Below are 72,089 nucleotides of genomic sequence, written 5' to 3'. Positions count from 1 at the left end.
CAGGTGAGGGGGGGGGGGGGGGGGCCAGCACCTTGCCAGGGCCGGTTTTGGTTCCCAGTCCGGCCCTGGTGAGCATCATCTATTGTAAAGGGGTTTTCATACTTTTAAGTACTCTACTACATGCTGTATCCTTGGAATGCCATATAATGAAAATCTAGTGCACTGAGATGCAAGTTCACCTTTTCAACATTGGAGCTATAGGATTCAGGCACACACTTCAGGCCTAAATGAAGAAGTGGATTGTAATATGTAAATCAACTACTTGTATAGCGCACAAATCACTCCCGAAAGGATATCTCGGCGCTGGGGGCCATTGGGAAGATTAAGCGAGCTATTGCTCAGAGTCGCATGGTGCTGGGCAGACCCCTGCCGCCGAAGGCGGGGATCGAACCGTGATCCCCAGCGTCAGTCACCCTGACCGCTGCGCCACACCTCTCCCCAATATATAATATAAACGCATAATAATGGATAATGTTTGTGATATGGTCCTACATTGACAGCTCAGGTTTCAGGTGATATTTCCAAACCTCTCCACTTTTGGTCTTGTGTTTCATGATGTCACCAGACCCTCTCGCAATCTATATGTCATTACGTGCTAAGTATCTTCTAAACACTATGCATATTTGCTTACGAATGCTCACCAGAAATAGAAAAATTCAAAAAGTCCACTACAAGCTAACTGTGCATGCCAATGAATGCACACATCTCTGGCAGGGTTATTTCTGTTGACCTACTGTGAGGCCTGCACCAGTGGCGGCTGGAGAACTCTGAAAATGCTGGGGCAGCACTACCTGACTTATGATGTACTCTAACGTGGGCTGAAAATGACACAAGTCCTACGCACAAACACACACACACAAACTGCACAGTTACTTGCCCTCAATGTGTCTGTTTTTACCCTCTGTATGGCCCAGCAGCAGCCTCTCTGAGTCTCTGGCTTGGTCACAACCAGGTCTCATCTTCTGGTACTCCGTTGCCACGCTCAGGCCACTCCCTGCTCCCTCCGAACTACTTCTTTTTGTCAGTTCTGCCTTTATATAATTAATCATTGACCTACTGTGTGGTACATTATAGCTCCACCACTCAGTGTAACTTTTTAACCCCTTTTTGGCCACAGCTGTCCCTGTAGCCAACATTGGATCCCTGGCTCACTGTGCCACTGGATTCAAGCTAGCCTGGCTGAAGAAGGGTGACATACCCTGATACCGGTCCCAGGATGCTAGTTTCCGGTCCAGGGAGGACCTGGCCCAGCAGTTCGGTCTGGACTGTTCCCATAAGGCACAGGGTCAAGACTGATTTGAATATGGCTGGGTCCAAACTGGGGTGGCGTAGTGGGCAAAATAATGATGGATTTAACCCAGATCTTTTGACTGAGGGGAATGTTTGCATTGTCAGCATTCCGTCCATTATTTGTTTGCTGCCACCATTTGTTTTTGGCCACTATAGGTGTGGCAGGGTATACTCAGACAGGAGTCCCTTGCTCACTGCACCATCAGGATTCAAGCAAGCCGGGCCGACGACGGCTGAAATGCCAGAAACCGGTCCCCGGAAGCTTGTCTCCTTTCTGGTGAAGAATTGGCTTGGTAGTTTGGTCTGCCCTGTTCCCATGATGCACTGGGCCAGGGACAGACTAGTTTGCATATAGCCAGGTTCCGAGCTGGGATGGTGCAGTGAGCTAAAAAACGGTGATGGATCAAGCCTTGAACTTTGGACTGGGTAAGAGTGGTCTGCTTAATTCAGACACTCTGTTCATCACCACCCCCTTTTCTGAATCGTTTTTGGCCACTATAGGTGTGGCAGGGTATACTCAGACATGAGTCCCTTGCTCACTGCACCATCAGGATTCAAGCAAGCCGGGCCGACGACGGCTGAAATGCCAGAAACTGGTCCCCGGAAGCTTGTCTCCTTTCTGGTGAAGAATTGGCTTGGTAGTTTGGTCTGCCCTGTTCCCATGATGCACTGGGCCAGGGACAGACTTTTTTGCATATAGCCAGGCTCCGAGCTGGGATGGTGCAGTGGGCTAAATAACGGTGATGGATCAAGCCTTGATCTTTGGACTGGGTAAGAGTGGTCTGCTAAATTCAGACACTCTGTTCATCCCCACCCCCTTTTCTGAATCGTTTTTGGCCACTATAGGTGTGGCAGGGTATACTCGGACATGAGTCCCTTGCTCACTGCACCATCAGGATTCAAGCAAGCCGGGCCAACGACGGCTGAAATGCCAGAAACCGGTCCCCGGAAGCTTGTCTCCTTTCTGGTGAAGAATTGGCTTGGTAGTTTGGTCTGCCCTGTTCCCGTGATGCACTGGGCCAGGGACAGACTAGTTTGCAAATAGCCAGGTTCCGAGCTGGGATGGTGCAGTGAGCTAAATAACGGTGATGGATCAAGCCTTGATCTTTGGACTGGGTAAGAGTGGTCTGCTTAATTCAGACACTCTGTTCATCACCACCCGCCTTTTCTGAATCGTTCTTAGCCACTATAGGTGTGGCAGGGTATACTCAGACATGAGTCCCTTGCTCACTGCACCATCAGGATTCAAGCAAGCCGGGCCGACGACGGCTGAAATGCCAGAAACCGGTCCCCGGAAGCTTGTCTCCTTTCTGGTGAAGAATTGGCTTGGTAGTTTGGTCTGCCCTGTTCCCATGATGCACTGGGGAAGGGACAGCCTAGTTTGCATATAGCCAGGTTCCGAGCTGGGATGGTGCAGTGAGCTAAATAACGGTGATGGATCAAGCCTTGATCTTTGGACTGGGTAAGAGTGGTCTGCTTAATTCAGACACTCTGTTCATCACCACCCCTTTTCTGAATCGTTTTTGGCCACTATAGGTGTGGCAGGGTATACTCAGACATGAGTCCCTTGCTCACTGCACCATCAGGATTCAAGCAAGCCGGGCCGACGACGGCTGAAATGCCAGAAACCGGTCCCCGGAAGCTTGTCTCCTTTCTGGTGAAGAACTGGCTTGGTAGTTTGGTCTGCCCTGTTCCCATGATGCACTGGGCCAGGGACAGACTAGTTTGCATATAGCCAGGTTCCGAGCTTGGATGGTGCAGTGAGCTAAATAACGGTGATGGATCAAGCCTTGATCTTTGGACTGGGTAAGAGTGGTCTGCTTAATTCAGACACTCGGTTCATCACCACCCCCTTTTCTGAATCGTTTTTGGCCACTATAGGTGTGGCAGGGTATACTCAGACATGAGTCCCTTGCTCACTGCACCATCAGGATTCAAGCAAGCCGGGCAGACGACGGCTGAAATGCCAGAAACCGGTCCCCGGAAGCTTGTCTCCTTTCTGGTGAAGAATTGGCTTGGTAGTTTGGTCTGCCCTGTTCCCATGATGCACTGGGTCAGGGACAGACTAGTTTGGTATATAGCCAGGTTCCAAGCTGGGATGGTGCAGTGAGCTAAATAACGGTGATGGATCAAGCCTTGATCTTTGGACTGGGAAAGAGTGGTCTGCTTAATTCAGACACTCTGTTCATCACCACCCCCTTTTCTGAATCGCCACCATTGGATCTGCAGTTGCAGCAAAAGTTGAAACATCACACAAATCCTGCCCCAGCCCAGGGCTCTCTGAGGAGGTCACATGAGGAGGCCAGTGTCCACTCTGCATTGTTCGAGCAACAGAGGGGAAAAGGGGGGAACTGTAGCAACACATGCAGCATTTGTTATGTAGGCCGCAGGTATGACCTTTACACACGGAGGTTCCATCCAGCCCCTATATTGGAGGAGTGTACACTGGAGGAAATGGTGGGAAGCAAAGAGTGTCACGTCACAGTGCATGACACAGAAGAACATGACCAATAATTGTATGGCTTCAAAATAAAACCACCCAGGGATTGGCCATATTATGTGAAAGTACTGGCCCTGCCTTTTCATGGTATAGACGCCTACCACCTGGTACCTGAACCCAATCCAGACGCTGCTCTTATGTTGTTTATGTTAGTAAACAACATGAAAGCAGCTCCGGAACTGGTTGGAGAGGAATAAGCACTCCAAAGGAGACTAGGCCTGTGGCTGTAAGTGCCCCCGATTCCTAACATTACGCAGGTTAGAGAAACCTCAAGTGCGCATGTCAGTCTGGCTGTAGTAAGACAGCAGTCCAGCCTGACATGCGCACTTTACTTCTACCCCTCACAGGAAACCTCCCAGCTGCCAACCAAGCCCCACGCCACCCTCAAGTAGGAAGTTATCTGACCCCCCCCCCACGCACAACAGAGAGTCACAGCATAATACAGGTTTAAAAAACATTGAATTAGAGTTTGTGTTGGCTCATGGGTGGGGGAGGGGTCAACACCCTTCTGCCCTACTAAAGGAGTCGCCCTTGGCCTGCACTCTTTTGCTTTAGGTGTCAATGCTTCAACATGTACCACATGAATTGGGTTTTCCAACTTTTTTCTCCATTATTGACTTTTCTTCCAAGGCATCCTTTCACTTAAATCACTCAGCTACTATGCACATTTATTATTTCGTTTAGGTGCTCCTTAATTAATCTTTAATTATTGATCTGAATTTCGGGTCACGTGGTTTTCTTTGGGCTGAGACTGTTATCTTCCTCACAGTGCTTGGATGCCACAAATCAGGGTAACTGTGCACGATATAGATGACGATGGCATATTGCCTTTGAGATGTTCATCGCTTAAATGTCACTTCTTCATTTACAATTCTGAATGTACGCCCTCAATTGTCCTGAGGCCTTTTATTTATATTCCAGACACCCACCAATCATTTTGTAATGCCATTCACTAGTTTCATACATGTCTTGATCCTCAGTTGTGATTCAAATTGAAGCTATCAGCTTTCATTTCATTGAGCTCACGCATTTGTCAAAAGGCCAGAATGAAGGCAAATCAATAAAACACTTATTGAGAGTTGTCATGTTCTTTCTGCTGCCACCGTCCTCGTCTGTGTGCAAACCTCTCATTTAAAGACATGGCAAGCTGTGTGTCAGGAAAGAATGCCCCTCTGCTCTAGCAGTCTCCAGAGACAGTTCTAATTCCAGAGTTACAGCATCAGTTTGTGTTAGTCACTAACAGATGTAAGTGTTTTTCATCCCTATCGATACAAATAGTGTGTGGTTGACAACACTGCTCCTTGGAGGGTGGCAGCGTTGGGCAATTGGGCTCAAGAAGACCTTGTTTTTTTAGTGCAGCTTCACAGCAAATGTTAGAGGATATTATCAAGGGGGTTTATCTCCGCTTTTTTGGCTTTAAAAGCCAAGAAAACTGAGATAAAATTATCTCCCTATTAACTAGCTGTCGCTAACACCAGTTATCGACAGCTAGTAAGAGATAGCGACCATCTTGGGCCCCGCTTTGCATGTCAGTGATATTTATCACTAATGGCATGCAAAGTGGGCGTGCCAAGATGTTAGCGACTGGAAACAGTCGCTAACATCGCTATCTCCTATTACCAACTTTTGGAGATATTCGCGCTAAGCACGAATATCTCCTAAAAGTTAACACCTGCCCCTGAGCAGTTCTTAGCCATGTTATCCAATGGTAGGTGGATAACATGGCTAAGAGCATTAGCTCGGTAATGCATAAATATCGCTGACTTTTCAGCGATATTCATGCATTTCGGCCGATTTTTATCGCTTAGGAGATAAACCTTGATAATAGCAAGGTTCCTAAGCGATAAAAATCGCCGCAGCTCGGCAATAAAAATATCGCCGCTAAACCAACATAGCGATAATTATCGCTAGTTGTTGGTAATATGCCCCGTTGTCCCTTGCTCTTTTATGTTACTTTAAGAGCCTTTCTTAAGCACACATCCGCCAGACAGAATTTCTGGTGCTGGTTTTACAAGATGAATGCAATAACAAAACAAAGTTACCTGGGGAACAGCCCCGTTTTAGGTTGTTTGTGGAAAATAATGAATATGTCTTTTATGCCTAGTGATGGGCTATTTCAAAACTACTGAGAGTTGAGACCAGCGTGGGCTGCATCTTATACCAACATAAATACATATATATAATGATATATAATTGCAATTAACATTTTAAGCATATAGAATATCATTATCACATAAAACGTAGAAAATTAAGGCATCTTGCTCCCCATGTTCCAGCCATGATGCAACTAACGGTTGGTAAGCACTGATCAGTAGTCATGAGGTTCAGACCTTTTTTTTTGCACCCAGTGGAGAGACTGTATATTGGCTCTCTCTTTATAAAACTGAATGATCAAAACTGCACATGCACACAGGCAATGGGCTGCCTGCCTATCCCTGTGTAGACTGTCCTGAGTTACAGAAAAAACTTTAGTTTGATAAGAGGACTTGCAGGCTAAGATCAATAAAATATAGTCAACCACATTGGATGCCAGTGTACTCAAAGATACGAGAATGGCAGGCAGCTTTGGAACGGGGAACCAGGAACAAGTTCTTCTCGGCATATCATTTAAACCTACCCTTGCATAATAAACAAATGCAATCTGAGGGCTGGGCACACTGCACCCCCACACCCATCCATCATGGGTGCCATGAGTGACGTGGCCCAATCAATAAAAGGGCCCGGTGCACGTTCTTGAAGCCAGTTACTGCTATACTGACCCTGGTGTCCGTGTCCATCATTGCCGTGATGTGGGCCTAAGGCCCTACACCACAGTGCCCTAACGCCCCCATATAATTTTAGGCCTTTTTTTTAAATAACATGAATGAAGTATTTTTTCATTTATTGTAAAGAAATAACACTGCTTAAATATTATATTCTGTGTGAGCTATGCAAGTGCTAACTGAACTAAATATTTTTGAATATATATATTCAATACTGCCTGTAAGATTTCACTGCGTCAGTTCTACGAGGCTTTCTTGTGTCAGAACGCCCACCCTGCATACATTATACCTGGCACAGGGGTTTACAGAGTGACTATCTACCTAGATGCGTCACTTTGTACATATAATGCAACATAGTGCATTTTTTACGCCGCAGGTGCGTCACAAAAAGTGGCGCAAAAGTGACGCAAGGGCCCATACTGCACCTGCACTGGGCAAATTAAACCCCAAGGAATGTGAATTACCATACACCATACACATTTACTCGTCATAAACACCACATGGAATTCTCAGTTCCGTGGGTTTAACCCATAGATTTCCCATTTACTGTGAGCATGTGAGAAATGTATGCGTGGCTGCTGTGTGCGGTGGGGATCGGATGGGGCAGTTGTGGAGAGTAGGCCTGGTAAGTGGCTGATAAGGTCTAGCAGAGCGGCGCATTGAATGCTGCCCCGTTGCCGTAAAAAAGAAATGCAAGACAAGACTTGGCCACTCCTTCAGCCAAAGTCTCATGTGATTTTGCTGGGTAGAGTTACTGCCCAGTAAAATCAGGTCCGGTGTTCAAATACCTGGAAAACTGGGCGCTGGAACAGCAGCCCACTCATGAACTGATGGAAGGGACCTTTATACAGTGATCCTGATCTGCCAGACTCATAATCATTTGAATGAATTCAATGAAAATTATAGCAGCATTGTTTTTAATCACAACCTGTCATATAAAATTATTCATAAAAATAAATACACAATTCAATCATATACAATGCCCCTAAAGGGTAGGACAGGGAAGGGTAGTGTTGGGATAGTGAAGGTATGGGAATTATAACACAAGTCAATTGGATCTAAGTAAACCAAACATCGTAATTGGTAAACACAGTAGGGAAAAATACATCAGTCAATTAAATAAACATGCCTCAGAAACAATAAAATCACAAATGATATGTCTGGGAAGAGGCTGAACAAAAGAGGGAGTGTCGACGTTTCAACCCAAGTAGATGCAGGTGTGATTTTGACCTTGCTATAGGGTCTTCGTCTTCTACAATTGAAATACCTCCACCGTGTATATTTCACTCGCTATAGGCTTTGGCGTGCCGGGATGATTGCATCCCCCCTCTGTCTGCACTGCGGAATGGCCGAGGGAACTCTCCTCCACAAGGGATAGGAGTGTACGGCTTTATCGTGGTTTTGGCATGGGGTGCTGACCTGTCTCTCTGAGGTACTGTGGTGAGATGTTCCATGGTCACTGCGCTTAGCTATGCTTCATATTATGGAGGGAATTTGAGGTAACAGTTATAAAAGACATCTGCCTTACCTGGGTCTTACTCTGGCTAAGCGAGACATCGCTAAGGCTTGGAAAGCGACTTCCCCGCCATCTGTGGAGGCCTGGAAATGGGGCCTCGCCTTTTCCATGGGGCTAGAACTACCAATTTTCAAAGCTCCTGGATGCCCCCAGAAACACCTAAAGATATGGAAGCGGTGGGCTGACTATCGGGGTTTGTATCTTGAACCTATCCCCCCTACACTACATAATGAAGATCTGCCATAAGGATCTAATACTAGGTACTAATACCGAGAATAATTATACTTTTACTCAAATATTACGATTGGAGATTTTGTACGATAACATGTATATGGACTTTGTGACACCGATGTTTCTTGTTTCAAATGTTTGTTTGCTTTCAACTCAGATTTTTGCATATTCCTATTTTTGACAACTGCATATTGTAAAAGTTGACATGTTTATCATTGCCATGATACGTATACAATGTGTTGCCCTGGCTCCGCCAGGGCTCTTGTGTCTGTCAACAATAAAATCTGTTGTGAAAAAAAAGAGCAGTGGGGCGACTAACCTCTGCTTTAGCTGAGGAGCCATCCCTGCTAAGATGGGAGTAGCGTTGGAATGCTATGACGTTTTTCATATGCAATTAGTTCGAGTAAAGAAAGGGGTGTGCACTGTTGTTAATAGGGAGTTGGACATTTTGGGCAGATTCCCACATGCATTTATGAGTATGTCACTACCACTCCTGTGGTACTACGTGATGTAGACATGGATGCCTTTGTGAATCGGTCCCACATTGTCTGGAGCTTTTTCCAAAACACTCTGTAGGAAATTTGTCTTTACCAAGCAGTGTGTCAAAGCAAAAGCCTATGAATGCCAGAAATTAGGTGAACTTCAGAAATGTTTTCTTGAGATTTAAAAAAGTCAGACTAATGATGTACCTTTGGCAGACAGAACTGTAGGTAAAAGACTGAACATAAATATCTTTCTCCCATTGATCTTAAAATAATTTGATGATAATAATATACATGGAAGTTTGCAATCATGTATAAAAGCCTATCTCTTATTTCCTTATTATTACAGTCCAGCTGTGACTTCTGTAAAGACCTGTAATAAATGATATAGCTGCTCAGTCATAATGCCTGCTGCCAGAGCCAGCTGCCGAGGGCGGAAGCAGCTGCATGAGATGCAAGGGATCTTCGGCACTACTTCAATGTGCAGCGGGGATGGGCTGTCTATATGGATAGGAGTACATCATTGAACCTATGTGTGACCTTTGCCGCAGACCACTAGGGCAGTTAACAGCCAATCAATGTGTTTGAGACACTTTCAGCCTGATTCATCAAGCGAAATTGCGCTCGCAAAGGGCCAGATTCTGAGAATCTGGCCCTTTGCGAGTGCGATTTTTGCATTTGGGATTCATCATCCCAAATGCAAAAATCGCTATTACCGAAATCACATATTTGCAAGGAATTGGATTTAAGGAATCTCTAATAGAGATTCCTTAAATGCAATTCATCAACCAATTAGAAATTGCGAAATCGCAATATTTGGTCGCAATTTACCACCAAGTCTGACTTGGTGGTAACTTGCGAAAAAAGAGTAAAAAGCACTTTAGTTCATTTTTTTCTTTTGCATGTTACACACACACATGTCCTTTGGACATGTGTGTGCGCAACACCTGTTCAAATGTGCATTTAAGGGGTGCTACACGGTGTACTTTGGACACCCCAGGCACCCTTCAAATCGCTATCTTATTTGCGATTAGCAAATTGCTAATCGCAAATAAGGAATACTCCCCATTCATTCCTATGGGCCTTTAGGCCCATAGGAATGAATGGGGAGTTATTCCTTCTTTGCGATTAGCAATTAGATAATCGCAAATAAGGAACCTGTTGGAATCACAAAAAATATTGCGATTCCTACATGAATCCCGTTTTGCGAGTCTGGAATAGCGATTCCTTATTAATCGCTATTTCAGACTCGCAAAACTTCACTATGATGAATCAGGCTGCTAGTCATGCAAACATTTGTGTTGGCATATTCACAAATTTAGGACGCTGTGGCCTAACATTGCATAAAAATAAGATGGAAATGTATCAACTGTAAACCATGACCTGCACTCTACCCCTCCTAAATATCATTTAAAATTTAAATTTCCTAAGATGGACGGATGAGCAGCTGCGTCTAGCATAGGTAAGTGCAATGGGGCGGGGCACGGCAGGGGGGAAGTCGATAGACAATGGAATAGGTATTATTTGTTTAATTATACCTGTTCCGTTGTCTGTCGACTTTCCCCCTCTAACCCAGCCCCCGCCCACCCTTCCACGGTGCTTAGCTGTGCCCACCGCCACTGTGGATGAGTTACTAAGGGTGGCAACTCAGCCTTTTTTAGCACTTACCATAGTAAGAAATATCTATTCTCTACATTAGGCAATCGATAGTCTATGTATTTGGAGGGGAGTCTTTACAGCATAGACCTTGTGCTGCATTTGAAGTGTTTCAGTAAATCCATTTGTGAGTAGGGTAATGTGATCACGTCGCATATGTTCCCCCACATAAGTGCTCCATTCAGCCTTGCAACCCATCCTCTAAGAAAACAGCAGTTTTGGGGTAAAGAGCGGGCAGGGGGATATAGGGAGTTCCACCTAGCGTGGCTAGGGGCCCAGAATCCCTAGAATGAACTTACTTGAATAAACAGATCTAGGGACAATTAGATGTTTTGTGGCTATCTGTATACAACAGCTGGAACCCACACGCTGCTTTTTCAGTCTGTTTTCTTTCTATAAGGTTCTAAAGATTTAAAATGCTCAGCAATGCCTAAGCTGCATCTAGGACTGATTTCAGGGAATTATCAATTTCTGAGAACTGTACAGCTGTTAAATCGTTCACCATACACAAATTTATGACACACCGCTGATAAATGATGAGAGAGAACTAAATATGTCAGATGTCACTCTCATGTAATGATATGTCTATGTACTATTTGAAATAAGTGAGATGAATCAGAAGTGATGTTCCCTCCATGTCACTCAACATTTGCATTGCTGTAGGAAGAGGAATATTGTGGTACGCCTGGATTACCTACTAGTGATAATGAATAGCTATGTCTTGAAGGTACATAGATGTGGGTTTGAGAATATTAAATATAAACCTATACAATTATATTCATGGTATTGTGGTCCTTGATATTCTAGCTATGATATTTCTTTAGGACTATAATTATGTATATATTATTCCGACATTCAACCCATGAATAATGCTGACTTAGATGCAAAAGGGACCTGCGGAAGATGGACTAGGGGTAGTTAGTCCCTGGTTTTAGTTCAGGATTTTTTGTAAAAGGTAGAGGCAAAAAATGGAGCCTCTGTCTCAGGTTGAACTCAACCTCAAAGATCAAGGGGTGGGATAAGAAAGAGTAGACCTTATAAAGAATAGTACCGTTAAGAAATCTGGGCATTCACCTCTGCCAACAGGTCATACTTGGTATGTATTTGTTGGGGGTGAAGTACTTATGCACAATAAGACAGAAAAGCATGTTCCAGCAATTGTTTAACTTGATAACCCTAAATTCCTAAAATGATCCACTTTGATAAAAGTTTGCAAATAGCCTCCTGGCGGAATATCTCTTGTGCGTGGTTCGCCATTGCTAAGTTGGCAGGAGTGAGCAAGAAAAATTGAGCAGTAGGACGGGTCCCAGCATGAGTTCTCCACGCGGGCAGTCGCGGCATGTGGCTACTATTCGTGAATCTACTTGAGCGACAGAAAGAATCACCATCCTTTGGCGCAGCACGTGGTGCCATCCACACTGATTTTATAGCGCAGAATCAGTGCGAGCAGCGTAACTTGCCAGAATTCTGCCGTTCATGGAACTCAGTGGACTCTCGGGGGCTTTTATGGAACTCGGCATAATTTCGCAAAGTAAAACTCTGCGAGTTCCACCCACCCCTATATCTTAAAAGAGTGTTAAGCCTTTGGCAAACACTGGCTCTTATCACAGGATTTTGTTATGTTATGTAATGCTATGTTAGATGTGTATACTGCTGTCCAGGCATTAGTATGGCCTTGCGGCACTCTTGGGAGTAGGAACCTTCATGGTCTCTTTTAGAGAATTATGTCACAGCATGTAGTCTATTTTCTGTTTGAGCAGCATCAGATGTAGTATAGGTTTGGTAATATTTCGTTATAAGCATTAGACAATATGTTATAATCCGTAGTTACGGTTCCATCGTAAGAAAAAATTATATATGTGCATAAAAGAACAGAGTAATATAGTTTGTGAGATTTGTATATATCTTTTTGGAATACCATTTTATGCTAACAAATAAAAAGGGAATACAAAATAAGGGGATTTTCTTTTCAAGCGAACAAAATATTTGAAGCTGCTAGTTTGGCTTCACTTTTCTTTTACAAAAGCACTAAATTACTCAACATTTGAAGGGAAATTATTTGTTTTAATTATGCAAAATGTGAAAGTAAATCAGCTGCTACAACAGCTGAACAAGTAGGTTTGTGAAGACCCCTTACTACACTATGCAGTAGTTCGAATGCAGTCAGAGGCCACTGGGTCACTGAAAGCTCACTGTGGTTTTAAATCAGCCCGCCAGTGGTCACTGCACATAGTACAGAGCTGACATCTCACAACAAAGCTATACAGAATAGTTTATATCCAAAACTGCATTTCATGATGACTTATGCCCTGTATCAGTTGCCTCATACTGAATTCTTGTTCCATTCATTTAGCTTTATACCCCAGATGAGTGACCGAAGCACTTTTGGGAACCGGTAGTATGTTGAATGGAAATGGCTTTTATGTGGCATTTGTGGGTTGTGTTGGGATATTGTGGAAGAGGGCTGGAGTGGTCCTCTTATTGTGTATTTGCCTTTACCTTAGGGCATGTAGTGAAGCTAAAGGAGTGAGACAGAGAATGGTAGGACATAGCTAAAAGAGTGTGGTTGGGGGGGAGGGTGCAGGTAAATGTGTGACTGGCAGAGTCCAGGTTTTACAGAAAAGGTTGAGGCTCTTTAAGTAGGTATGATTGACTCAGTGGGTGCTGGGTTAACAATATAGTCAAGTTTCCCTACACCGGTAATATGGAAGCTGATTGGTAATGAGTGAAGGGACACTTAGAGAAGTGAATCTGCAGGAGAATGAAAACTGACCAGAATGAGTTTGCAGTGTAGGTACGAAATGTTGAGTAAGCAAAATCGAGATGCCTTAAAATCACAGCCAAAATAACGAGGACTAAAATATTCACTGGTAAGTGCATGCCGAGTTTCAGTATTTAACTCCATATATATGTACCTTGACGATATATATATCTTAAATGTATGAAGATGTGGAGTAACGAATAGTAAATCTATTTTTGGTTACGATTTTAAGGTATTGTGAAATTGCCTACTTCGAATTCAATCTGATGCTGCTACATTCACTGCTTACTGGTGGCTTCCAGCAGGCATAAGAAGCAATGCCTGATGCCTCAAAAAAAGATATGTGGCTGGGGCAAAGTCAATCTCACATCAAGTTTGGATCGTGAAATCCATTAGGGTTGTGGTACAATGGCCACATATTAAATGAACTTGACTTCACTTGGCAGATCCTGACTTTCAGCATTGTGAAGCTTGTGCTTTTCGACGCGAAATAGTATTCTAATAGAAAACAGTGAAGAATTACTTATCAATATGTTTCAAGTAAGTATCTCCCGAGCGAAACGTGTCGGCTCTGAGTAAAGCTATGTATGAACTCAGAAATCAGAAGTACATTATTATGAAAACGTGAAAAATCTGTACACTGATAATGGAGGATCTATTTTATTACATAAACAAAGTGAATCCAACAGGGGAGAGGGACAGGAGTGATCAAAAGTGATTGGAACACTCAGAGTGTTGAAAAATACCCCTCACACACCAAAAGGCCCCTTGGTGTCATGCTTCATCATCGGGGTCTTCGCACCCCTCTATCGGGATGCGGCGTGCTGCGACCTACGACTACGCGGGAGCACTTGCAATGTTGGCTATGTGTGGTGTCCAGTGTGTGGGGTATATACAGAGTGAGTGGGGGGTGTGTAGTGAAAATTTTTTTTTATTAAAAAGTACCTGGCACTAGAGTGTGAAAGAAAAATTTATTCTGGGCTCTGGCTGGTACTGTTAAAAGAAGTGCAGATTGAGGTCTAAGTTGTATAATGAACGAGACCTCTGGTGTGCATTGTTGTCGACATGTTTCGGAGACAAGCTCCTTCCTCAGGACGGGGGCACAACCTCCCCTCCCTACTCACGTCTTTTTTAAAAAATGTGTATTTACAGAAAAGTGAAATATTAAATTAAGGCTAAGTGTGCCTACAGCGGTCTGCTACAAGCACAATGACCTGTAGAAAGACAAAAGAAAAATATTTACAACTAATGGTTACCCATGTAGCGGGTAGTTCAAACTGGTGCAGTCACCAGGAACCATACCATATGCTTATTTTATAAGCTCTGAAAAAACGGACTCACAACACATACAACATTTAACACATATAGTACTAGGATGTACTGTACGAGGTTTTCCTACTTGTGAAGCTTTCTTGTAGGCTTCATGAGCATAGTCAGGACGCCGGGGTGTTGCTTCAATGGCTATCTGTGGTAGGTAATAATGTAGCTGTAATCGTTCAGTCTGACACACTTACGTTTGTGGACGATTTTCTTTAGGTCGTATGTTCTGTATCATACTCACAAGCACAGGACTCAGACAACAAGCAGACGATCTGAAAAAGAAACTCAAACAACGAGAGTACCCTGATAAAATCATTAACAAGGCTATGAAAAGGGCAAAAAACAATAACAGAGAGGCCTTACTCGAGGAAAGAGCAAAAGAACCTACAGAGAATAAACGGCCAATCTGTGTGACAACATTTAACGCTTTGTCAAATGATGTATCTAAGATTGTAAACAAACACTGGCGAATACTAACTTGTGGCGAATTGACCTTTGAAAAACCAATGTTCGCACATCGCAGGGGACGTAACCTTAGAGACATATTGGTACATACAAGACCCAAACCAACTACAACAGCCCTCCAACCTACGATTGGCATCCAGGGCCATTTCCCTTGCGGCAATTGCAGCAGTTGCCACCTGACTGAAAAAAGTACAAGACTTATTTTTCGAAATGGCACAACATGGGAACAAAGGAGATTCTCAAATTGCAACTCGAAGAACGTCATCTACATGATCAAATGCCCATGCAACTTGGAATATGTGGGAATGACCACAAGAGCCATAAAAACACGCATTAATGAACATAAAAGCAATGTGAGGTGCAAAAAGAGCACGACTAAAATGGCCACGCTTTTTTTGACCCAACAACACTGTGTCAATGATTTGAAATGGACGGTTATAGAACAACTACCCTCAGAGACCGGCCTTTTCCAGAAGGAACAACGTTGGGTGTTCAGACTGGGGACCCATCTGAACGGACTTAATGATGATGTACCCTGGAGTCAATTATCATCATAAAGAACCAACAGTTCTGATTAACAACAATGAGTGATTTTTTGGACACGACGCATGCGCGTAAAACACTCACTACCTTCAGGCATGTACACATGTGGTAACCCAACTGCACATGCGCCGTCGACACTGGATCCCTGATGCAAACGCTAACCTCAGGCTGTCACCGGCCACAACAGACACATGAGCCCTGTTTGGTTAGGAAGCGGATGCTCCATACATGGGCATATAATCAGTGGCAGGTAACACCCTCAATCAACACACCCTTACATGCACCAATCAGGATGAGAAGGTATAAATACTCAGAACCGCACCTTAACTCCACAACAGCGGAGCAGCGTGCGGGGTAAGACGGTGACCAAGGAGTCCTGTGCTTGTGAGTATGATACAGAACATACGACCTAAAGAAAATCGTCCACAAACGTAAGTGTGTCAGACTGAACGATTACAGCTACATTATTACCTACCACAGATAGCCATTGAAGCAACACCCCGGCGTCCTGACTATGCTCATGAAGCCTACAAGAAAGCTTCACAAGTAGGAAAACCTCTTACAGTACATCCTAGTACTATATGTGTTAAATGTTGTATGTGTTGTGAGTCCGTTTTTTCAGAGCTTATAAAATAAGCATATGGTATGGTTCCTGGTGACTGCACCAGTTTGAACTACCCGCTACATGGGTAACCATTAGTTGTAAATATTTTTCTTTTGTCTTTCTACAGGTCATTGTGCTTGTAGCAGACCGCTGTAGGCACACTTAGCCTTAATTTAATATTTCACTTTTCTGTAAATACACATTTTTTAAAAAAGACGTGAGTAGGGAGGGGAGGTTGTGCCCCCGTCCTGAGGAAGGAGCTTGTCTCCGAAACATGTCGACAACAATGCACACCAGAGGTCTCGTTCATTATACAACTTAGACCTCAATCTGCACTTCTTTTAACAGTACCAGCCAGAGCCCAGAATAAATTTTTCTTTCACACTCTAGTGCCAGGTACTTTTTAATAAAAAAAATTTTTCACTACACACCCCCCACTCACTCTGTATATACCCCACACACTGGACACCACACATAGCCAACATTGCAAGTGCTCCCGCGTAGTCGTAGGTCGCAGCACGCCGCATCCCGATAGAGGGGTGCGAAGACCCCGATGATGAAGCATGACACCAAGGGGCCTTTTGGTGTGTGAGGGGTATTTTTCAACACTCTGAGTGTTCCAATCACTTTTGATCACTCCTGTCCCTCTCCCCTGTTGGATTCACTTTGTTTATGTAACTATTGCCGTGGAGCATGAATCCAACAATCAGCTCTACCTCCCCCATTTGATTTTTACAAAGGATCTATTTTATTGTCACATTCATTGTAGAAATAAGTGACAGTATTACAATGAAATTATGATAACCAGTTAGGAATAATTCGAAGCAAAAAAGTCTATATTTATTAAAGTCATAACGAAAATTATGAAGAATTGTAGGTCTCGTTAATGAAGCAATTATTGAACTAACCAGATACATTCAAAAGGCACACTATATGTTTCAGTGCTTTAAAAATGTGTATGAATGCAAACATCTTTAAGGTTTAATCTGAGCATCACAAGAATTGATTCAACCTCCACCTTCCTGGCTTTGGAGGCAGGTCCTCACTTCCCAATAAACCAGCTGAGTGCCAAAGAGGAGACGTGATGGAATAGTAGCGTCATATTTGCCATAACCAGCAACATTTGCCCGCTACAGGATCAATGAATCAGCGATTAACTTATACAAACACAATACACATTTGAGGATCTGTCACAGACTCTGTTTAGCGACCAGTAATGACAGGAGGGATGGTCCTCTCAACTATTCAAAGTGTTGACTTGACCTGCTGTTCCCTTCTTTTCATGAACACTGCTCCATCTATTTCTCCCTTTGTGTCTCCACAATCCAGGTCCAGGCTTGCGGATTATCACTCCAACTGCCTGGCGTCCTTCCTCACGCCCAGCAGCTGCCCTACTGACAACTACCAGGCCTGCCTGGGCTCCTACGCTGGCCTCATAGGTGAGTTTCTTTACCTACTCTTTTCTCTTAGACAATGAGCGGGAGAGTTGAGGTGGAACCCAGTAGAGTATGAAAGAAACTGCAAAACCTTTCTGACTCCTCAAAGCCAAGTTATGTTAATTTTAAGTTATGTTTATGTGTTCTTATATTATGTTTTTATGTTATGTTATGTGTCATAAGTATAGAGAGCTTCTACCACTGTGTGGACGTTTAGCACTTCCTCCTGGTCCGCGATCTGCCCACCTTATCCAAGTGGTTGCAGCCATGTCCAAACAGATGTTAAAGTGTGTGACATATGAGACATCTCTTAGCCCCAATCCATATCCTAGGTTCTACTTCTGGCAGCTCATCAGTAATCCTTTCCCCTCTCTCTAGGCTTTGATGTGACGCCCAACTACGTGGAATCTAGCACTGCCAGCCTCACCGTATCCCCTTGGTGCACGTGCAAGGGGAGTGGAAACCTGGAGGAAGATTGTGAGAAGTTTGTGAAAGACTTCATGGATAATCCATGCCTCAGTAAGAAAAAGAAACTTTTTCTTCACATTTAGCGTTCGCAATTGTATAGGTGGTGCACGACTAAATACAATGTAAGGCGTGCACAGGTTCCAACATGGAAGCCTCAGCGCTGTTGGGACAGTGTGGGATGACTAGCATTGAAGACCCTTGTGTCTGGAACAGCAGAGAGGTGTATGAGGCTTTACATTCAGAGATGAGACTGTCACCAGCACACTGATTCAAGACCTTACTGATCAGAGCTGTGAGGGGCATCAGCAGGAAGATGCAAGAGGATTTACAACTACATTTACAATCAGAGCTGGGAGGGTTTGCCAGCAGGGGAAATGGCCACTACAATGCAACCGTTTCCACAAAAACCTTTACCACGCATGCATTACAATGCATGCGTGGTTACAACGACAGCCTTTACCACGCATACCTTCACTACGAGATACGTAGTAAAGGCATGTGTGGAAAATGCTAAAAAAAGAAAAAGGGGGCTTGGTGGTCTCCCCCACCAAAAAAAAGGCACCTGATGTTCAGAAACTGAGGCAATCATTATCATTTAAGAAGAAATGGAAAGAAACTTCCGCTTCCTCTTTACGACGTACGACGTAAGTGACGTCACCAAGGAAGATGGAGAGGAGACGACATTAAAAGGCAAAGGGGAATTTTAGTTTAAAAAAAAAAAGAATAAGGGTTAAGGGCAAGGGTAATTATAAGGAGTGGGGGCTGAGGGGTCATGTAAAGGTATAGGGGAGGGGTATAACCTTTACCAAGAGTATGCCCTCACCATGCATAAATTTACAACAAAAATCGTTGTAAATCTATACCTGGTAAAGGAATATTCGTGGTAAAAGTTATGCGTGGATAAAGCATTCCATTGTAACACATGCGTGGTAAAGGCATGCATTGCTACAGAATGCGTTGTAACGACATACAACCGCCAGCAGAGAGATATCAGCGTGTAAAACTACAGATATGTGATGGCCATTAGCACATAGATATAAGGGGATAGAAGCAGAAGGATGTAATGTGTATATGAAGAAAGATGCAAGGGTGTACAGGCTGTGAGATGTGAGTGGTTAGCAACTGAGAGAGTTGAGGGAGTGCTAATTAAGGGATGTGAGAGAGAGCAACATCTGGCAAATTTGGAAGGATAACAGTTGGTAGATGTTAGTAGGAAACATTCAGAGAGATGTGAGTTGGGACACAGGCAGAGAGGGAGTACAAGATGAGAGATATGATAGAACAAGATTAGAAATATGTAGGACACAAGATGAGAGATGTGAATGGATATAAGTGCAGAGATTTAACAGTAAAATTCTGAGATGTGTGGGAACAAGGGGGGAGACGTGTGAGACACAAGCTGAGAGGTGTGAAAGGGGCAGGGTGTGAGATATGTCTAAGGACACCTACTACCAGTATTAGGAGAGATATCCCGCCACATCCTGCGAGAACTGAGTAGACACATGATGTGTAGACAGAATTTAATACAGGATTTGTGAAGAGGTCTGCTGCTATGAGTGGTGATCAAGCGGTCCCATGACCTGTTAGGGCTCATATGCAGTGAGACCTAAAAGGAGAATAAAATGAGAGGTATTAGGGTGTTTTGCACTGTAAAGCAAATGGAGACAAGCTAGAGAAACTGAAGGGGAACCGGCCTATCAGAAGACTCCACCATGTTCCCACCTGCTCCTGGAACTGTCCACTGTGGGTTTAGTTGGCTCTCTTTCTCTTTCATAGGGTAAACCTTCACGTCCAACATCATCACTGCGGCCTTTCGTTCTGAAGGAGTCTCCCCACCAAAAATTATTCAAAAAGGAAATCTTATCTGGGAAGTAGCTCATCCCCAATCCAAGGAAGTGGGGAAATTCTGGATTGGGATCGAACCTCCCTAATGACAAAGAACATTCTTTATCATGATAGAAGCCCCCTCCGAAGAGAAGATTCTCTTTATGAGAATAGAATCCCTCCCTCTGTAGAAAGGAGGACTAGGCTGTGCTCCTTTATGTGGACAGAATTTGTATCAAACTATCCCATTCATAACGGGTTAAACTCTATTTCAGGTTTTAACTCCTCTCCTGCCTCTCCCAACCCCCTCAAAAAGAGAGACTATATCAGAATAAACCTTTACAACCAAAAGGGGCAGTCTCTGATGTATCTAAAAATGAAAATAATTATCTCTAACAATACCATCTCTATTTCAATTTCCTTCTCTCCCAACCCTCATTTGATGTTTCATTTTTGTAGGAAATTCCATTCAAGCCTTTGGAAATGGTACAGATGTCAACCTGGCACCGAAACACCCCTCCCCAGTGGCAACTGCACCCCCCAAAACAGAAGAAAGCCCAGCGCTGCCACCTGACTTGAATGACAGCAACACCATTTATGACAACAGTCTCATCACTACATGTGCATCTATACAGGTAAGGAATACACCGGGTCCTGTCTGCATGCCCTATGAACCAGACAAGAAACCTTCCCATGCAGATATGGGTCATCTCTGACTTCAGCTCTGTGCACTGATAAGAATCAAGCAAAACCCCTATCTGTGTTTATATAAGAACAGCCCCAGGACTCTCTCTTTTTATGTTGGGACTTGGTGTCTGTGAACCTTGTCTATTTGTAGCTAAGGCAACACACAACAGGACCCTGTCTGTGTGCAGGAAAGTACCACTTAAGGGTTCTGTCTGTATGTTGGTTTGAACCACTTGAGAGCCATGTCTTGGTGTAGGTAAGGACAATCTGAATTACCTGTCTGTTTGTAGGGAAGGACAATCTATCTGCCCTGTCTGTAGAAAGGTAGGGACGTAATGTCCCATGTCACCCTGGCGGGCAGACTAAAGACCCCCATACAATAAATCCGATATTAAGTCTTTGTAGAAGCATAAAGTGCAAGTAGGAACCGAAACGCCACATTTCAGGCTAGGATGCTGCCTGCACAACCTTGCTGTTTATCATTGTGTTTGTTCTGTTTCATGTTATCTAACCCCTTCCATGCTGATGACGGCCCCCAGGCGTCATGCATTACGGTGGGCGTGTGCTGATGACGGCTGGGGGCCATCATGATCCCGCCCACTCTTTAAAACGACCGCACAGGCGCAGAATCGCGGCCGCGCCCAAGGGGCTAGTCTAAGTAGCTGGCCTCTGGCAAAGAATTACAAATACAATTTCAGTTTAAGATGTGGTGCTTATTTTTAAGACAGCACCTAGCACAGGCAGGGGGAAACATGTACCCGCTTTAGAGGTTATTTGCTAAGGCTTCGGACAAACGCTGGATGCCGTACAGTGACACCAAGTATTTTATTGATTAACAAAAGCTTGTGGGAACAGAACCACGTTACCCAGTTCACGCCTGCACAACCCTTGGTACATCTAGCCTTTGTCTACACCACAGTAAACTGTCTGGCTGATACGACTTGTGTTCACCACAATGGTCCCCAATCAGCGCCAAGGGGCCTAGATAGATTAACATAGGCAATCTCAGAGACACCTCTCTCTGTGGCACATATAGAATGAAAATGAATGCTATGACAGAGAATCGCCCGCAAAGAACTGACAAAAAGTCAGTACAACAACTGGTTTAATTACTGTTGAAGTCAATGGGAAAAGGAGTTATAAAGGAAAAGGTTTGCTTAGGACAAGGGTGGGTGTTAGGGTAAAAATTTGATTTAGTTTAGTATTAGGATTTTTCTAAGTTAATGTTTAGGTTAAATAGTATTCTAAGGATAAATTCTAGGGTCTGTAAGGAGGCAAAGTAAGAATTTAAACAGAGTTATGAACAGGTATATGTTTACTGTTGGTGTGTAAGGATGCTGATAAGGACAGGATTAAGGTTCTTGTTAGGAAAAAGGACAGGGTCAAAGGTACCGTTAAGAATAGTATTAGGAATGTTATAGATGTTGTTGTTGCTAAATTACTTGTGAAAGTTATAACAAATTAAATAAATTATATTGTGCCAGGTTCATAACAACTGATTCTCTTCAGTAGCGATTTAAAGTCATGAATTGTGTATCGTGTCTTGGATCCATTTGCACTATGATAAGGATTGTGCTATTTAATATAAAAGCACACAATACAAGAAGACAGCACTGTAGTATACACTGGCATGATTATGACTTGCACTGCGTGTGAGTCCACAGGTGATTATAGCAATCAGGTCCCATATGTAATGTACATTGTAAAAACAAAGTAGGATTCACCGTGAGAGTACAGCCCTCCAAAATCAAATCAAATCTGATAATCAAACAAGAAGACATTGTAAATGAAAACATTGGTTTTAAACCACAAATAACCCAAAAAAACTATAAGGCGTAATAAAAAATAAAGAACAAGTAAGTTAATTAATAACAATCAGTAATTAAGATGAACATTTTACTTCATTTACAGGCTTTGTACTCATCACCTTTTCAAATGTAATAAAAAAAATGAATGTGTGTTCTTGGAAATAGCTTTATGTAGGACCTATACATGGAAGCTTATAATCCTTCTATAGAAAACTGAAATAAAGAAATCTCTGATTTTCTTATTACAATATGGCTTGACATCACTGGTCACCTCTAATAAGAAAATTGTGTAGTTCTGAAACAGCATAAATTGTTAGAGTGAGTTGTAAGGTTGCAACACCTTCTGCCAGTGCCAGCAGAGAGTGTAAAGGACACTTCAAAAAGCAGAATTACATCTGCTTTTAACAAAGAAAGCAAGTGTTAACTTTTCAGCTCTTCTGAACCGATTCCAAAAATAAACTACATAAATGAACAGCAGTTAGCAGAAAGGAGCCATTGATGGCAGCATGTTTATGTGTTATGGCTATTTTAGTATTATTATTATTCAGAAGTATAAATAAACTGCGTCAATATTTTCAAAACATTATACTAGTTGTATATCCATGTGTGTAATTTGTCACTGCAATTATTTTCATATTTGCAACTGTACTTCTTCATATGAAAGAGGAAGAGGCCACAGCAATGATATATTTCGGGGAAAGGTGATGGTGTGATCATGTATTATAAGGAATAGAATATACCCACATGTACAGTAAAATGATGCACCCAGTCACCTTGTAGATACATGAGCTTGTAAAGGTGTTTGGCCTTCAGTCTCGTTCTTCTATATGGTTACATAACAACTTGGTGACTTGCAATAAATATCTTGATAGTGTAAGGCAGAGGATAATTTATTCCATATATAATTCTGCATGTGTTCTGCCAGTCTTATGAATGTGAGTTTGTGTATGTGTTGCATTTGATTCTGCCAAATTCAGCTGACTCACAACTTCACTTAATTTTAAAATAAGGACACAAGCTTTGCCAAGTATGATATTGTTGAACTTTGAAAATAAACATTGGCAAAGCCGATAGGTCTTGTCTTATGGGCCTATTTGTTTTACCAATGGGATTTAGTTAATGCTGTACAGCATCCCCAATGCAGCATGGCTAAAGAGTTAAAACAAAAGGTGCTATAGCACATCCACTGGGCTCATTTTGTAGGCATGTGCAAAATGTTGATGCGTTTTTCCTTTTTGTTTACATATCTGACTTGGATCGCTGAGTCATTTTTTTTAAAACAGTGCAAAAGCATTATTTCATTTTTTTGAGATGCTGGTAGGGGGAAGCAACACAGAGAACGCAGGTTGAGAATAAAGCAATGCAGGAAGAGAAGCAACACTGGGACAGAAGCGGGGGAGAGAAGCACACAGGCTTGAGAGAGAGAGAGGAAAATTGAGCTGTTCGGGGAACACATGGGCAAAAAAGCAACCCTAGGAGAGACAGACATGTCTGAGCATTTTACAGAGAATGGAGGGAAGAAGCATATAGGCAAGAAAGAGCCACACAGAGCACAGCAGAAGAGAGAAGAGCGGCACACAGGGAGACTGCTGGAAAACACATACACTCTCATGGACTGCTTGAACAAAAAGAAAAAAGTTGTGTTTCAAAAGAGAGCAGTGCAGGGAAACAAGTAATTTGTGCATGATCCATGGGAGAGACAAACACAAGGTCTAGAAGTAAAGCCCAAACAAACTGATGACTAGAATGCAAGCAAGCAGGCAAATGAGAGTGACAGTCAAGCCAACCAGTGGTAAGCAAATGAAGGGATTTAAGGCCACTGTAACCTGACAAAAGGTCTTTTAACCAAAGGTCAGCTTGCACCATCTGGTAAGTGAGAGTTAAGGAAAGATGGATTTGCTTGGGCAGCCATTAGCAGTAAGAGGAAGTCATTCTTGCTACCTCTCGGGTGTAATGGCCTGTACGTATGGCTGCCCCGACCTTTTCTCCACTTCTCCAAAGCACCCAGCCTTTACCTCAATTTGCTGCCCCTCCTCAGCCGAAACATCTGTTGAGCAAGATGTGTCCTCCTTCCTAGGCCTGCTATTCTGCGTCATGAAATAGTCCCCCATAGCTGGGACGGGTGGGCTGAAAAAAATACTGGGAGAATAGCTCGTGAAAAGTCAGGATACTTCTCCCACCATTGCCAATGTCAATGTTTCCCGAATTTATGGGGGACGATTTAACTGGCACCGCCAAGTGCAACTCCACGTGCCAGACGGCAATATCGCAACAGTAAACCAGTCAGGTAATGTCAACAAATTGCAGCATTTTTAGGAGAGCTAAGGAAAGTTATGAAAGTGAGCGTTTGCGTTTTAGACAAATAACCTTTATTGAGGGAATACTATGGGCCTCATTTATGAGACTACTTGTGCCTCCGGAACATCACTTTTTGTGACGTTCCGTGGCGCAGAAGCCTGCGTGATATTTATCAGGCAACACTAAGCCACTTTTTTTGGCTTAATGCTGCCTGAAAAATATCAGTCCCTTTAACGCAGTGTTCTGCGTTAAAGGAGCGTGCAATGGGTGTTGCTGGGGGCATTCCCAGCAACATCCATGGACGCCCCCAGTAACACCCATGGGCTTTTGACACTGCCCCAGATTTATGAGAAATCATAAATCTAAGGCAGTGCGAAAAGCTTACGCCTCCCCAGAGGAGACGTAAATGAAGGCAAAATGAGGATAAATATCTTTATTTCTCCTTGTTTTTCATTTTTCGATGTGTGCTGCAGAGGAAAAGCCTCTTGTGATTATTTTTGTACAGAAAGGTTTCCCTTCCTGTACAAAAATAATCATCCCCACAACGCAGGCGCACTTGCACCATGGTGCAAAGGTGCCTGCGTTCGTGCATGGGAGCCCAATGTGCGCCGGCGCAGGGGAAAAGGACAGGAATGCGCCACATCTTTTAGATACAGCTCATTCCTGCCCTTTTCTTTCGCCGTAGGGAAGCGCAGCAGGAAAGCCTGCTGCGCTGCCCTACAGCAAAATCTCATAAATGAGACCCTATCTCTATACTGTCAGTGCTCATTCAAAGGTTCGGGCTACTGATAGCCTTAGTTTTCTGGCAAGTCTGTCTGCAGTATAATGTATTTCGCATTTTTTCTTTAAATAATTCGTGTGTATGTGTCTTGGCTGCAGGATATGTTTTCGAAAGCAATGATTTTTTAAAAGATTGACGCACTGCTTTCAAGCCTAACAGAGTGACACATTAAGGAAAAAAAACAAGCACTGGCAATGTGTGTATGCCTAGAGCATCCAAACACAAACATGTCTAAGGGCAGAGTTGTGATTTGTAGTGTTTGCATAAATTAACACTTTAAAGCGGCAAATATTTGTTAATGCACAAAGCCAACTCATGGCATCAGCAATTGCTGGAAAAAGCAAACAGACACATATCCTGTTCTTGGCTACCATCGTTGACACCATAATTGGATAAACTTTAAAAAAAAGTTTCCGTAAACATATAAGGCTCTGGGCTATTTCTCGAGCTTAAGATGACGTCAGAAAAACCATCTGAATTAAATAAGCCTTTTCTGGTTTACAAGACAGCAGATGAAAGATACACGCTCTAGAATAATATATGAGGCCCATCCTATGCTAGAATACTTGTACATGCATCCTGTCTGAACACGTAACACTCCTGTCCACAAAAATTCACTCACTTAAATGCTCACTAATTGATGCACAAAGCAGCCGCACCACACTTCTCATCCGAGGCAGACTTCAAGACACACCAATCTAAGACTCTCACACGCATACATCTACCCACATGCTCCCTAGTACAGCTTCTAGAACACAGACATCTGTGCACGTATAGAAATACACCCACTCGCAGAGAACACTTAAGTTCACCCGTGACTGTTAAGACGTACAGTGACGCAGCCAGACATGGCCTCTGCAACGGGGTAAACCCCTGGGTATCATCCTGTTCGAGTAAAGACGATGCTGAGAGAAAAACTGCAAAGTATACTGGGAAGAGCGGAAAGAGATGCTATGAATAAAAGATGCGCATGCGTCACACTGTGGTCTGGGGACGGAGCGGGCTGTCTCAAGGCGTCCGGTGCAACCCAGGGTTGGCCTTTCCTAAAATCTCCATGGTCTACATACAGATCCGTCTCCACCTTTACGATTGCAAGTTGGCGCGAATCACAGAAATGAAGAGCGGGAAAACGGGGAAGAGAAGCAAATTCGTCCTTTTTAAGTGTATTATTTCAATTTCTTGTTCAAAGGTATCTTAGCCCCAGAGAGAAAGTTCAAGCAGAATCTGCTTGTTTATTAAAAATGCTTTTCATATGTTCTGTAACCTTGTCAGTCAAAGTGGGGGAGCGTTGAACATCTATATTTCAATACATCTATGAGATCTAAGAATTTAAATACAGCGCATTGCATGTTGGGTGGTTTTATTGCACAGCATTATTTGCAGTGCTGTAGATGGGGGAAAATAAGTGCAGGTACTCATTAAAATAGGTGTGGCAAGTGGGCGGGGCTAGGGCCGGGGCTGAGGGCAAAATATCATCATACACAGAGACTTCTGTACCAGTTGCAGCACAGATTAAAACACATAAGAAATGTGTTTATGTCAAAGAACACAGATTAATTCATAACACAAAATGAAAGTCATGATGGCACTTTCACCTGAATGGTCGCTGCGCACCTCTTTGACAGTACAGTGTCTCTCTAGAGCAGGCGCGCAACACCCATTGGACTCACCGGGCTTCAGCCCCACCCCCCACTCCCTGTCGTGTGTGGCAGCCCGGGATGAGACAGATCCCGGGCACACACAGAGCCGCACCCGAATGTTTCACAGGTCTTTAAAAGACCATTTGAATGTTAATTAGGCGTTGCTGTTGTTTCACCCCTTCTATGAGCCCCTGCAGCTCCACTCTGCCTACTGATGAAAGTTTCAGCCCCCCCTCGAAATTTTTTCTTAGCCCCCGGCCCTTCCCCCCCGAAATTTGGCTCTAGTTGCGCCTCTGCTCTAGAGACCCTGTCCTGTTAATCACAGCATGACAGAAGCCCTCTCATCCCACTGCAGTTTGGGGACATTCAAATGGGCGCTTCTGAAATCTCCACCAGCAACTCTGGAAAAGAAAACTTCAACCAAGTTAATTATAAGCTCCTCGGAAGCAAAGCGGCCTCTGCCCTGGAGCAGACACCTAACCTGAGCCTGCCGTGCCGTGGATCAGGGTACCGGTACTCTCCCTGGCTACAGAGAAGTGCCGGTAATGACGGCAAAAAAAATCGGAAGTGCTGGTACTCAGTACCGGTGTGTACCGGCCCATTAAAAGGACTGATTATTTGTTATAAAATTGATATTGCATAGGAATTCATAAAATATCGAAAATAATTCACTGGTCAAGTACGACATATCGAAAGTGTGTTTTTTATGTGTCCCTTTCAAATATGAGTTTTATCATTAGAATGATTGTGTCAACCCGTTCAGAATAGGTATACCTCACCCATTGTTTAATCAGAATTCTAGTATATTGTTATACAAAATTTACATAGCGCTAACCACCCATATGTGGAGTGTTTGTCTTACAAGGGAAGCAAGTGTGTGTTTATCTTTTTTTAAAATCCTATCATGGAAGAGCTGTCATCTCGTTCGTGATGACCACTGAGGTGTGGTTATTGTGTAATAGGACACTGCACATAGCAGTGTGCTGGATGAAAAAGTGTGGGAGAGAAGCACTTCATTTGTGGTTTTTAAGAAGCTGGCAGCTTTGAACAGCTCTGCAGGTCCTATTAATTCCTTTCTCATCATCATAGTCAAATTAGCAAGTTACTACACAGGGATTTCCATTCTGAGATGTGTTGTTTAAAGTGCACAGTTCTGAGCAGGCATAGGTTGGAGGAAGATATTCTAGTGAAAGCTGCTGGAATGGACTTCGGGAATATCATCCAGTATCTGATTGTCATTGTGAGATGTCAAGAAGGGGTCTTAGTATCTACCTCAATTAACAAGCCGCATAAGGCAGACCTCATCAGTTACTCCATTCCTGTTCAGTAGTGATGGGCTTTTTATTACTGTGCAAAAAACAACAGGTGATGGACAGAATGCAGAACAATGTCATACATTAACTCCAGTACAGAGATCTGGGCCCCTTTTGTACCGCTTTTGGCCGCTATAAGTGTGGCAGGGTATGCTCAGAAGTGAGTCCCTTGCTCACTTTGCCACTGGATTCAAGCAAGCCGGGCTGAAGACGGCTGTAATGCCAGAAACCGGTCCTCGGAAGCTTGTTTCCGGTCCAGGGAAGACATGACTTGGCAGTTCGGGCTGGACTGTTCCCATGAGGCACAGGATCAGACTGATTTGCATATAGCCATGTCTGAACTGGGGTGGCAGAGTGGGCTAAAGAACAGTGATGGATTAAACCCAGATCTTTTGACTGGGTGTGAGTGTTTGATTGATTCAGATGCTCCGTCCATCACCACCCCCTTTTGTACCGCTTTTTATTACTGTGCACTGCGACAGTACTGGATGTTGGGAATGACCCGTTGTAGCTTTTCCTTATGAGTGTGAGAATGTCAAGCAGTATAAAGAAATTATTATGCAGTCTATATGAATTACAATCAACTGCCCGATAACTGAGTGTTATAGGATTCATTTTAATGTGGGGCTGGCGGATTATATATTTGATCATATTGCATTTGTATGGGGCTTATTACCCCTGATGAGACTTTGAAGTGCTTTACACCAGGCAGCACAATGCTTTAGATCCCAATGTTAATGTTTTTTTCTGTGGTTATTGTTGGTTATTGGGATTAGTCTTGTGTTCTTAAAAAAACATTCCATGCATTCACTCCATTTTCTATGTGGTAGCTTAAATTAATTAACTTAATATGTGTTAGGTGTGATGTCTAGTGGGAGGGTGTCTGAATTCATCCTAATGGTTGGCAGTATTAATAGATGAGATGCAGGAAATTGAGTATTGTTGTCTCAGAGGCATGACTTTTAAGGAAGAGGTTGTGATCTTTGAGATGAGGTGTCGGCAATTTGCAGACATACAATGTTAGGGATTAAGGCAAGCAAGCATATGACAGAGTAGATTGTGCAGAGAGAGAGATGGCACACTGAAGTATACAAAAAGTGATGGATGGAAGCTTGAACTAATCTCAGTCACTGTTAATTACTCAGGCTGCCTCCCAGTCCATCGTTATTTTGCATACCATGCTCCCTCAATACGGATTCTGCCATATGCAAATCAGTCTTGACCCTGCTCTATCGGGAACAGTCCAACCCGAGTTGCCAGGCCATGTCCTCTCTGACCTGGAACACAAGGTTTGGTTGCATTGATAACATGCCCCTAAATGCTCTACCTCACAATCAAATTTGAGCTCGCACAACCTGCAGGAAGCTGCTTTAAACGCTCGAAAATTAACAGGCATTTGCTAAGAGTTACTTGAAAAGTTACAGAAAAGGTCAATTAAGCCCTTTCTTTTCATGTTATAATGAGGTTTATGAAACATCTTAAGAGGTTCTGCTCTTCCTAGCTAGACAGGGCAAACATACAGTTTTTAAACCAAAACTGTGAAAACCTGGAAAATAGAGCACTGATATGTGCCACTGAGTTAATCTGGGATAGGAAACTGGCAGCAGACTTGTAAGGCCTAAATCCTGTATCCTGTGTCGGGGTAGGAGGGTGAAGACCCGCTAATGTATCATACACTCATGATGAGAACCTCTGACAAGTTCCCTCCACTTTGTGATTGTCAGTGAGCATATCTTCTGTCTCCTTTCCTGACAGCCCTCAGTGTGAAGAACTCCTACAAACTTCTCGCTTCCATTAAACCATATCTGTGATGACATGATACCACTTTGCCTCTTTGTATTCCTGACCGTGAATACCCTTCTGTTCCTCTGTTTTTTCCTTCACTGTTTATCTGTCTGTACCACAAGGTCCCTCTGCTCCTCCGTTGCTGTCTCTCTGTCTCCATGTCCCTCTGCCCCCCGGGTCTGTCACTGTCACTCTTTCTCCGCCCCTTTGTGTCTGTTCTTTCCTTCGCTCCCTGTCTCTCTGTGCACTTCCATATCCCTCCCTCTGAGTTCCTGTCCCTCTCACCATCTCCCTGTCTCTTCTTTATAACCCTGTGCAAAGCACTACGCTACGCTTGCGTAGTTTGCGAAGTTTCCACTACTTCACACTACACGAATTGCACGTAGCACAGTGCAAACACACGTAGCGTAGCGCAGTGCAAACACGCGTAGCGTAGCCTAGGGCAGCGGTCATTTTTCGCTTGCTCGCAGTCCTCAACGTCAAGTTGGCGACCGCAAGCAAACAAAATGACATCCCGGCGAGACTTTTTCATCGTTCGCGATCAGCAACATCAAGTTGCCGATCGTGAGCGTGGAAAATAAAACTCCTGGCGTGATTCTCAAAGCGGGGAGGTCAGGTTTCTCATTGCGAGTTGTCGCGTATGCTCGGAACCGCTCATGATGAGAAACTACCAGTCCCCGTTGAGAAAGCTGCCGCTCGAGTAAAAATCTACTTGAGCGGCAGAAAATGACAGCTCGCACTGTGCAAGATGCCATTTTCAATGATTGCTCAGTACCGGATGCTTGTCCGCACTGTGCAATCATTAACAACGGAATCTTGCTCTGTGCGAACAGGGTACTACGGAGTTCACATAGTGCTAGGCGTAGCTCGCGTAGCTCCCGTAGTGCGAAGTGCACTTCCATAGCTATGCGTACCGCTACTTCACGAACTACGCACAGGGTTACTTCTTTATTGATTGTCCTTACGACTCTGTCCCGTTGTCTATGTCACTTTGTTCTCTGATTGTCCCTCTGCCGCTTTCTCTCTGTTGCTGTTCCTCAGTCTCTGCCCTTGTTTCTGTGCTTGTGATATTTTTTATAGAATTGACAATTACAGATTCAAAATGTGATGATTTATGGCCCCTGTCTTGATCAATGGCGATGGACTAAGTCTTTCCTCTGCCTTTATTTAGGCCTTCAGGAAGGATATTTTTTTAATCTGTCCTGATATTCGCGAACATATGGATAGTTTAAAAATACAATAGGGGGAGACAAAAATAGGGATGTTTTTGTTGAAGATTTGTCCAGAGACAGGGATAGTGTCTTCTCCCATTCCCTCACCTTGTCCATGTGCAAGGGTGTGTGTTTAGCAAAATTCCTGTGCCTTGCCTAAGAATGGCAGCTGCTAGGGCCCTGTCTTGTCTATGGTGGGATGTATTCATGTCCCCAACTTCCCAAAGGAAAGCAGTATTACTTTACCAGCTACCCCACCTTGCCCAAGGGTGGTGGCATAACATAACGTGTATTTGTAAAGTGTACGTTCATCTCGTTGGCATTTTGGCACTGGATAGCAGATGGTAATTGTAGCTCATCTCAATAGTACTCGACCTCAGATGGATGAAAGGCTGTGTGGACACACCAGGATTTGAACCTATGACCAGGAGGTCAAACACAGGCCCTTGCAATAGATGCATTAGCCTAATGAGCCTCTAGACCTGGCCTCCTGCTCACCAATCGCTTAAGAGTGTAGAGAGTTAAAAGAAAATACTAGAGCGAAGCAGCTGGCATCGCTACCAGACTGCCGGGTCTGTCCACAATTGTGAATGCACTCAGTTCACAATTGTGCAATGAGCGCTGGGAGAGCTGTCAGGTGCTCAGAGCTCTCTCAGCACACATAAATGTGAATAACACACAGGGATAGGTGTCAACAGCTCCCTGCTCTCCCAGCACTGAGTTGTGATCTGAGCATCACCACAGGCTTCATACAGATATGATGGGCCAAGAATGTTGATTGGTGAAAGCTGATAGGTTGGGAGAGAAAACGTCCCTCCTCTCATGGTGGACTAAATGATCCCTGCACTTTCACAGTGAGGTTGGACTAGTAGGTACATCAGCCTCCGCTCTTATTCATGCCAGGAGAAGCAACTGAGCAAGGCAGTGCATGGGGAATGAGGCGGTCAATCCCCACGTTAAGCAAAGGAAGGGGTAAAAAGATATCAGCTCCTTTTTTTTTTTTTTTTTTTTTAAATTTTTGGAAAACCTTTATTGTGCAGTATAAGAAGGACAAATACGGGCCTACAACCATCAGGCCGGCCACGAAAACATTTGGAGCACAAGTGCAATCAATACGGTGACACAGTAGCTCAACAATACAGCGTAGCAAGCAATAATGACCACTTCGGATTGCGCTTTGTTACCGTGTCACAGGAGCAGTGAAGGTTAATTTTAAAATATTATCTCAATACTGATGTTCATCTTTTTATAGAATAGTAAACAGGGAGACCAGAGTCCATGCAATCACTTCAGAACATAAGCAGGCAACTTAGGTACGCGAAAATCAACAACAGCAGAAGCCGGAACTCCCCAGGCAACATGGCGGCACAAGAATATACGTATCAGGATAGTGAAGCCAATCAATGAGCACCGCGTCCCCCGTCGACCGCCCACCACCAATCCAATGCACAGACTCAAGTTAGAAACAAGAAAAGAATAGAATACAAGAAGAAGAAGAAAATAAGGCCCATAGAAACTAAAATAGTAACTAAAATCCCATCCCCCAAAGCTCACCACCCTACACGCATGCAGAGGCTACGGCCTAACCCCCCCCCCAGCAGTGTGTCTGTCGCCCAATAAGGAACCCAAAATATAGTAGCAAAGAAAAGGAAGAAAAGAAAGGAAAAACCTATTTTTACCGGAGGAGGGCCAAATCCAAAGTCTCCCAAACTCCCCAGCCAGAATTGCACTCTTCCACCCCTTATATGAAATAAGCACAGTGAGCATCATTCACAAAGTGGGATGGAAAGGGATATCACTGCAATATATGCAGAGGAAGCGCCAAAGTCCGAGACCCTACCAGGCAGTCCAACACAGGTTAGAACATAGAAACCCCTAGCCCTGGCCCGATCGTAAACGTCCACCCAACCATGGTTCCCGGCAGGAGCTCACCGCAGATAGAACAAAGGGACAAGATGGCCACCCTCCGCAGAATCGAATTATCCAAGGGCAAGATGGACTCCGCCAAGCACATTCAGTCTCACTGTCCCAAGGGAGTATTGATTTCAGGGCAGACAGGCATCGCAAAGTAGGATACAAAAGTAACGGAGTCTGCAGGTCCCAAATCTGCAGGAAAGCCAGTTGCTGCGCCGACGGCTCCGTAAACAATGGTTGCAGTGCCCCGGGTGAAGTCTTGGTATCCAGCAAGGAGGGAAACAGTGTAGCGTTGCCAGAGGAAATATCCCTCATGTGCTCGGGCGGCAACAATGTGGCGCAGTTGGAGCCCAGTGGAAGCGGATCTGTAATGCGTGGGGAAGAAGCCGGTGGAATGAGCGCCGCTGAAAGTGCCACCTCGTCAAGCCTCCTGCCCAGCAAACGGGAGCTTTCACACCATGCAGCCCTCAGGTCGGCAAGCGCTAGCATAACAGAGCCGCAGGTCGGCTCAGGCGACAGTTCCACTTTGTCCACAGTGTAATGGTCGGCTCGCCCTCCGGCATATTGATCAGGAGCCCGCCCGGCGGCACATTCACGGGTCATAGCATAACCCGCCCTCGCCTCAGCAGCGACCTCCATTTTCGTCCCCCTACCGGGGAATCACGGGGATGGGCAGGCAAGGTCCGCAAAACGAAGCAGGGTCTCGGGCCGCCGGTATAGTTCAGGGCAGCCGGTAACGGAGGAACAGTAGGACGAGTCTCCCCCGATCAACCCAGGGCGGGGGCGAGTCGGGGGCAGGCTCCGCCAGCTGGCCACACACCAAGACGGGGAAGGCACGACGTGTCTCACCTGAGCTTCCTCCACAGCAGAGCGGCGGGGTAAATTCAAAGCAGCCAAAAGAAATCCTTGTGAGAGGGGCCGATGAAGACAGGCATTGTGTGTGCTGCGAGGCAGATCGTCAGCATCGCCCCAGCTCGATCGGGTCACAAAGCTCCAGCAGGCGCCATCTTAGCGGGTCAGCCCGGGTCTCAGCTCCAGGTCCAGGGGCGGCCGCCGAAGCAGCTCGGCAATATCTCCAGTTGGGAGGCCGGCAGGGTCCTCGGAGAAACGGCAACAGCCTCAGCTCACTTTCGCCGTTCTCCCGCAGCCACGCAGTAACAGGATAAATGACAGAATTTGTCTGCGGGAGACAAAGGCTCGCGGAGCTGGGAGACTACACGTCTGTCTCCGTCGCCATCTTGGCTCCTCCCCCCCAGCTCCTTTTTTTAACCCTCAAATCATTTGGCACTTTGAAACTTTAGGAGAAGGGCTAGATTGGCACTGGCAAAACTAATCACTATGCCGGTGCACATACGAATTATGACTGGGCGAATTTTAAATTATGCCAGTGTATTTCGCATAATTTTGGGAATTTTATGTTACCGTCTTTATGTGAAATGTTGTCATTCATTATACCACTTTGCGTAATTACATAGTATTCTCTGCACAAATGTACTGTGAGTGCGCCATTCATGGTAAGAATACACTGTGAACGCAAGGAAGCAACACAACATGGAGGTTATGGTTTGTGTTGCTTTTGGTTTTTTGCACTATTAGTTTGAGCAAAATTGATGTGAGGATGGATTTTGTGCTAAAATATTGTGCAAAATGCTGGATTTCTATTTCACGTAGTTGTGTCAAAATGTAGCATACTTACCCTGAAACAAATCACAATTTCACAACCTCCTAATAAAAAATTGTCCTCCTACCTTTGGGAATGGAGTAAGACCTTGAGGTCAACTTCCTCCTCCTGTTATCAAGACAGGCGATAAAAGTATCGCCGTTTTAGCGGCAGAAAACTGCCGCTAAAACGGCGATAATGGGCTTGATATGTTATATGGAATTCCAATTGAAGCCCATGTTAAATGTGAAGGACATCTAACACGGGCTCCAATTTGAATTCCATAGAGCATATTATCAAGCCCATTATCACCGTTTTAGCGGCAGTTTTCTGTCGCTAAAACAGCGATAATTTTATCGCCTGTCTTGATAATATGCCCCTTAGTGCGAGCTTTTCTTGATGCAAAGTAGGATTCAACCCCTACTTACTTGTCAAAAAAATTGAAATTAAATTAGACCAATATGCAGATTGGATAAATAGCTAAGCCTAAGTGAAACTTGCTGCAAACCAAGAAGAGGTGTTTTGAATTTAGCAATGTGGAAAATCCTTCTCACGGTAGATGGGAAGGAAAGACACGGGAAATAACCTTTACTTAATTAAATCAAGCTGGCAACATGTATAGGGTGGATGAAGCAATGAGGACATCATTTATCCGATTTTTATCTACAATATATTTAGAGCCTGGAGCGGTACATGTAGAAGCATGGTGAAGATCTGGAGCAGATTAGATACTGGTTTATTCTATCAATCAGGAATAGACGTGCTCGGAAGCTATACATTTCTATAGTATAAAGGAACAGTCAAATAAATTCAAAATTTGAACATTTGAAAAACGTCAGACCTAAATGGCATTCCTGGAAAAACATGAAAGATTTTTGAGTGCCGAATTTTAGAACCACTCAGTATAGTCTGTCAAGAAGTTCTAGATTTAAGGGAGTGGCAACGACTATCGTATGATGCTGCTGTTGAGGTTTTTGACGAACCTGGTAATGACCACATTACAAACAGATTACCTTTTGCTTATAACTGATTCCCCCACATCTTGACTGCAAGCTCCCTTTCACAGTTCAATAATTTTTGGGCAAAAATTCATTATTCAGAGACTACAGTAATGTCAAGGAATTTGTAAGAGGTAAACCAGGAACAGTCACAGTATGCAACCAGGAACAGTGAACATTAAGGTGCAGTTTTTCCAAAAGAAGTGGACCCTACCTATTACTTTCACTTGCCCAAAACACGAATGCTCCATTGGCTGTTACTGGTCGGACTAATTACACGAAAAGGGGTATAATACCAACGTTTTTGTTCCTGTATTATCATATTTTGTTGTATATTCCACCTACGTTAAAACAAATAGATTAAAGAATTGTTTCTTTAATTTGGTGCAACACAGTTCCTCAATCCTCTAGAAGAAAAATTACTGTTAAAATGGAGGAAGCGGACTTATGTCGACCAGATTTTAAGTGTTACTTTGGCACAGCAAGTCTTCAATATGTGACATTTTTCCCAGCCCAAAGAGATGGCCATTACTTTAAGTCAAGGTAATAGCTGCCTTAATATCCGAGGCCCATCATAGGTCTACTTAACCAAATTCAATTTATCTAATTTATTTTAAGTAGATATCACTGAAGCAACTTCATTGCCAGTCAGTGTCAGGTGTGCGTGAGCTAGCAGTCAATAAGTACCCAGGGTCTGTGGCTTCTGTATGTGAGTGAATTTGTTGTGATTACTTTCACTCGTGTGCTTCTTTCCCACCCCTGGAGTTGCTCTCCCTTATGTACTGATTTTCCCTTCCCCACCTGCTTCAGTTGCTTCCTCCAACCACTCCTCCATTCCCCCCAATCTCTGCAACAGGGTATTTTTAAAAAAAAGAAAAATGTTTCATTTGTTATTTATTTTTTGGGGGGAGGATCAGGCACCAAATTACTCTGCCTTAAAACGCCCTTTTACTCTATTTTAATGTATTTTTATGAATGTATTGATTCATTTGTTTAGAAAATAAAACTGAAGTAATTTCATTGCTAGTCAGCATGGGATATATCAGAGGTGGCAGCCAATCAGAACCCAGGGACTTCTGCTTCTGTATGTGGGTTAGACAAATACACTGGGGCAGCTCCTCCATTTGAGAGGTGCAGTGTCACCCCGCAAACCCCAGAGACAAAAAATAAAATGCTAATTAAGTTTATTTATTCCCATTTTCGTTTTCAGTAACCCCTCCTGAACTTGTGTCAATACGGGGCGGGACCAGTGCTGCAGAGTGGCAGCAGGGAGCTGTGCGCTTTAAAATGTGCATGTCTGTTAGACTGGCTGTTAGATTTGGGGGTCTCTAGTTGGCACAGGTAGGTACTTGTGACAAATAGGGACCTTTGCCTCTAGTCAGGATAAGGGGATTACACTCCTAAAATAACCCCTGCTCACCCCCTTGGTAGCTTGGCACTAGCAGTCAGGCTTATCTCAGAGGCAGTGTGTTAAGCATTTGTGACCACATACAGTAACCCAGTGACAACACTACAGATGGGCACCACACAAGGTTATCTATAAAAAATAAGTATACTATTTATAGAGTTACCACAAGACCATAAACGACAAAAACACACAATTTTGTTACTTTAAGATGGTAGATTTAGCTTAGTTCAGTTCAGTTCTTAAGATGCAACACTTTGCGTCAATGTACCTTAGGTTGCCTTGCGCTTCCACGCCAAGCAATGTCGCAGCGAGGGAAATGCGGTAAAGTTCAGGTGCAAAGAAATAAAGATGTGAAGATCTTCTGGATCCGGCACACTTCTCTGGGTATGCGAGAAGTTATCGGTTCGATGCGTGGACTGCAGCGGCAACACTTGTTCCGCGATGCGACGGCAGCAGCTCCACTTGCGACACTTTTCTCCCACGATGCGTGAAGCTTTCACACATTGCGACAACTACAGCGGCGACATCCACGATGTGACGGCAGCAGCTCCGACAGCGACACACTTCTCGGGATGCGAGGCGCTTTTCTTCTATGCAGTGCAGTGTGACAGTTCCAGCGGCAACAACCTCCTTTGGAGTTGCGACGGCAGGCACAGCGACGGCGACAGGCTCCGACCTCATTGCGTGACTTTTCTCTCGTTGCGGTGCAATGCGAAAGCTACTGCGGTGACACCTTCCTTCAGAGTTGCGACAGCAGCAGCAGCGACACGCTTCCTCTTCGTTGCGGCATGCTTCTCCCGATGTGGTGCAGTGTGACAGTTCCAGCGGCGACACCCTCCTTTGGAGTTGCAATGGCAGGCACAGCAACGGCGACACGCTTCTTTTTCGAAGAGTCACTCTTCCAACTCCTTGCGACACGCAGTCCCTCAGAAGACCCAAAACACCAGCAGGCACTTCCAAAGAACTATGGGAAGCTGGGGGGGGGGTGAAGTCTGTTTTTCCTGAGACTTCAGCAGGAGACAAGCTCTTTTCCAAGACCTTGGAGATCCTTCACAAGGTGAAAGCAAAGTACACAAAGTTCCTTTCTCCTTCCTTTGGCAGTAAGGTAACCACTGCAGGCCAATCCCCCAAGCAGCACTTCAGCTTGGGAATAGTCTCTCCTCAGTTTCTTCAGGTTCCTCTCCTCAGTAAAGGTTTCTTCTTGTAGTCCAAATGTGATCTAATTTCATCAGATCAGGGTCCCAATATTTATATCCTCAAATGCTTTGTTCTCTGAGGGGAGAGGGGCCTTTGCCCAGTCCAACCCAGTCCTGGAGCACTTTGGTTACAGGACTCCTTCTCTTCTTTCAGTGTGCAGTGCAGAGACATCAGCCGCGCCCCAGGAGGTGGAGCCAGCATTGTGGAAGGGAGGCACAGCCCTATTCAAGGTTCAGGTGCAACATTTCCCTCCCATCTAGATGCAGATCTCTCTATTCACCACTGGGCTGACTCAACCTGTCTCTTGAAATCCCCCAGCCTTGTCACTCACAAAACCAGACAAAGGAATACACCACCTAGCAGAGGCAGGTTTGAAAGGTTAGACAAGCAAATACCTACTTTCTAAAAGTGGTATTTGCAAATGCGGAATGTTAAAACCAACTTCATTAAAAGATGTGTTTTATCATTCTGAGTTCAGGCATTCTAAACTCGAAATTCTACCATGTTCTCTGAGTCAGTTAGGATTATAAAATGTAATAATTCTAACAGCCCATTCTGGCCTATGGAGAACAGGTAGCCTTGCAATAGTGAAAAAAGAGAATGGCTGTAATTCACTATTAGGACATGCCACACACACCGGGTCTTGTCCTACCTTATACTTTCAATGCACCCTGCCCATAGGCCTACCATAGAGGTGACTGATATTAAGAAAAGGGAAGGTTTAGGGACTGGCAAGTGGGTGCACTTGCCCAGTCAGCATGACAGTACCAGACTGCACGCAGACTCTACAATGGCAGACCTTAGACACATTTTACAAGGCTGCTTCTGTGGGTGGCACAACCAGTGCTGCAAGCCCACTAGCAGCATTTGGATTTACACACCCTGGGCACACTCAGTGCACTAGACTAGGGTCTGACAAGTAAACCAAATAGCCAAAAATTGAACCACTGATTAATACATCAATTTACAATAGGGAGCACTTGCACTGTGGCCCTGGATAGCAGTGGCACAGTGCCCAAAGCATCTAACACCTGCAAAAATACATGAGGCAACAGCAAAAATGGAAGGGAGACACACGCCAATGGTGCCAAGTCTAACACTGGCCAACTTGGACTGGCCAGCCATACATGAGCAGTTTAACGTTCTCTAACCTAGCTGTCTTAGACAGCTGGGTTAGAGAAAGGGTAGGTCTCTAGTGCTCTTAGGAGCGCTGGGAGAGCCTGCTCTTTCCAATCCTAGGGCTGCCTTCATGCTGTGAGAGCAGCACCAGGATTGGGTAGTGCAGTTTCTTGCATATGAAGCTACCTGGGAGACACCCAAGGGAGGAGGACGTCGTGCTGTTGAGGTAAGTACATCTGTCTTCTTTTTTGTGCCCCATGACCCTCGGTACAAGCCAGCTGCCACTGTGACTACATGATCTAACTACCGAGAGGAAGTGAGCAGAAAATGAAACATTGCACAATGAGCTTCTTCTGCACATTCATAGTAACAGACATAACCTTTAAATTATTACTTTTCATTCTATTCAAAGGAAGCTAGAAAACTGCTATTGAACAAGTACACATAAAGAGACTGTAATTTGCCTCTATATTAAAAGGATTTTCTGAAAGAGAAAAAACACATACACATGCTTAGCTTGTGCACAGCAATTTAAGGGAATGATTTGACATTTTATGTAAAGCAGCATTACAATGTTGTGTTCAGCTAATGAATAACATACAAAGGACCAGATTTTCAAAAAACACAAGCAACACAACACAGCCCCAAAAGAGGCTGCGCTGCATTGAGTGACAGAGAGGGAGCAGAAGAGAGCCCTGTTTGGTAGCCGCGAGCTTTATAAATCTTTTAAATAAATACATTTCTATATAGATATGGCGTTCTCCTCCCCTCTCCCTAGCACCGGCACTAATTTCAACTGCTGTGCGCAAGGCACACAACTTAGAGCCAAGCGGACAGGCTGCATGCCTGAGCCTAGCATAGATTTTTTACTGGAAGAGTACCCTTCCTGTACAAAATACTATGCCTTGACAAGTTCGAACACTTTTTCTACTTTGGAAGTGTGCTGCACCGTGCAGCATGTTTGTAAAGTAGGAAAAGAAAGGATAAATGAAGACATTCCTCTTCTTAACCCCTCCTTTCATTTGGAGTTAACTTTTGATGCTAAACCCTGTCTACAATTGTTTGTAGATAGGGTTTTGCGTCAAAAGGCACAAGTGGTTGCATAGGAATGGACATGTACCATTCATGTAACACCCCCTTGGCATAAAGTAACTCAAAGTAATGCTTTCTGCTGCTTTGTTTTACTTGTAGGTTAACTTTCCAACGCAAAACAGGTTTTGCGCTGGAAAGTAGATTGGTAAAAAAACATTTTGGGGCAGAGTTTCAAAGAAGTCATGCAACGCTGCACATCAGCCAAACATTCTGCACTGCATTGCATGACAGGGAGGGAGCAGGAGAGTGTCATATCTACAGAGATATGGCTCTCTCCTCCCTTCTTCCTAATGCTGGCACTGATTTCAGCTGCCATGCGCCATGCACACACCTTAGGGCCATAACGCTAAGGTACGTGCCTGAGTCTAGCATAGGTTTTGTACTGGAAACATCTATTACAATGCAGGCGGTACAACGTAGTGTCTTTACAACGCACTCAGTACCACAACTGCAATGTTACCACGAGTTCCATTACAACGCAAGCTGTTACAACGACTTGCTTTAGGGAATGCGGTGTTGGACTGGTGTTGGATTTCTAGTCCAACACTTTACTTACTGATACACCGTCTGGAGTCGGAATAGTAATTTGAACTATTCCAAGGTCCAGTGCTTCCCTAAAGCAAGTCGTTGTATTGATTTGTGTTGTAATAGAACTTGTGGTAACAACACAGTTGTGGTATTGACTTCATTGTTAAGCCACGCATTGTGTTAGCATGCGTAGTAACATATGCTACTTGTTTTGTAGAGGAAGGGTATACTTCCTGTAAAAAATATAGTGCTGAGGCAAGTTAAAATACTTTTCCCACTTTGTATGTGTGCTGCATAATGCAGCAAGCATACAAAGTAGGAAAGGAAAGGAGAAATTAAAACATTTCTCCTAATGCTTCCTTTCAGATGGCATTATTTTTTGGCGCTAAACTCTGTCTTCAATTGTTTGTAGCTAGGGTTTTGCATCAAAGACATGGGTGATTGCATGGTAACACCCATGTCCCACCCGTGTAACACCCCTTTGGCACCAAGTAACGCAAAGCAATGCTTTGACTTGTATGGTACTTTCCAACGCAAAACAAGTTTTGCGCTGGAAATAAAATTGGCGAAAATATTTTGTGCTGGTTAGCGTCACTTTTGTGAAGATACCCCAGCACAAAATGTTTGAAAATTGCCCCCTTTGTGCTGATTAGCGTCGCATTTGTGACACCTAGAGAAAAATGTTTGAAAATCTTCCCCAGAGAGTCTGGGCCAGAAACCTTAAAATGTTACAGATTAAAGAAACACTGCTTCCTTAACAGAACACAAACTATAACATTCCAGACAACCCGGTTGGGCTTCTTTTTGATAATTTTACCATCATGGAAAAGCACTCAGCAACATAGTGAGAGAGAAAGGCTTTGTTCATGTAAAATAAACATGTATTATTATTCTGCACACAGTTGCACATCCAATCTAACTGAACCATATCAAAATGAGGCATTATTTCTAATGTCTAAATACTCTCCCACATTAGTAGTCCCTCAGAAGGTCACTTTGCCTCCATCTACCCCTATTGTAGTTTGCAGAGCAGCCAGCACTATAGGGAAGACCCATGATTACAGCAGAGGCTAGCTCCTGTGGATAGCTGGCAGGGGGATCCATCGTCTTCCTTGTTGCTCGGTGTTAGAAGGGCTGAGGCAGATGTGCCTTTTTTTAGGTTTCGCCTGTCGAAAGCTGCGCAGCAGCGTTTCGCGCAGGCGAAATCTTTTGAGAATAGTATGTGGCTTGTGTCCCGCCTCTGTCTTCCATTGGCTAGCTCCATAAATGGAGGCTAGCCATTGGAAGAGAGAGATGTCCGTCATTGTGCGAGTCGATTCGTGGGCGATCCGGCGATTTTTTCCCTCTCTGCCCCTTTTTAAAACGTCATGCGGCGGTGGGCGGGTGTTTTTTTTTTTTCAAGGTTTGTTTTGGTCATTTCGCCGAAGATGGCGGCCGGGCAGTAGCTTACTTGAGAAGCTCCGCAGTGCAAGTAGGTCAAATGCCCCCCCTTCCCTATGCCCGTTCCCGTCCCCCCTCCCGCTGTCACGGCACACAGGGCATGAATGCTCTTTAAATTGACCCCTTGGGGAGTGTCAGCAATGTTTGTAATCTTACGGTTTTCGAGGTCTCGGGTTGCAACGTTGTTGGTTCGAATTGCTGCAAATTAGCTATCAACAAGAATACGAGTTAAAAAGTAACACCGTGAATATATAAGAGCAATACGTGGCGGACGTCAAAAGACCTGGGCAGTCCAGCGCGACGGGTGCTCCTCTTTGAAGGTGGACAGCCCGGGCCTCAGGGTTGGTCAGCAAAACGCGCTTCCAACCCGGAGGTCCCGGACTGGAATATTCGTGCACGAAATTTACCGTCACAAGGCAGGGCTACAATGGCTGTGTATTCACAAGCAATATAGAGTATTATTAATAATAATCAATATCATTCAATCAATATTGTTTATACTGCTGTCGTCAAATTGTTTTCCCGTTGAATTCTACTTTTCCGCCCCCAGTACAGCGTCTTCAGGCTCCACGCTTTGCGAACCAAGAACTTGTAACCCACAATTAAAAAGAAAGCCAAGCGGGTGCAATAGAAACGCTTCTCCCCTCAAAGATATGGAGAAAAAAAACGAAGCGCCTTACAGGTCCAGTGAGGCTGTGTTTTGGTGGCGGGCCACAGACCCGTCCGTCAGCAGCCCAGCGCTTAGTTCTCACCGCTCTCTGTGCGTGGAGCAGTCGTGATATAATAGGGTAGAAGCGGGCGGAGGAATCAGGCGTCGTAAGTCTCAAACACATGTCAGCTGCAGGCCGGTGCGGTGCCCTGCCCGCCCGCCACAAAAACTGCCTTCATCACTTCGTCGGGGGAAATATGAACAGAGAGATATCCAGCCTGCCCACTGTCCCTTTCTGTTACTTGGGGCTTTAATTCGCTCCCCACTCCTCCACACAACACCAGAGAGGTGCTCTGCGGAATCTTCACCCTACTGTTTTTCTGTAGGGTCAGACTACGACAATAAGTTTAATGTGCAAAATAATAAGAGGAGGGTCGTTAACACCCCTACTCTCCCGTGGTTGGCAGCGGGGAAGTGATTCTTTGGAGTGGCAGAGGCGTGAGCAGGGTGTGTGGCGCCCTCTCAACACCCAGTGTCTTCTCTGTTGGGTGTTGGATGTACCCAGAAGTACCATCCTCAGGGGCGCAGGGTGAGGGGATGTTGGGGTCACAGATTACCTTGGCCAGGACGGGGCCTCGTTTAGTTAATCTTTTCCTCACTACCGCATTCCACCTCCAAGTACAGCCCGGTATTCACTCTCACAAACAATTCTTTCCCCTGTCATTTCCATGGCCTCTGGGCCGGGGCGCTCACCTAGCCTTTGATCTGCGGCGCAGCCGACCGCAGACTCCCAAATCCTTCTCTCAGATGTAATCGGGGCTCATCTCCACAGCGGAGCTGCCCCCCTGGGTAAGTCGGTGCCTCACGGTGACGTATTCTTCCATCATCCATGGCCGGGCTGCTAGGTGAAAGTGGCAAAGACGTTTTTGCAATTGTGCGCACGCGTGTGGTTGTGTGCCTAAGTTTGGATACGTGCGTGTGTGCATTTGTGTGTTTCTGTAATCTGTGGGAGTGCGGTTAGGTGTGTTTAGACATGGTCGTGTTTTCGTGCTGTTGCCTTTGGTGTAGTTTTGCCCCTACCTGCGGTTGTGCAGGCGTTTCTACTTGCGTGTGCCTTGGTGTGATTGCATGTACGTTTGTCTGACAGCATGTTTGTGTCTCCGCGCTTGCCCTGTGATGATGTCACTGTTTCCGAACCCTGAATGGGGAGCTCTCCGTCTGCCTGCCGTTGCCTAGACTTTTTTTTGTCAGTGAAATTTGGAGGGGGGGGGGCGGAGTCATATTCATTGGAAGACTCGCTCCCCTGTCATTTCCATGGCCTCTGGGCCGGGGCGCTCACCTAGCCTTTGATCTGCGGCGCAGCCACCCGCAGACTCCCAAATCCTTCTCTCAGATGTAATCGGGGCTCTGTGTGTTGTGTGTGTGGGGGGCTCTGTGTGTGGGGGGGGACTGGGGGGCTCTGTGTGTGTGTGTGGAGCTGTGTGTTGTGTGTGGAGCTGTGTGTTGTGTGTGGGGCTGTGTGTTGTGTGTGGGGCTGTGTGTTGTGTGTGTGGCTGTGTGTGTGTGTGGGGCTGTGTGTGGGGGGATGCTCTGTGTGTGTGTGTGGCTCTGTGTGTGTACGTGTGGCTGTGTGTGTGTGTGTGTGTGTGTGGGTGCAAATGCAATAGGTCTCGCATTTGCGAAAGATTAAGCTATTGACATTGTAAATGACAATGCCATTTATTTATCTGTTTTCAAAACCAACACATAAATAAACAATTTGTCATTTACAATGCCAATAGCTCTAACTTTGGCAAAGGCGAAACCGTAGCATTGTAAATGCTTGTTTCCTAGATTGTTGCTGTCGGGCGCATGGCTTTAATGGCTTTGGCACTCACCTCAATCATATATAATCAGAGGCATCCCACTTAGAGGGCATCTCGCAGACCGGGCTCATGCTGTCCCTCGGGTCGGTCAGACTTATCTCTGGCACAGCAGCAGAATAACCGAGTCACGACGCTTCACCGGCCCCTTCCTCGTGGGAGACGCTCTCTCCCGCGTGTTTGTTCAGAGTCAGATACCTCGTGCGTCCCTTATCGGAACTGGCGGTCCGTGGGAAAATGTGCAGTCAAGTGTGGAGGGGGAGAGGCTGGAGAGAGGAGAGAGGCGACGAGAGACTTCAGGAGTGAGCAGCAAAAGAAAGGAATGAGTGGGAAAGGCAGAAAAGAGTGACAATCAAGACAGGGAATGGGAGGCTGAAAGAAGAGAACGAGGGACAAAGAAAGTGTGTTTGTGAGTTTTATGAGACAGGGAGAGAAAGAGGTGAGAGGAGAGAGGGTGCAAGGGCAGGAAAGGCTGAGATAGAAGACAGACTTAAGGAGCCAAATAGATGAGGGAAGGAATCAGATAGAGTGAAAGAGACAAGGTTAAAGTGAGACTGAGAAATGGAGATGGAACAGAGAGAGGAAGAGGGAACAGAGAGGAGGGCTTTGGGAGTGTGAGGTGACCAGCAGAGAATGAGGTGAGAGTCAAGAGAAGGACGAACAAGCAAAAAGGTGAGATGGACAAGAGAAGGAATTAGAAAAGGTAAGGGAGGAAAATCTAGAGAATAAGACAGAGATTAAGGAAGAGTGAGGCAAAAAAGATATATAATAAATCAGACAGGCTGATGGTTGCAAATGAAGAAAGAGAACTAATAGAGATAAAAATACCAGATCAAAAAGGAAAAGAAACCAAAGGAAAAGTGGAGGAGATCAAAGGTAAATAGGAGACAAGGAAAGTGAGAGGATTGGAAAACCGATCAAAAGGAAGAAGTAAGGGAGACAGAGAGATGGACAGGGGTAAAGAAAGATAGGTAACACATAAGTGAGATTGAAGGAAAACAGGACAAAAAAGAAATTAAAGACTGAAAAAGAGGAAATGAAGTTATACGAGACAGAAACAGCTAAAAAGAGAAAGTGCACGGAGCTTGAAGTAGTTGAAAAATGGAAGAAAGAGGAAACAAACTGTGGAGAGCAATAAAAAAGCAAAAGAGAAAATAGACAGAACCCTGAGAAGAGAAAGAAAAATAAAGAAAAATACACAGATGGCTTGTCAGGGTTTTACCTGGCACGTCGCTGAATCTACCGAAGTCCTCCATGCTACTCAGAACATATCAGTGATATATGGGATTGTACCGAATCAACACAGTTGACGGTCACCTGATAATTTACTGTCTCTACCTTAACCCTATAGGCCTTAACGAAACTCTGACTGTGTGAAACCTCAGTCTTTCAGTACTTCCAATCCAGCTGTTCTGAGACATCTCCACCTTTCATTATAGTCTAGTCAATCTCTGCTCACCATTTCTTGGAGGAAGCACATCATTTGTGTTTTACAGATGGTCAGTCACTCTTGGGCAACCCTAATGGGATATGGCAGGCTTGAGTAAGCTCCACGAGGCTTTGAGCATCTCCAATCCAGGTACTTGTAGTCACTTGTACCCCTCTGTATAGGAACACCCTGTGATAGGTCAATGCTCTGGGGGTTTATGCTGCAAAAAGCACTGGCGACTACATGTCTGGACACCCTTATCACATGGACTTTGGCAAAAAATGTTAATCCACCCACCTGGATGCTCGTTAATGGGAGATTAATAACAAAGGTTTTCGTGAGACCATAAAAATTCCGAGGCCACTCCACAAAGGATGCGGCCAATTTTCTTTCTCCGATTTTAACTAATTAGGCCGCACATGTAATTTAGCTGGAAGGCTCTGGCAACAGTCAGTAAGAAACTCTGCGTGGCCATCTTTGATGTTTTTGAAGTTTTTTTATTAACTGTGCGATTAATTAAAATCTTTACAGTAAAAAAATAAAAAGTACAGAAAACGGTTATTCTAAAATTTCTTTGCATTATTTAAAACAAACGATGTACGCCTGTACTGGTTAAAAGAATGGTATAGAAAGAAGTAGAGTAGAGAGAGAGTCTTAGTTCCATTTGATTGGCCTTTCCCAGCGTTGAAGCGTAGGAATGAGTCTTTGCTTTCTTTCATAGGGGGACGTGCAGGTGGCACTATCAATGATGCTACGTGACAGGTACACTTCAACTCTGATCCGTTACATTGGGGGTGCCCTTCCCTGATGATAAAATGTTATCGTTATAGGTTTTTAGTGCTTGTCTGATTTGGTGAACAAATTTGGCCAATCTCGCTAGTGTCATAGTAGTAGTGGTTGACAAGCACAGGGCTGATGCTTCCGAGCAGGTTGTTATACTCCGATTAAGGCAGATCGGGCGCAGCAGTCGCCGGCGTTCGTTCATGAAATGAGGGCAGCAGCAGAGAAGGTGCAGCCAGGATTCTCTTTTGTACGCACATGATGTATTTCTGCAGTTTGGTTGAAAAGAGTACAGGGAAAATCACCAGTCTAACTGGCTCCAATTTGTTTTTGACATAATTACACCACGAAACTCGAATAATTTTAAATAGGAATGTGGTAAAAATGTAACTAAATGAAATGAATGTGCTTTTGTAAAGCGCCCTGATGCCTATTGACACAAGTTCGAGAGATAGAGCAAGGGATCTATCATGTGTTTTGTTTGAAGAATGGCCTTCTTTCTCTTTTCGTGGAAAAATGGGGATTGTCCAAAAGGTGTATGGGGTATCATAACTTCTCAACATCACAAAATAAAATAGGGGGTCCATTCAGAGTTCTCCTGTTATGTGATTGGGATAGATGCAGGGTTCCCCATACTTTCTGTAGGCCCAGGACTGTGGTTAAAAGGGGCGTGGCTTGTCCCACTCAGGTCCTTTATAGGGCAAAAGAAGAAGTTTCCTGCCCTGTCATTGGGGTGGAAGAAGAACTCTCCAATCCTTTTCCTGGCTGGTATACTTTCGTACAAGGTTGCCAATGCTTTGTATTACAATTCACCCATTAAGAAAAACATTATCCCACTTTATCCCTCTCTAAACCCTTCCGGGCTGCTTGACCAGCCCAGCATCATTCCATATATTGTAATGGATGGCTTAATTAGTGGCCACTCCTGCATTGATTCAAGTTCTGGTTTACTGGGAAACTGTCCAGAATTCACCCATTAGCAATGAGAAAGAAGTTAAGCACAGAAAATCCAAGTATTGTATTGTAATTATATTCTTTTATCTCCTTTCTTTTCATGTTTTAGGAATATGGGCTGAAGCACAACAAATCCCAAGAGCTGAGTCCCTGCATTCCAGAAGTAAGTGCCTGGCTGTGCGCTGCGCTATGCATGCATTCGCGATTGTCAAAAGCAGAAGGACTGTTGACTGGTTTACCAGTCTTAGATTCTGTACACAGGAAATGAGATAATCTACTACAGTTTATCCTACCGACAGAAGTGTCAGTTATTCAATTTTAACCGGTACCAGACTGCCATAAACTGCTGGATGCCCCGCCTCACAACATTCGCAGTCCCCGCCTCAATTAGAGGTTTTGAAAACTGAGTTTTCATCAACAGGTTCTTACCTGGCTCTGCCCTCGGAACCTCATTGGTGGTGGACCACCCACCACAGCGCCACCACCTCAGTTTCTCCTTCCGACAGAAGGGTCAGTTATTTAATTTTAACCGGTACCAGACTGCCATAAACTGCCGGATGCCACGCCTCACAGCATTCGCAGTCCCCCACCTCAATTAGAGGTTTGGAAAACTGAGTTTTCATCACAATTTCTTACCTGGCTCTGCCCTAGGAAACTCATTGGTGGTGGACCACCCAACACAGCGCCACCACCTCAGAGTCGGAGGGCTGCCCTGATTGTGGATACAATTCTTGTGCCTTCATTCCTATTTGCAGTTGCCATGTATGGAATGACGGTTGCAAACAGGGAAAATTTCAAGCACTCACACATGCAGAGCAAGGTAAAGTTATATCAGTGTCAGTGCTTTTTGGAGCTTTAGACACAAATATTCACTTTTGGAGCGTTTTTCTGAAAATCAATGGTAGTCAGCCATCATTACATTTTTGTGCCTCTGCCATTCCGGTGATAGCAGTCTTGGTCATTGATCTGTGTCAAACCTATGGACATCTCCAAGTATGGCAGATAGTTTCTCAAATTCATTATGGTGCCATAAATCTTTTAGTCGAATGACTTGCACATTTGGGGGCCACTCACTTATGAATCACAGTTGACTATCCTGTAATAGTAATTACATTTCCCAGTTGTGGCACTCAGAATCTTACTTAAGGCAATGCCTAAAACCAGGGGCCAAACCGGCATAGCCCTTCATACCTCGAGGTTGACATACATTCCTGTGTTTTGTGCTTCCATGCTTGTGAGTTCATAGAGCTTCCATATTTTCACAAGGACTTTGTGGCTTCTGGAGAGGTAGACCTCACTTCAAATCCCAGAATATCAAATTAGTCCCTACTCAACATAGGTAGCTCTCCTCCTGATGCATTTGCCAGATCTTACTAATCAACCATTTCACGAGGGCTATCATTTAATCAAAGGTTGAGGCATTGGCTTAGATTGATATCAAATGTGTCATTTTTTAATAGCTGGTGTAGAGCAGTAGAGATTAAAAAAAATGAGAATGGGGCAGATGAAGCATCATGTAACATTGCCAGAGATGGTCAATCAATCAATCAATCAATCATTTGTAGAGCACACTACTCACCTCTGAGGGTCTCAAGGCGCTAAGGGAGGGTGGGGGGAGTGCTGGTACTGCTCGAACATCCAGGTCTTGAAAAGTCTTCTGAAGGTCAGCAGGTACTGGGTCTGTCGCAGGTGTATGGGGAGGGTGTTCCATGTCTTGGCGGCAAGGTGGGAGAATGATCTACCGCCGGTGGTCGTTCGGTGGATGTGTGGAACGGTGGCAAGGGCGAGGTCAGCGGAGAGAAGCTGATGGTTCGGGGTGTAGAAGGTAAGTCGTTTGTTGAGATATGCTGGTCCGACATTGTGGCGTGCTTTGTGAGCATGGGTGAGGTGTTTGAAGGTGATCCTCTTGTTGATGGGGAGCCGGTGCAGGTCCCTCAGGTGGGCAGTGATGTGGCTGTGGCGGGGGATGTCAAGGATGAGGCGTGCAGAGGCGTTCTGTATGCGTTGAAGTCTTTTCTGAAGTTAGGGTTTGGTTCCCACGTAGAGGGCATTGCCGTAGTCCAGCCTGCTGCTGACGAGGGCCTGGGTGACCGTCCTTCTGGTTCTGGTGGAGATCCATCTGTAGATCTTGCAAAGCATGCGGAGGGTGTTGAAGCAGGAGGAGGAGACGGCGTTGACTTGCTGGGTCATAGATGGTGATGAGTACAGGATGAAACCCAGGTTGCGTGCGTGGTCGGTGGGTGTCGGTCCAGCTCCCAGCGCTGCTGGCCACCAGGAGTCGTCCCAGGCTGATGGGGTGGAGCCGAGGATGAGGACCTCCGTCTTGTCTGAGTTCAGTTTCAGGCAGCTGTTCAGTGACGGCCTTCATTCCTTCATGGAGGTTGGTTCTGGCGGTGGTGAGGTCCTTGGTGAGGGAGAGGATCAGCTGGGTGTCGTCGGTGTATGACATGATGTGGAGGTCATGTGATCAGACGATGTTGGCGAGCGGTGCCATGTAGACGTTAAAAAGGGTCAGGTTGAGGGATGATCCTTAGGGTATGCCGCAGGTGGTCATGGTTAAGGGTGAGCGCTCGCGGATTTCGCGGATTTTTGGTAAATCCGCAATCCGCGAACTCCCTCGAATTTACCGGAAATCCGCGAAATCCGCGAGCGGCGGATTTGGGGGGCAAAAGTTCAAGCCTGTTGAACTTGTAACTATTTAAGGATGGTGCCGGCAAGCTGCCAGCGCCATCCTAAAATAGTTACTAAATTAGCTTCATCAGGAAGCACTAATAGATAAGCAATCGAGCACCTGCTCTATTTTATCTATTAGTGCTTCCTGTTACAGGATGATGGACACTGACAGGCAGCTCCCTCAAGGGACCCATGCGCTCTTCGGTGTGATGGCAAAGTTAATCAGCCCCCCCCCCCAAAATGTGAGTTTTGTCGAGGTGTGCGTTCTCCCCATATCTATCGTCGAAAACTAGCTTTGATGCTTGATGGAGACCTTTGCATTATTGACTTTCACGAGCTCAATCCCTGTGCAGTTCCTGTGACCACGAGCTTCTCTGATCCGTGCCTGTCCTTTTATGCACACAAGAGGCATGTGAACTCGCATATAAGCCCGTCCGTTTGGCCCCTCCCCACACACTAGTGGTGTGCACCGTCTTTGCGCCCTTTACCCACTTGATGGACAGCTCATTTGAGGGACCCCGGCGCTCTTTGGTGTGATGCCAAAGTTAATCAGCCCCCCCCAAAATGTTTGTTTTGTCGAGGCTGGGTAGGTGTGCGTTCTCCCCATATCTATTGTCGAAAATTAGCTTTGATGCTTGATGGAGGCCTTTGCATAATTGACTTTCACGAGCTCAATCCCTGTGCAGTTCCTGTGACCACGAGCTTCTCTGATCGGTGCCTGTCCTTTTATGCACACAAGAGGCATGTGAACTCGCATATAAGCCTCGCCCGTTTGGCCCTGCCCCTCACACTAGCGATGTGCACCGTTTTCCCGCCTGGCCTTTACCCACACAATCTGCAAAATCCGCGAATCCGCAAATTTGTGGATTGTGCGGATCGCGAATTCGCAAATTCGCAAATTCGCGAATTGCGAATTCGCAAAATTCACCCATGCCTCCGATCGGAATGGAGGGAGGCAGACTCTCTGGGTTGTGCCGGTGACAAAGGAGCTGAACCAGCCCAGGGCTTTGTCATGGATCCCCACGTCGTGGAGGCGTGTTCATAGGGTGTGGTGGCAGACGATGTCGAAGGCGGCTGATAGGTCCAGGAGGATGAGTACCCTGTTTTGCCGTTGTCCAGCAGGGTCCTGATGTCATCGGTGGCGGCGATGAGGGCGGTTTCGGAGCTGTGGTTGCTGCGGAATCCAGAGTGGGACGAGTCCAGGGTGTTCTTCTCCTCAAGGAAGTGGATCAGTTGCCTGTTGACAATCTTCTCAATGACTTTCGCCGGGAACGGGAGCAGGGAGTTGGGCTGGAAGTTCTTGAGGTCCTTTGGATCTGCCTTGTGTTTCTTGAGTAGGTCGTTGATCTTGGCGTGTTTCGAGCTCTCCGGGAAGGTGGCGGTCTCGAAGGAGTTGTTGAGGATCTTCCGGTGGGGTGCAATGATGGGGCATGCTTTGTTAAAGATGTGGTGGGGCAGGGGTCGGATGGGGACCCGGAGTGGATGGTGTTCATGATTTTGATGGTGTTGTCTTCGTTGACGTGGTTCCAGGAGAGCAGGAGGCTGGTGTGGCTAGGGGCCGTGAATTTGAGGTGTCAGCGGCTGTCGGGGGGGGGGGGGGGTCTGGGTTTTGAACCTGTGGTGGATGTCTGTGATCTTGCGGTGAAAGAAGTTGGCTAGGGAGTCGCAGAGGTCTTGTGATGGTGGGATGTTGTTGGAGCGGGGATTGGGGAGTTCCTTCATGATGTTGAAGAGCTCTTTGCTGTTGTGCGTGTTGTTGATGCATTGCATGTCAGGAGTTGAAAGGGCAGTGTTATTGGGGAGTAGGAGAAGGAATATGCATGTAGGAAGAAGACCAGGGGGAACTGCAATAGGATTAGCACAGGAAAGAGAAGGAAGAACAGACTGATAAAAGGGCTAACTACCTTAGTGACGGAAAAGCAAGGAAACTAGACGGAGACTGAACAAAGGAAGCTCAAATTATATCAATTCAAGAGGTGAAGTAAGTTGCTAGATCAGCAGTTTAGACAGGGGAAAGAAAAAAGGCAAGAAAAAAGGTGTTCGCGGAGTAAAGGAAAATGGAAGTTAAGCTAAGTTGATAACTCAGGAACGAGTTGTTAGTAATATTGTTATTTAAAAGAATGTAGATCAGGGTGATTGGAAAGAGTGAAGAGGACTGGTGTGTGTTATTGATAGGAGCATGAGACTTCTTCTAAATATTTTCTGCTCAGTGGTCCACAGTTAGAGAAGTTTTGATGGTAGGAGTAACCTATAGATGGAGATCTTTATAAGAAGGAGTGGCAGGAGACAGAAGGGTAAAGCATGTCCAATGTAGGGTGCATGGCCAAGACAAAAGCTGAGGCAGCTGATTAGGAAGGCAAGGCCAAAAGAATTTGATGGGAAGGAGATAAGAAATTATGGAAATGGCTAGTGTTGAAGTCACAGAAGTGCAAGATCATGGCACAGGAAAGACAATGGAAGACCATACATAACAGAAGATGGAAGAAACAAGGAAAAGATAGAAGGAAATGGTCATCCAAAGAATAGGATGAAAGGAGACCATTATGTTGAAAACAGTTGATAGAAGATAAAATTAAGATATGTGTGGTGGATATAAACTTGGGGGAAGATAATTTACAAACAGAAACAGAAAGCATGACTGAGAAAAAAAAGTATCTTGAGTGATGTGCAAATTGAGGTTGATGTCAGCAAGAAGAAAGAAATAGGAGAAAGAGGAAGAAATTATAGTGAACATTTTCTCTAAAGAAGAGGAAGGGTCAAATAGATGGTACACAACCAACAAATTAAAGGGTATATGGTTTTGGAAAGTAGAGGAAATTAAATATAAACAATGTGACAGGAAGGCAAGGAAGTGTAAGAGTCGAAGAAGAATGATAGAGGATCCCCAATGACATCACCAGTATCTAATGAATCAGGCGCATGCTAAATGCAAATTCAGAAATAAATACAGCAACATGGGCACTAGTGGTATAGATCAAAACGTGCAGACACTCAACATGAATGCATCCCTGGGTAGGGCACACCATAGGTTCTCCAAATGATGACTCCGCTAGTAGTATCCTTGAGATATTGTATTTAATTTTGATGATGCTTAAAACTCTTGATTCCTTATGATATTAGATGCATATCAAAGGTTCATGTACTCAATTCTTTCATATTTCATCATTTTTTCACAAACATATGTCAAATCCTGAATGCTCCGATGCATTTCGGGCTGACCGCCCTTTATCCAGGAGCTCTAAAACATAAGGATATAGCAATCAACAGCACAACATAATATGGTGGTTTATCAGATACACAGCAGTACTAATAAATGATGTAACATGCATTCTGATATGTCCCCCTGCGCTGTGAATAGTGTTGTGTGGTAAACGCGGTGCGAAATCGGGTGAAAAAACAAACGGCTGGAAACACTTACAGAGTCATGCGCTCCGGCTTGTGAAAGGCAAGAGCTAGAAACTAAGGTGATATCGGTTAGAGTTCCTGTAAGCCACAAAGGCGTGCGAAACCCAAAATTCCTTCATTTGGAGAACCTATGGGTGCCCTACCCAGGGATGCATTCATGTTGAGTGTCTGCACGTTTTGATCAGTTACCATTGACGTGTATAGGCGGACACGTCACCTGAAGGAGCACCCTACCTACTTGAACAATTTTCTTTTTCAGAATCAAAAACTTTTATCTATTAAGTCTCAAATTAAGCTGTGCAACCCCCCCCCCCCCCCACCCCTTCCACGATATTCACTAGTGGTATAGAGCATTACCATGTTTCTGAAATACGGGAAAATTCAAGACTGAGTCTTGAGAAAGATTGAGAATTATTTATTTCATTTATTGAGAAACAAATAAGCTGTCCAGTAGGCTGTGAACAGAGCAGGAGAAGGAGAAGTGATTGGGGGATATATCAAATTTGACAGACAACTGGGCCAAGGTGGTTGAGGTGGAGAGTTGAAGCAGAACGTTTGAAGACTTAGGGGCTTATTTACAGGCCTCTTGCGCCACTTTTACGTCACTTTTAACATGGGAACAGTGACGCAAAAGTGGCGCAAGGGACTTGCAAATCTGCCCCTTATTGTTTTACATATCATCATCCATCTATTTATCTTGCATCTTTCATGGTTGACAAATCAGCTTCAGTGATTTCTTCTGGATTTTAAGTAGGTTGGAATTGTAAGCATTAGCCGAGTCACAGTAGCCAATAAGGTACTTCAAGCATGTCTTATAAAAACTAGGCCTCTACAAGGCAGCCAGCTAGGTGAGGATTACTCATGTGAGTACCAGAAGGGACAATACCCTGCCCCAGCAGGCTCCATGGGGCATATTACCGAGCAATAGCGATAATTATCGCTATTGCTTGGTTAGAGACAAAAATTTACCGCTGAGCTGCGGCGATTTTTATCGCAGATAGACCTTGGTATTACCAAGGTTTATCGCAAATGCGATAAAAATCGGCTGCAATGCATGAATATCACTGAAAAGTCAGTGATATTCATGCATTACCGAGCTAATGCTCTTAGCCATGTTATCCACCTCCCATTGGAAAACATGGATAAGAACTGCTCAGGGCAGGTGTTAGCTTTTGGAGATATTCGCGCTTAGCGCGAATATCTCCAAAATTGGTAATAGGAAATAGCGATGTTAGCGACTGTTTCCAGTCGCTAACATCTTGGCACGCCCACTTTGCATGTCATTAGTGATAAATATCACTGACATGCAAAGTGGGGCCCAAGATGGCCGCTATCTCCTACTAGCTGTCGCTAACTGGTGTCAGCGACAGCTAGGTAATAGGAAATAATTTTATCTCCACTTTCTTGGCTTTTAAAGCCAAAAAAGCGGAGATAAACCCCCTTGATAATATGCCCCCAGGTTCTTCAGAAATTGGTATATGTAATTTTCTGTACTGGATCTGGGGACATGAGATTGTTAATACATGTTGAAATCTGGGAAAATTGTGTTGACTATAATTAAAACAATGCTGGGAAGATATAAGTAGCTTGACATTCAGGACTTCCACTCTCTCTGCTATATTTTCCATGACCCTGCATTGGAATTCATTAAAATTATATTAACAAATATTGATATATTCTTGAATATGTTTTCTTGTGAAAACGAAAAAAAAACTCTGGGAACGAAGAGGAACCAATCGAGTTCATTTCTGGACATGTTGTTTCATCATCCACTGATATTTCACATTTTCAGAGTAACATTCATGGATCTGCTTGCTAGTTTACAACATATTTCTTTGTATGTTTCCATAAAACACAATGTTCCTGACAAAAGATTAATTTTACAAAATGTGGAAAGTGCACCGACTTTTGAAATACCTCCTAAAGAAAGATGCAGTTTAGGAGCTGAATGGCAGAACTATGATGTATACATGTTTTACAGATAGTTTAGTCCCTCAATTTGGATAAAGCTCATTTTACTCTCCAACACCATATTAGGGGAAGAGCTGTCATTCCCTTTCAAGCAATAGAATGAAACAATGATTCATTCCAAAGATGCAGAATTGTGAAAATAGCGAAATTTCCAAATCATGTACTCAAGTTCGGGTGGTGTAAGACTTTTAAGAAGTCCCTGCATTTTACAGTTTACGAAGATTATAACGTTTTGTTGGTTAAGTTCACCTTTGCAAAGTTTTCCTATGCTTTGTGAAATATCTTTCACTCTAATCATACTCGGCCAAAATTGAGGGGCAGATTTACAATAACTGGTGCATCCCTGCGTATCAGCAGGGATGTGCCAGTTATTGTGCGCCGCAGCTCCGCCACCCTGGATGTGCCGCATTTATAATACGGCGCACCAGGGGGCAAAGACGGCACAGATGCGTCACGCATCTGTGCCGTAAAATGGGCGCTTTGCTGGAGTTGCGTCGCAAGTGGCTGCAGCTCTGGGGGCTCTAGCTCCACAATACTGCGTCAATCCTTACGCCTGCTTCAAACAGGCGCAGGGTTTTGACGCAGCATGGGCCCAAAAGTGACTGAGTGAAATCTTGCAGATTTCACTCAGCTGCTTTTGGTAGGCGTTCCTGTGCCAGAAAGCCCCCCCCCCACCCCCGCGATGGAACGCCTCCTTCTGGCGCAGGGCTTTACAACGTGACACATCTGGGAGATGCCTCACGTTGTAAATACACTGCACCATGGCGCATCTTTTGCGCTGCCGCTGTGTCGCAAAAGTGATGCAACAGCGGCGTAAAAGAGGCGCAAAGGGCTTGTAAATCTGCCCCTGAGAACTTAACTTATGCAGGCATTTTGTCTGAAATTTTACTTTTTTCAGAGTTTTTGTCTGCAAACAACGAAGGTATGCAGTATTTATCTCTGCAAGTTTATCTTTTATTAATTAAATTGAGGGGTATGAGAAATCACTTAATTTTTATACAAAGTTTCATAAAAGTCCATTAAAATGTTGCAAAATTATGCTTTTTAAGTATAATGTGATTTACAGTTATGGACATGATGTTTTCACATAAGCATGTACTTAGCATACAAACACCTCAAGCAAAAGAACAGCAAGAGACTGGTTTGAGGAGACACTGTCTCTTGGTAGGACATTTTTTGTACATACAAGCTTCCTGGATGCAAAAATTGCATGATGCAAATTTTGGAAAAATTTAGCAATTTCACTGCCGTAATTAACACTTCTCTCATTCCTACATAAACTTTTGTGAATGTTCTGATTTTCATGCAAATGTGGGGCAAGGTTTTTACAAATTGAACAACTCTGAACACTACTACCGAGTACCAAATTCACATTAATAAATTAAGCTAAAGACAATTGTGAAAATGTGCAAATGTTTCAAATTATTAATCCATAGAAGGAAAATGCATACACATTTTGAAAGCACAAGGGGGCATATTACCAAGCCTGGCGAAATGATATTATCACCGCTTTAGCGGCCGTTTTCGGCCGCTAAGCGGCGATAATTACATCGCCCATTTAGCAAGCTGTCGCTAACTGATGTTAGCGACAGCTTTGAGGCGATAGCGAGCGGTTTGGGGCCTGCTTTGCATGTCAGCGATAATTATCGCTAATGACATGCAAAGTGGGCATACCCAAACTATTAGCGACTGAAAACAGTCGCTAACATCGCTTTCGCCTATTAGCAAGGCAGGCGTAGCAATGGAAATATTTGGCTAAGCGCAAATATCTCCAAAAACTAACGCCTGCTCAGACCAGTTCTTAGCCATTATATCCAATGAGAGGTGGATATAATGGCTAAGACCTGTTAGCGATAATGCGTGAATATCGCTGTATTCTCAGCAATATTCATGGATTTCGCCACTATCGCAGGGAATTTTATCGCTTTTGAGATAAACGTTGCAAATAGCACGTTATCTCAGCGATAAAATCCAGCAATGCTTGGCAAAAGAAAAATTGTCGCTAAGCCTATTTAGTGATAAATACCGCTAGTTGTTGGTAATATGCCAGAGGGTGCCCAGTTCATCTTTGCACCTTCAGACCACCTTTTAATAACTCAGCAGTAAACAGTACACCCTCCTCCTTCATATTCATTGCTTAACCTGAACCATGTGGTACCGGAGCAAAAACGTACTAAAAAATTGTGGTCTATATTGAGCAAAGACCAACATTCTGATCACTGTACACAAAGGGGCCATTATACCACTCACTGAATTTAGAAATATGTATTTCTACTTTTGATAAAGAGGCAATCTTTCATATGTAGACTTAGGATTGGGCGCAGGCCAAATTTCTCCTCATATAATAAACATAATATTTGTGGAAATTATATGAATTTATGTGTTATGCAATTGCCCTTTTCTACTATCTCCCATAAACATTTTTAAGAAGGCACGCAAGATACTAGCGGGAGCCTCACTCGAGCAGAAAATGTCTCAGCCACAGTACACATCAGTTTCACAGTTTTCAGAAGACATTTTCCTCTCAAACTAACATTCTATAAAAATTATAAGATCTACAAAAAGATAACGCAAAATAAAAAATCTTATTCAAATTAAATTATACAGGATTATGACTTTGTAATAGTAATTTCATGCAGGCCTAGCTATGATCGTGCTGACCATGAGCACGCTCCACAGTGGGACACAATAACCAATAGGGGTCCTGGATGACCCCTGTGTGGCTCCATGCTTTAGTTTTGGGGACCCTGTGGTCCAACAAATGAATGCAGGATGTGTAATGGCCAAACATCTATTATTGACTAGGACAATTCTCTGTGCCTACAGCACGTTTGTAGCCAATTCGTAGCTCATTTTATTAGGGCCTGGGCAAACGCACATGTCTGGGATGAGCGCCCCTGCATTTTCCACAATTTAATGTGTTCAGCGGCAGCCGGCGTGGGCAAGCACAATGGGGCAGGGCGATAGCAGCCAGGGCGGGAGGGGGGAAGTCGACAGACAAAGGAATAGGTAAAATCAAATAAATAAATAAAACATTATTCCGTCGTCTTTCAACTCCACCCCCACCACCCTGCCCCGCTCCACCTCCCCACAGTGCTTTCCTGCACCGGCCACAACTGCATGTGTCCTAGTTACAGAAGTGATGCTGATGACTTCAGTCCCACCAGCGCATAGCACAAAATTTAGCCAAACATCAAAGCATCTCAACAGAAAATTAAAACACCTTGTATAGTTTTGTGAGCAGATTTCTCATGTTGGAAGTAGTTGTGAAGATAACCTGAACCTTTTATTGGACCATGAAACATCGTAATTAAAAAACACAAAAAAGCAGAAGGTGGGAATTGTATCACTTGGTGGGACCTATCTCTTTGTATCTTCTAGACCATGAAACATGGTAGCAGAAGCTGGGAAGTGCATCACTTTGTGGAACCTAACTCTCTCTTTTTATCTTCTAGACGCAATTGACGACAGACATCATGAGCTACATTGACGAGAAGTCATATGGTGTTCAGCTGAACGGCTGGCGATCCTTGGCGGCATTCTCTTTCCTAATCCTCGAACTGGCTTTATAAAATCTGGAAGCAAGAATGTGAGAACAACAGAAACAGCCTGGGGTCGGGGAGGGGGAAGAATGTTTGCAAATATATGGTCTCAAACTAAAAAAAACTGGTTTTCCGCCAAGTTCCTAAACCGAAACCTAGAACTGGACGCACCTTGTTCAGAGTTACCAAGAGACAATATGAAGCGGGAGGGCATGCAAGCATAGGCTGTGTCTTGGAGCGGAGTAAATTGCGAGTTTATTTTTTTCCCCATGGAGGACACCTTAATTTCTGAGAAAGACCCATAACTGTGATGGAGACAGTGCGACAGGAGGTAGGAATGAGTGCTTTTGGCATCTCAAAGTGCTGAACCTCAACGCAAGCCTCAAGAAACTCTGAGGTGGATGGAAGAGTGTTAAGAAGGTGAATAAGAGGTGCATCTCGCTACCTTGGCTCCAGGACTGCCTTGAAGGAGCTGAGGAAACAGTTTTATGAAATTGTTCTTAAAAATCTACGTGTGCTCAACACTGTTTGGCAACCATTTGTGGTCTCTTGTTCGGATTCCTCATCTTCATTAGAGCAAGAGAGTGAAGAAGAGGAAGGTGGCACCGCCCCCTCTGACAGCCATTGGGCCATCTCCACTGGTGCAATCTACGGTCAAAAGTGTAGTTCATTTTTCAGGGGAGCTAACGGCCTTTTCAGCGTCTGTCTCAAAGACTTGCTATGACTTTGAAAATACACAAAACCTAACAAGGGGATAGCTGAAGAAAGAAGAAAATATTGCTTTGTTTGAATTATATTCCTTTCTATTCCTTTCATTGTTTAATTGAACTTAAAGGAAATAAGCAAGACAGCGTGAAATTGTTCAAATATTCTGATTGTCCTTTTCTGAATTTTCTTCCAGCAATTTTTATTTTTTTTGGTTATCATTCGCCTCCACAAACCGTGTTGCTAGTCTGGTACCCCTCATTTCACGGTCTATATGTATATATATATTTAGCCTATATATACATATATGGGTATACACATAGTCATATCTCGTGCGTTATTCTTCCTTTCCCTACTTCTTTTTTTAAAGAACAAAATAAGAAAAAACTAATGTATTACTGTAAAGTTTATTTTTTTTAATGATGTCTATAAACTAGAAAAACATAAAACAGATGAAAAAAGAAAACCTCAATTTACTGGGCCTGTTCGTCAGTGTTGATGAGGAAAAGGGCATACTCTTAGGAAAAATGAGTGAATAAATGATACAACAAGCTGTGACGTCTTTGTTTTATGTGCTTCCTACTAGGATGAAGGAATATGGTGTTTCTGCTGAATAGTCACCAGTTATTGCATCCAGTTATTAATGGGTTCAACTTCCAGAGGTGGTGTCTTAGCCACCAACTCCTTGATAAGGGTAGAACTCCTTTTTTATTAGAAGAGGGAATATAATGGCCTGTAACTTTGCCATCCCTCCACACTTTTCTAATATATTCACTAAGCTATTTTAAAATGTTTTGCCTACTATGAACTTTTATGCACAGATTGATGAAGATCATTTGGTTAATAGAGTCAAAACATTAAAATGGGACATCTAAGATTATGTTGCTACACAGAAAACAAAGAAAGTCAACTCAATAAAAAAATATGAGCGGATATTCATTCTAAAATTAAAAACTTCAAAAGCCATGACCCTGGACCCTCTTTCCCAAAGGATCTGGAAAGTGTTAGGCTCTGAGTTGTACCCTCTGCTAAGACAGCTATGTGATCAATCCTGGGTAGTGGGATGGCCCCCTCCTGCTGGAAGCAAGCAGTTGTAACCCCTTTACTAAAAAAAACGTCGCTTGACCCAGCCTGTCTTAAAAATTACCATCTATCTCACTCCTTCCATACCCGGTGAAGATCATTGAGCGTCTTGTAAGCAGGGCACTCTCCGAGTTTCCGGAGGTAAATAATTTACTGGATGGCATGCAATTCGGCTTCCACCCAGGGAATGGGACAGAGACTGCCTTGCTGACTGTGTTGGACGATCTTCGTCTGCGTGCGGACATGGGTCATTCTGCTATACTGATCTTGTTGCACCTTTGCGCCGCATTCAACACCGTCAATCACAAGGTTCTCCTGGAACGATTGGAAGGAGTGGGGGTAGTGGGCCTTGGCTCAGAAGTGGCTGCATTCCTATCGGACTGACAGATGTCAGGCTGTGGCCCTCCCCCTTTTCAGTCTAAGTTCACCAAGATACATTATGGTGTACCGCAGCGCTCTGCCCTATTCTATTTAATGCCTATATGTGCCCCTTGGTGGATGTTATTAAATCCCACGGCATAGACCTGGTTAATTATGCGGATGACACCCAGCTAATTCTCTCCTTGGAGGGAGAACAGTCATCCACGGTTGGAAAACTTCGATATCTGTATGCAGAGCGTGGTATACTGGCTGAGAAACAACTCCCTGCAATTTTACGCAGATCAAACAGAGCTCCTTTATATTGCAGGTTTGAGAGTGTCTTATTCTCTCCCAGCCGACTTTTGGCCAATTCCTACCAATCCTCCGCTGGCACCTTCTAAGTCGGTTCGCAATTTGGGAATCTGTTTTAATGAGTAGTTGACTTTAAAAAATCAAGTCAATAAGACCGTTGGGAGCTGTTTGTCCCTTATCAGGGCCCACAAGAAAATTCTCCCTATGCTCCCCTTACATACTCGTGCACTGGTAGTAAGGAATGCCACCATGAGTAGGTTAGATTACTGCAATGCCTTGCTGCTGGAGTCCCCAAAATATTTTACTCGGAGACTGCAGAGAATCTAGAATGCAGCGGCCAAGCTGGCCTTGATGAGACCTTGTCAGTCCTCCCCCTCTCAGGACCTTGTGGACCTTCATTGGCTCCTAATTCTGCAGAGCGTTCACTTCAAATCCCTCTGTGTTTTGTTCAAGGCACTGCGTGGTCTAGGGCCAATACCATTGCAGAATAAATTCAGCTGGGTTGCTCCCACTCGTTGTCTTAGGTCATCCTCAGGTAATTGAGTTAAAGTACCAAGGGCCTCATTTATGAGAAATGACGCATCGCTGCGTGAAAGCAGCGAAGCGTCACTTCTCAGTGCGCACTCCTTGCGCCATTCCTGATGCGTCATATTTAATGTATGACGCATCATGTCGCAAGGAGTTACAGATACGTCAGTATTTCTGACGTATCTGTAAGCGCAAAAGTGACGCATTGCTGGAGTGTGTCACAAAAGTGACGCAACCCCAGCAATGCGTCCTTTCACATGGGGCAAGCCCCATGTGAAAGGGCCTGTGTCAGTCTTATGCCTGCTGTGAGGCAGGCGCAAGAATTTGATGCAACAGCGTCCTTAAAGTGACGCAGTGAAATCTCATAGCGTCACTTTTACGACCCTTCCTTGCGTCAATACGCCCCCCCTTGCATACACTATACCTGGCGCAGGTATAATGTGGCACAGGGGTTTACAAAGTGACGCATCTACCTAGATGTGTCACTTTGTAAATATGGCGCAACAAGGCGCATTTTTTACGCCACTGGTGCGTCACAAAAAGTGACGCACCGGCAGCGTAAAAGTGACGCACAGCCTCATAAATGAGGCCCCTAGGGTTAGAAGAGTTAAACTGGAGGGGCTAGCTTTCAGTGTTGCGTCTCTCAGCTCAAGGATACCCGGCGGGTTGCAGTGCGCTCTACAAATATTCTTTACATTACATGAAATGCCCCAGTGATAGTAGATGTGAAATTCGGCCCTTTCAGTGTATGGAAAGCCTTGGTGATTTTTCCATCTGTCACTATAAAGTGATTTATAGAATTACAAGATCAATAGTAACTCTGCCGATCTGAGGGGTTTAACACGGACACTTCACCCGGTCTAGGCAGGTTAAGACTCCTGGTGAAAAATGTATAAAAAATGAAGAATTAGCGGGAAGAATCAAGACAAGAATTACCCAAATGCTCTGTACTTCAACATGGGAAACCGCCTTTACAACGAAAGCTGAAACCCAAAATGCCTTTGCCACACAGGTTTTACCATGTTTGCGTCTTTAGCATGCAGGATTTAATAACAATGTATGCCTTTACAATTAATTTTGTTGTAAAGGCATGAATGTTAAAGTCATATGTGTGGTAAAAGTTGAACATGTACATGTAAGTGTTTTGCAGGCAAGTATTAGGTGTCTTGTATACTTGTATATCTATATCTATATATATATATATATATATATATATATATATATATATATATATATATATATATATATATATATATATATATATATATATATATATATATATATATATATATATATATATATATATATATATATATATATACACACGCAGAAGCAGCTTCTCAAGGGAGTGCAGTGGGAGGTGGGGCGGGGCAGGGGAAGGGCAGGGTGGGGGGTAGTAAACTCTGGCCGAAGGGAAATCATTAAATAAATAAATGAATACAAAGAATTACATTGCGCGTGCTGCATCACCATTTGCTATACCCCTATACCCATGACCAAATGTGAACATAAAACAATGGCATATGTTTAAATACTGCACTTCCTAAGAATGGAATGCTAGGTGGTAGAATTAACCAATTCTGACTGACTGTCAAGAAGTGCACCAAAAATCTGGAATATATTTTTGTAATTAATCTTCAAAAATGTGGTGTTTCTCCTTTTCTTTCTCACATTGCAATATGCTAATTGTGTAGATGTGTCGTGGTTTTTACTCTCCAGGCTGATCTGGGTGTAAGGACACCTGGCCTGTACCTCATCACCTTGAAAAGCTCTGGAATAAATCTGTCTGAAGATTGCTCGTAAGCATGAAATGCACATTAACGGATGAATGCTCAGACTGTACTAAATATTTATAAAAAAATGGTATAGTTGGGACCATGTCTTCTACACGCCTGATTCAGGCTATTTGCATAAGCAGTATTTTGAGGACCATGTGTACAATAATGGCAGAGGAGATTTGCAGGGTTGCCTAATAAGCAGCCTGTGTTAGGGAGCAGATGGAGTGTGCTGCTGGAATCTCTAAAAAGACCAGGCGTGGCTTTGATTGCAATAGCTTTTTTTGGTTACACAGTCTAATGGAAGAGGTGAAGTCAAGAAATGACTGAAATAAGTCACACAAAAATTCAGTTTAGGTTTAACACAGTTTAGGATACATTTGTACTTCAGGACAATATAAAAACAAAGCAAATCTTAATGGAGATATGACTCTCATGGGACATGGGTTGCATTTTAGACTCCATGACACTTTGTGAAGGATGTTACAGATGGATGATCATATCCGATTTTTTTAATATCTGCTGTTTTAAATGGTTGTTTAGGGGGCAGGTTGTTGACTGTTAGAGTGTACAAATACTGAAGCTAGCATCTTTATGGCTGAGATACCCGCCACCCCCTCTCAACACAATCCCCAAAGGAGGGAAACCGGAAACAGTTCTTGAAGTTTTTGGAAGAGGGAGGGAGTGACCCTCCCCGGCCGTATTTATTAAAACAAAAAATTAAAACATTAAACAGTTTCATATTAATGTACAATTTCATTAGCACATTGCGATGTTTGGCTAACCTTAACAGATTCTCTAATACAGAGGTTCTCCTAGCCGAACTAACAACCTACAAAACATTTTCTTGAAATATTGAAATTGTACATCCTAACGTTTAAGGGCCAACGGCAAGGTCGTAACCGGTGTCAAGATCCCTAACCAGAAATACCCCCCCCCACTTGGGAGGGGCGACAGCACTGAGGCGTACCTCAAGTGCAACTACCAATTTCCCTTGACTTGACGGGGGCCCCAATAAACTCGACGCCACTTAAAGGTCGTTCGAGGACTCGTGTGAGTATCTAGAAGGTAGCGTAGACCTCCCCCCAAACCCCACACAACTTACCACATCTGCCGACGCAGACGTCACTGGCCCCGGGAAATTCCCCAGGAGGGGGCTGTAACCCCTCCTACACAGGAAGGGGCCTTGACCGCCTTTCCTTTCCTTCCGGCGGCCCATCCTTAGAAGGGACCGCCTCCCCGTTGAGGGGCCAAAGGCCACCTCTCCCGAGCGCTCCCATCCGTGTTGGGTGACGCCCACTCATAGGGATCTTCCAATTACTGCTCACCGATCATGACCTTACCGCCCGACCAAAATAAATACGACAATGCTAACTAAACAAACAATACATTGGCCACTATGACCAAAATAAGCATGCTTATAAATGGACACTAAAAACCGAATATCTTTAATCACAAAACATACATAAAATCGACCAACTTTATTACACACTCAATATCAACACGATAATACCACAACCTGTAAACGAAATAGAATTATTGATCCATTTTATTACAAACAACTGGCTGTCTTCAGGGGCTGGTGGGTGGGTCAAAATTGGCTCTTCGTTCCGTCTCGAGCTCACGTGCAGCGAGGGGGTGCAGCTTCAGAGCACAGGAACAAGAGGATGTCTTCTGGTCTTGCGTCCCTTTTTATCCGTCTTCAGGGCGGGCGTAAACCCGCCCCTGCCTGCCCCGAGGGCGTGGCCAGCCGCGTCAGTGTCTAGGCCAGCCCACTCTAGGGCGGGAAAGAGCGCGCTCCGGCTACGCAGCTTCGGGCATACCAGCCGAGACGCGCCTCCCGCCCAAAATGGCTTCCCGGGGGGATCGAGGTACTCTGCCATACGTTCGGGGGGACCGAGTGGTCGCCCCTTTCCATATGGCTGAGATACCCGCCACCCCCTCTCAACACAATCCCCAAAGGAGGGAAACCGGAAACAGTTCTTGAAGTTTTTGGAAGAGGGAGGGAGTGACCCTCCCCGGCCGTATTTATTAAAACAAAAAATTAAAACATTAAACAGTTTCATATTAATGTACAATTTCATTAGCACATTGCGATGTTTGGCTAACCTTAACAGATTCTCTAATACAGAGGTTCTCCTAGCCGAACTAACAACCTACAAAACATTTTCTTGAAATATTGAAATTGTACATCCTAACGTTTAAGGGCCAACGGCAAGGTCGTAACCGGTGTCAAGATCCCTAACCAGAAATACCCCCCCCCCACTTGGGAGGGGCGACAGCACTGAGGCGTACCTCAAGTGCAACTACCAATTTCCCTTGACTTGACGGGGGCCCCAATAAACTCGACGCCACTTAAAGGTCGTTCGAGGACTCGTGTGAGTATCTAGAAGGTAGCGTAGACCTCCCCCCAAACCCCACACAACTTACCACATCTGCCGTCGCAGACGTCACTGGCCCCGGGAAATTCCCCAGGAGGGGGCTGTAACCCCTCCTACACAGGAAGGGGCCTTGACCGTCTTTCCTTTCCTTCCGGCGGCCCATCCTTAGAAGGGACCGCCTCCCCGTTGAGGGGCCAAAGGCCACCTCTCCCGAGCGCTCCCATCCGTGTTGGGTGACGCCCACTCATAGGGATCTTCCAATTACTGCTCACCGATCATGACCTTACCGCCACAGGCCGGATAGTTGACCGGCTATCCGGACCCCCCAAAAAACTCCTACCTAAAGGTCATGCTTTAACGTTTTTTAACCATGCTAAGAAGTCTCCTATGAGTAACTCATTCCCCACCCGAGACAAATGCACACCATCCCCCGAATACATACTGTCATCATTAATACAGCCATGCGGAATAGAATGCAATGTCCCGGAACGGAACAACCTACTCACTTTGTTATTAAGCTTTCTAACAGACTGATTCAAAGCAGGAATAGAAATAGCCCCCCGCCACACCTTTCGTGGGATCATATGGGACCACGCAATTGTGCACCCCGGAACTCTCCTCGCCAACCAACTTACAGTGGAAAGCATTGCCTCCAGGAGAAGTCGTCTACCGGTGGTGACCAAATCATTGCCCCCTAAATGTACTATGACTATAGACGGCGGTGACCTCGTCCGCCCTAACAAATCCTCAAAATATGCTTGAAACTGGTCAATACAGAGACCGCCTCTTCCGTAGAAGGACACCCTGTACCCGTATTCCCCAGCTACGTGAATCATGTCACCTGCTTTGAATACGTCCGCGGCACGCCTCACGTATGAGTGGCCCACGACCCACACCTCCTTTTCCACAGCCGGTGATGTCTGACCGCTGGCCCGGTGTTGGGTCGACTGCATAGTCCGCCCCGCCTCGTAGGCTTGCGCAACTGAAAACCAAACAAAAACAAGAGGCGTGAGTACATCATTACAGCTTTACAACATGTGCAACCGCACATACCTCTTATAACAATTGGAGGACCAACGCCCCACTCGTTTCACTTGTTCAACATTAAGACCCCTGGCTGTAGCTTCCGTAGCAGCCCCTATCCGAAAGGAATGGGTCCCAAACTCGCCCGGGTTCAAGCCCGCAGCGGCAATTGACATCGCAAGCACCCGCTGAAACTGAAATTTCGTCAGTGGGGTGGCGTCCGCGTGTCTCAACAAGGTCCCCCCCCATAGTGCCACCCTTCGTGCTAGGTAGTCTTCTAAACACTTTACCGGACACATGGAGGACCCGGGAATCCTGCGTATGATTATGCAGTCCCCCATCCCGTCTTGATCGGTCTTGGACCTGACAAAGGAGATAGTCATTGCCTCTCCTCTGATCTGAACGTGTTCTCGGCACAAACCCCCTGTCACATCCTGTTTGTTCCTTGCTACCAGTTCGCTTACCCGCATCGCCCCGTGAAATGCTAGCGTAAAAGCGGCTCGGAACAATACCGCCTCGAACTGAGATGAACATGTGGCAGGGAGTGTAGCCAACAACTGGGCCAACCTATCCAAACCTATCGGGCGCCTCTCATCTACTCTGCGACCCTCAAGGCGTTGCCACCCACGCAGCGCTTTCTGTACAACGAAAGACGCTGTCGGGTCCTGGATACTATGGGCCCTGGCAACAAAGGAAATAGCAGCACGATGCCTCTGTGCCGTAGCCACCGATCTCCCAGCCCTACGTAAGGACATCAGAAAATTCACTACCCATTCCTCATGGCCCCAAAGCCTCTCTCTATCAGTCCCTAAAAAGGCTAAATAGGACCGAAACGCCCCTTCATATGCCTTCCTCGTCCTTGGTGCTAGACTCTCTCCCACGAGGTGACGAAGTTCGGGGCACCGAGAGACCAGAGAGCTTCGGGAAAGGGTGCCGGCTCTGGGTCCGCTGAGGGAAGGAAACCCGAGAAAGCCTGCATATGAAAACGAGACAGTGCATCAGCCGCCTGATTCATTACCCCTGGGACATGTTTTGCTCTGAATAGCACATTCAGTTGCATACACAGTAAAACAATTTCTTTGAGCAGTCTTAAAATCAGTTTACATCGTGCTGCCTGACTATTGATGCACTCGACCACGGTCATATTGTCAGACCAAAATATCACAGAGTGATCTTTGAACCCTTCTGGCCAGGTTCTCAGGGCCACCAAAATGGGGAAAAGTTCCAGGAAAGCAATATTACTTGTCAGACCATTGTCATGCCACCATGTCGGCCACCTTTGTGCCGACCATTTTGTGCCGAAGATGGCACCAAAACCTATGCTACCTGCTGAATCTGTCCATAGCCCCAGCTCTTCAGAGGACACGGCTGGTTTGTTCCAGATGACTCGACCATTAAAGTCCGCCAGAAATGCTAACCAAATACGCACGTCCTGGCGGACCTCAGCCGATAGTCTCGTGCGATGATGGCCCTCCTTTAGGCCGACCATAGCCTGGGCAATTGAACGAGAAAAGGGGCGGGCCATCGGTATAACTCTCAGGGCAAAATTCAACTGTCCCACCAACTGCTGTAATTGATGCAGCGTAACTTTAGATCCATTTAGACACACTTGCAGGGCTGCCCTGAACTTCCACACTTTGTCAGTTGGCAAACGAAAACAACCCTCTCTGGAGTCTAACTCGATCCCCAGAAACTCGAGGCAAGTCGCAGGACCCACCGTCTTACCTGGTGCCAATGGCACACCAAACTGCTTCATCAATACACAAAATTCGGCCAAGGCCCGGCCACATTCGAGATCCCCGGCTGCCCCAAGGAACAGAAAATCATCAAGGTAATGCATTACATGTTGGAAACCCGTCTTCTTTGTGAAGACCCATTGTAGAAAACTACTGAATTTCTCGAAATAGGCACAAGATATAGAGCACCCCATCGGCATACACCTATCCATGTAATAATAACCCTGAAACATGAAACCTAGGAGACGCTGGTCGTCTGGGTGTACCGGGAGCAACCGGAACGCTGACTCGATATCTGACTTCGCCATCAGCGCCCCGGGCCCCAGGCGATTCAAAATGGCTACGGCCTCATCGAAGGATGCGTACCGCACCGAACACACTTCCGGATCTATTGCATCGTTTACAGAAAGACCACGTGGAGCTGACAAATTATGAATCAGTCGGAACTCACCTGGGTCCTTCTTGGGGACCACCCCTAAAGGAGAACAAACAAAATCCTGTACCGGGGGTATACTAAACGGGCCGGCGACCCGACCTCGAGTAACCTCTTTCCGGATCTTATCCTGAACCACAGTCGTATGCTGCAGGACGGAAAGTTGATTTTTACACTTCTCCACACCCTGAAAGTCCCCTACCGGGATGCGGAAACCATACGAAAATCCGTTCCGCAGCACCCCAGCAGAAGTACGATCCGGGTATTCACTGAGCCAGGGAATCATCGCCAAGGTATCAATCGGGGTAGGTAAAGGCGCCCCTCGGACTATGTTAGACCTGTTTGGCGCCTCCTCTCCCCCCGTTATCACCCGTTTTGGCTCTGCACGTGGACTCAGGATGGGACGACCCGCACCCACTACATTCATGTTTAAATTTACACGACCCCTGGGGCCTGGTACATTTACCTCTGTTGAAATTGAAGCAGAACCCCTTTTTTCCTGTATTGCCGGCAGGTCTCGAGTAATCGTCGGTACTCGTACCTGACCGAAAGGGCGTCCCCCCATATTGGCGGGAGGAATCGCCAACATTACTTCCTACCAATGGCATTTTCAACATACCTGTCTCCTTCATTTTATCCCATGTCAAAGAATCATAACAATCCCAGGTTAAGCTTTTATTATGCTCTTTTGCCTTTCTAAAAAGATTATCATAGCAGAACCAATGGTTACCCTGGTGTGATGTCGAGTACCCCATGATTCGTGACTGATAGGTCGGCAACTCGGAAAGCAACTCGGGCCTACGTTCCCCCAAGATCGACGTAAAAATTCCCCATGCATTGCCCCAATTGCCGATAGTCTCATTTACCTTAAAGGCGGCCATTTTTGCCCGCCAAACACTCGGATGCATAAGATCTTTCTGACCCTTAACATGCTCCACCTCATAATGATCAACAAGCAACGAGAAGATGTTCACATATTCCCCCGCCCAAATCTTCTCCTTAATTGCCAAAGGCACATGTTGACCCAACCTTTCTCTACGAGAGGGTGCTGACTCATCCCTCGCAATCGGCAATGGCCGCTTACCTGCACCGGACGCTGCATCTGCGGTCGCAATCGTCCCTTGTGGCTTGTCGACTACTGCAGCCGGCGCGGACACCTTGGCTGCCTCCCGTTTCTCGCGCAATTGCTTCATCAGCGCCTGGGCCTCGGCAGCCGTGGCGCCCTCACTACTGTCGCCCAACCACGCTGCAAGTTGTGCTGCCAGCTCGGGCGGCATATCCTCCTTGGACACCGGGGTGACCACCACAGGAATCGGATTCCCCTCCGCCGGTACTGGGGTTGGCGCTTCGAGCGGGGTACAGGGAACCGGGGCGTCTCCCCCAGCTGGTCCCCTCCTTGGCCTCTTGGCTCTTCCTCCTGGAGCTGCTCCAGCCGACGGACGCTCCGGCCCCCCTTCCCCGTCTCTCTCCGCCACCCGCTTCTTCAGCTCAGTCATCTCCTTCATGAGAACCCGAACCATCTGTTCGGTCGTCATTCTCTTCCCGCCTTTCTTGGGCATTTCTCCGACAGAGTAAGACAAAAGAAAGATTACAACGCTCAAAATTGGCTCTTCGTTCCGTCTCGAGCTCACGTGCAGCGAGGGGGTGCAGCTTCAGAGCACAGGAACAAGAGGATGTCTTCTGGTCTTGCGTCCCTTTTTATCCGTCTTCAGGGCGGGCGTAAACCCGCCCCTGCCTGCCCCGAGGGCGTG

General features: G+C 45.0%; 1 protein-coding gene across 1 annotated transcript; it reads left to right on the top strand.

Annotated features, from left to right (window-relative positions):
• Nucleotides 1-17,358: 17,358 nt before the first annotated feature.
• Nucleotides 17,359-61,263, top strand: LOC147659164 (GDNF family receptor alpha-2-like). Its single transcript, XM_086951926.1, has 5 exons — nt 17,359-17,569; nt 17,945-18,085; nt 20,318-20,493; nt 48,521-48,574; nt 59,916-61,263. The coding sequence occupies exons 1-5, from the start codon at nt 17,359-17,361 to the stop codon at nt 60,030-60,032; spliced, it is 699 nt and encodes a 232-aa protein (XP_086808052.1). The 3' UTR covers nt 60,033-61,263.
• Nucleotides 61,264-72,089: the final 10,826 nt, after the last annotated feature.

Source organism: Lissotriton vulgaris, unplaced genomic scaffold, assembly GCF_964263255.1.
Source record: "Lissotriton vulgaris unplaced genomic scaffold, aLisVul1.2 SCAFFOLD_2129, whole genome shotgun sequence".
NCBI classification, from domain to species: Eukaryota; Metazoa; Chordata; class Amphibia; order Caudata; family Salamandridae; genus Lissotriton; species Lissotriton vulgaris.
The sequence above is the reverse complement of the archived record's forward strand: the minus strand, read 5'-3'. Positions and strand labels throughout refer to the sequence as shown.

Excerpts from the sequence above, each read along its gene's own strand:
- LOC147659164 (XM_086951926.1), top strand. The coding sequence starts at position 17,359 with ATGGTCCTCTCAACTATTCAAAGTGTTGACTTGACCTGCTGTTCCCTT. Across the intron at positions 17,570-17,944 it reads CTCCTACGCTGGCCTCATAG|GCTTTGATGTGACGCCCAAC; the intron begins GTGAGTTTCTTT and ends CCCTCTCTCTAG. Across the intron at positions 18,086-20,317 it reads CATGGATAATCCATGCCTCA|GAAATTCCATTCAAGCCTTT; the intron begins GTAAGAAAAAGA and ends TCATTTTTGTAG.